This window comes from Bos grunniens, chromosome 27 (assembly GCF_055505025.1).
Source record: "Bos grunniens cultivar Pamir isolate PY7600 chromosome 27, Bosgru_T2T1.0, whole genome shotgun sequence".
Classification (NCBI taxonomy): Eukaryota; Metazoa; Chordata; class Mammalia; order Artiodactyla; family Bovidae; genus Bos; species Bos grunniens.
This window is the reverse complement of record NC_141191.1, coordinates 44,809,453-44,881,541: the sequence shown is the minus strand read 5'-3', so window position 1 is coordinate 44,881,541 and position 72,089 is coordinate 44,809,453. Positions and strand designations below refer to the sequence as shown.

At 41.0% G+C, this 72,089-nt stretch overlaps 1 long non-coding RNA gene across 3 annotated transcripts; it reads right to left on the bottom strand.

Moving 5' to 3' along the window:
• Positions 1–39,801: 39,801 nt before the first annotated feature.
• On the bottom strand, positions 39,802–65,689 carry LOC147343904 (uncharacterized). Of its 3 annotated transcripts, XR_015156035.1 has the most exons (4): positions 64,127–64,336; positions 63,005–63,223; positions 61,759–61,870; positions 60,081–60,392 (listed from the first exon to the last, which is right to left on the bottom strand). It is a non-coding gene; the product is annotated as an uncharacterized LOC147343904 (long non-coding RNA). The 3 variants fall into 3 exon arrangements; XR_015156038.1 differs by lacking the exons at positions 60,081–60,392; positions 61,759–61,870; positions 63,005–63,223; positions 64,127–64,336 and adding exons at positions 39,802–40,130; positions 41,026–41,163; positions 65,155–65,684; XR_015156037.1 differs by lacking the exons at positions 63,005–63,223; positions 64,127–64,336 and adding an exon at positions 65,155–65,689.
• Positions 65,690–72,089: the final 6,400 nt, after the last annotated feature.

The window sequence follows — 72,089 nt, the reverse complement described above, 5'->3', positions numbered from 1 at the left end:
GAGGACGGGGAAGAGCATCATTCACGGGGAGCTATGACCAGAGCCAATCGCTTCTCATCTTTCTCAGTGAAGTTAATTGAATAGAACTCTAAAAAATGACTTCCTCATGGCATTCCTTAATAACTTAATTTCTGCATGCTTAGATGAGGTAAGAATGCCGCGATCGATAGAACGGTGGCTCTGGTTGCGCACTGCATTTTTATGAAGTGTCTGGATCACAGTCCAGAAACAGCGCTTCCCTCTTTCCTTCCTGCTGGCTCATAACTTGGTGAAGGTTCAGAAACACCACAGGCCTGTAGGAAGGACAGGAGACATAGCTGAAAATCTGAGAATCAATGTGCCGACTGAAGGATCAAAGTAGTGCAGGGCGAGGGTCCTGACGGCTCAGACTGAGGACTGGACGCTCGAAAGCAAGAGGGACGTGAAGCACGTAAGTCACGAGGGGCTGATGGGGCTGAGGTCAGGACCAGGCGGCAGGGGGAGGCGCGGGCACGGTGAACTTCAGGCCACGTGCACAGGCGGCCTCATCACTGAAAGGTGACATCCGGCACAGCGGGGTCAAAGGTCAACACACTGCCTCGGGGTCACTGAGCTAGCCTCAACAGAAAGCCATCAGCAAGTGCCAACAAAGGGACCCCAGGCCCCCATAGCCCAGGGCACCAAGTTGGGTAAAGTCTCTCCTACACTTTGATGACAAAAGAAAAAAAAGAGAGGAAACGTTCTTGGAAGACTATGTTTTTCAAAAAAGAAATCGGGTTTACAAATGGAGACTCCTAAACTGAAGAAACAGAGTCTACTCAAAACAAAGTATTTTAAACTGGAAGACACTAATATACCTTTAACGAACAAGCTTAGAATGTATTGTTTTTGCTGTGGTGGCTGATGCTGCTATATTTCCTGCTTATGAGCAGTGATGGGAGTTTCACAAAATATATTAGAAACTAGTTAATGGTGTATAATTATTTTATTAGAGGAAAGGAGAAAGGGAGATTCCTGAGTTACTCTGAATGAATTTCAGATCTACCACAGTTACAGGATTGTCCAGTGTCCTTGGCTCTTGTCTATACAAACAGACTTACCAATAAGTCCCTTGGACTGCAAAGAGATCAAACCAGTCATGTCTAAAGGAAATCAACTCTGAATATTCAGTGAAAGGACTGATGCTGAAACTGAAGCTCCAATACTTTGGCCACCCGAGGCAAAGAGCCAACTCATTGGAAAAGTCCCTGATGCTGGGAAACGCTGAAGGCAGGAGGAGAAGGGGACAGCAGGGGATGAGATGGTTGGAGGGCATCACCAACTCAATGGACATGAGTTTGAGAAAGCTCTGAGAGTTGGTGATGGACAGAGAAGCCTGGCGTGTCACAGTCCATGGGGTCATATAAAGTTGGACACGATTTAGTGACTGAACCACAACAACCAAAACTTCACAGCTCTATTGGTTAATTTTGGGGAGTTCAGGCTCCAATTGAGAGTGAAACCTCTGGGTTTAACTGAACAAAGAAGTGGGGCTGAGTTGAGAAGCAAAACGACAGTCAGATTTGAAGGAGCTAAATAAATCCATTAGATGCCAGTGGGGACAATGATGAGCAGGACAGAGGCAACAGGCCAGTTACTGGCAACACCGCCATCAGCCGTGGGGGTGCCCTGGCACACAGTAGGTACCCATTACATGTGTTTAGAGGAAATGACGGGGCTTCCCAGGTGGCTCAGTGGTAAAGGATCCACCAGCCGATGCAGGAGCCACAGGTCTGATCCCCGGTCTGAGATGATTGCACACACCGCAGGGCAGCTAAACTTGTGGCCACAAGCATTGAGTGGGCGCTCCAGAGCACAGGAGCCACGACTACTGAGCCTGTGTGCCCTGGAGCCCGCTCCACGGCAGGAGGAGCTGCCACAGTGAGAAGCCTGCACACAGCCAGAGGGTATCCCTCACTGGCCGCAACCAGAGACAAGCCCACACAGCAAGAGACCCAGCACGGCCAAAATCAGATGCCCGATTAACTAACTAAACAAGTTTTTAAAATTTTCTTAAAAAATAATAAATGAGTCCTAGGTAGGCAGTCAGAGTGTAGAATCATTACCCAAGTTCTAGAATGTAAACACCTGGGACTTTTATGGATGGCATGTAAGCTCATGGGTAATTTGAGGGGACATGAAACCAGGGGAGTTAATACCCAGGTCAGCCACCCTCACCCACATCCACTTTCCATGGGCCACGTGCTTGCTGAAAATGTGAGGTCCTACTCATGGGGAAATGTAGTCTCCCATCCCCTTGATGTTGTATTTTTCCCAATAAATCTGTGGCTGAATCTGGGCCAGAAATCCAGCACATCTGGTAACCTGTTCTGGTTCCCAATTCTGCATTCCTGGAGCAGTCCCTGGGACACAGAGTCTGCATCTGGCTCTAGCAGTGAAAGCGAAAGTCGCTCAGTCGTGTCCGGCTCTTTGCAACCCCGTGGACTGTCTGTGGAATTCTCCAGGCCAGAATACTGGAGCGGGTGGCCATTCCCTTCTCCAGGGGATCTTCCCAACCCAGGGATTGAACCCAGGCCTCCCACATTGCTGGCAGATTCTTTACCAGCTGAGCCACAACAGAAGCCCAGGAATACTGGAGTGGGTAGCCTATCCCTTCTCCAGGGGATCTTCCCGACCCAGGAATCGAACTGGGGTCTCCTGCACTGCAGGCAGATTCTTTACCAACTGAGCTACCAGGGAATCCCTGGCAGTGAACACTGTGATAAATCCCCACTGAGGAAGCAACAGAATTCCGAAGGTATTTGCATTAGGAACCTCATCGCCTTGAAGAGCATCCTCCTGGTTTCAGCCCTGGCTGCGAGCATGTTTATAATTGGAAGACAGCCAGGGCCATTCCCAGGCTCCAAAACGGTGTAAATCAACAGACAGGAAAGGGAGTCTTTGTATTACTCCTAGGCCAGAAATTAGCTCCTCAGAAGCTTTCTGCAGTAAATGGCCCTAGGAATTGCAGGAAAGAAAGAAAAATGGAAACTGGTGTGAAGGCTATACTCTACCCCACACCCTCATTTTATTCTGATGAACCCACAGAGAAATGAGTTAATTACTCCATGTGGTTATCCTGCTCGAGAGAAAAGCATTTCCTGGTTTACTGGCACAAACTGTAGCCAAGAGCTCAGACAGAGTGGGTGAGATTTGAATTAACATTTTCTCCATTCAAAATCTTATGTGCCAGGCTTTCTGCTACAATGTGTCTGAAAATTCAGGTCCTGCTTGGCATTAGTTATGTATGAAAAGAATTTATGGGCTTTTATTTAAAGTCTTCTTTGCAACGTTTTTTTTTTTCAATTTAGAGTTTGCATTTCGGGAGCCAAAAGGCGTTTACGTTACATGTTGGTAGTGATTCTAGAGAAAGAAAAGCTGGTAATTAAAGGGAATGATTTAGAGTTGGAGATTCTGCAAGGAAGACCGCTCATGATGTCTGAGAACACTGAGGAATGGAGTTCCCCGCCCGGTCTCGTCTTTCAAGTAGAACTGACTTTGTGTTGAGGCAATTAAAGCTTTGCCTTTGATAAGAAGCTAGGAAAAAGGCTGAGACCAGCGATAAGCAGCTGGAGCTACAGGAGTGCCCCAGGACGCTGCTGTCTGCAGAGGGAAGTCAGTGTCAGAAAGAGCCCTTGAAGAGCGTGGCTGGTTCAGAAGGACGCAGATGGGAGTTCAGTGGTCCAGGTCCACTCAGGCTGCAGGCTCCCATCCCTACGATGACATGTCTTCTGCCTCGGTTTCCACACCCACCAAGTGAGGGGATTGAATCCTACAGCCCTGGAAGCCTCATGCTCTGAGTCCATAAACCCTGAGCAGTGAGTATACCACGTTTAATACAGGTGCTTTCCCATCGAGAGACCACAGCACTCTGAGTACCATTAATTAGAGATTTAATTAATAGCACTCATTTTTCCTAGAATGATATTTGGGTAAAAACAAATGCATTGTTGATTTTTCTCTCATCTCAGTTACCCAAAGCTAAGAAATTAAGAGCTGCTAATGCCTCGTCTTCACCATCTGGGTTTTCTGGGACAGTGCCAACTTTATGGATTATATTGAATCACTCACTCCCATCATGATTTGAAATTTCTAGCATTTTGTCATCCAAGCAATATCTCCCCGATTGCCATTTGCTGTCTAATGTGGCACGACATAACTGTCAGAGATGTTTTCAGCTTTTTGCCTTGCAAAATGTGTTCCTGGCACCTGTATCAACGGAGACGTTCCGTCCACAGGGGTGACGGAAATCAAAATCCATGGGGGCAACACATAGTTAATTCCCACAGGAACGTGAAAAATGCAACACGGTGATTATTTCTGCTCAACACTGAATAAAATAGATGTGACCAAACTGCTCCTTTGAACTCTCCAATGTACAGGTCCTAGGAAGTGTAATATTTTGTTTCCAAGCGATTGGATCAATTGTCCCTGCTTGTTTTTTTGTTTGTTTGTTTGTTGTTGTTTTAACTTTATTGGAGTATAGCTGATTTACAGTGTTGTGCTAGCTTCAGGTGTACAGCAAACCGAATCACTTATACACACGCATACACCCACTCTCCCTGCTTGGTTTCCCATTAGGCCTTTATAGAGTAGAGTTCCCTGAGTTATGCAGCACGTTCTCATTAGTCATCTATCTTACACGTGAGTATCAGTAATGTATAGATGTCAATCCCAATCTTTTAATTCATCCTCTTTTCCCTCTTGGTTTCCATACATTTGTTCACAATTTCTTTTGTCTCTACTTCCGTTTTGCAAATAAGATCATATACACTGACAGATGAATGGATAAAGAAGATGTGATACATATATACAATGGAATATCACTCACCCATGAAAAGGGGAAAAGTGGGTCATTTGTAGAGACGTGGATGGACCTAGAAACTGTCATATAGGGTGAAGTAAGTCAGAAAGAGAAAAACTGTCATATGATATATAAATATCATGTATTAACACATACTTATGGTATCTAGAAAAGTGGGACGGATGAACCTATTTATAGGGCAGGGATAGAGATGCAGATATAAGGGATGGACGTGTGGTCGTGCTGAGAGGGGTGGGAAGGGAAGCGTGGGACAAAGAGAGAGAGAGGACTTGACATACGTATGCTGCCATGTATAAAACAGATCGCTAGTGGGAAGCTGCTGTAGAGCTCAGGGCACTCGGCTCAGTGCTGTGTGATGACCTACAGGGATGTGGGTGACAGGGAAGCCCACAAGGGTGGGGTGTATATCTGCATGGGGCTGATTCACTTTGTTGTACAGCAGAAGCTAACACCACATTGCAAAACAATTATACTCCAATTAAAAAAAAAAGTGTTGACACTTCCCATCACTGCCGATTGAGCTACATCCTTATTTGTCTCTGAATTTCTGCTGTGCCCTTTTCCAGATGAAAAGTTAAAATCCCCTTCTTGTGGCCCATTTTTACACAATCTCCCATAACAGAACTGGGTGGTTCCTTAGTCATCCAGAGACATTCATTTTGCCAATCAGTTTTGTTATTTGTATTAGTTTCCGGGAACCACAGTACCAATTTCCACAAACGGGGTGACTTACAACAGGCAAGAGGACAGAAGTCCAGAATCAAGGGACGAGCAGGACCGTGCTCTGAAGACTCCTTTCCTGCTTCTGGGGACTCTGCTGCCCCTTGGCGTGCACCGGGATTGGAGCACCACTCGCATCACTGCTTCCATCTTCCCTCTGGGGCTCTCCCCCGGGTGCTGCTGGTCAAAATACTCCTTACTGGATTTAGGGCCCACGCAGATAACCCAGGATGGTATCCCTAGATATTTAACGTACTTACAGCTGCAATGACCCTTTCTTTTTCCCCCAAATAATATCAATTCACAGGTTCCAGAAAATGGTGGGCAGATCTTTTGAAGGAATACCAATCAACCCACTATACAACTCTCAGGGGGTGAGAGGGTTTCGCAGAGGAACTGGACTTGGTGTGATACACTTTGTCATTGTATGTGCATCCTTCTTCCTCACAGCGCGTGCGACCATGTGCACCACAGAGCCCAGGCTCCTTGGATTCACTGCTCCTTCTTGACCAAAGTATAAGCCATCATGCCAAATACCCTTCTAGCTATTGGTTAGGTTTTGCTGACTTAATGCATGTATTAATATATATGCTTTATATATTAATTATAATCATATACTTTTATATAATATATATTTATAATTAATATATACAATATATAATTATAAGTAATATATAGGAATATTATATATAAAATATATATAAATATATAATATATAGTATATATAATCTATGTATTATATATAATTAATATGCTATATATAATTATAATTATATAGGCATATAATATATCAATATATAATATTTATTTTATCTATTATAATAAATTTATTATAAAATAATATTAAAATATTTAATATGTAATGTTTATAATAAATCTATAATATGTTTATTATAATGTAATATTAATATATAAATATAAATATTCATATATATGTATATACATTTTATATTTATATATAAATATACTATATATAATTATATATATACTAATTATATAGTATATACTAATAATATATAGTATATTTATACACATATTTACATAATATATGTATTAATATATAATTATAATTAACATATAGGTATATTATACATTAATAATATATTAATATATATAATATTTATTTATTATAATACATTTACTATAAGATAATACTAAAATAATACTTAATATGTAACATTTATTTTTGATAATAAATTTATAATATATATAATATTAATATAAAAATATATTTATATATACATATTTAATATTAATATTAATATATAATATTTATGTACATATTTTATAATTAATATATAATTGATATATTATATATAATCACATTTAATATATAGGTATATTATCTATTAATAATATATGAATATATAATATTAATATATAAATTGACATATAATTCATATAATATATGCAATTATAGGTATATTATATATTTTATATATTTATTTATATTATATATAATATGTATTTATTTAATATATATTCATAATAATATATGATATTAATTATAATTAATATATTAATTAATATATGAATAATATTATATAATTGTCTCCCACATTGCAGGCAGATACTTTAACTTCTGAGCCACCAGGGAAACCCCATATAATATATAATATATATAAATTATATACAAATGATGTATATATTATATAATTATATAATATATATAACTACAAATATTATATATAATATACATATATGTATATTATATATAATATATAAATATATGTATTTTTATATGTATTTTTATATAACTACAAATATTATATATAATATACATATATGTATATATTATATATAATATATAAACATATGTATTTTTATAGGTATGTTATATATGGGTATACATAGGTATATTATATGTAATTTAGGTATATATTATATATAGGTATATAATATAACATATATATTATATATAGGTATATATTACATATAATATACCTATAATTATATATGTATATAATATATATATACCTATAATGATATATACTATATATATATAATATAATGTATAATATAGTATACCTATACTAACCCTAATCCTAGCCCTATAACTATATGTAATGTATTATGTATATTATATATAATATCATACATATAATATACCTATAATTATATATGTATATAATACATATATATACCTATAATGATATATTCTATATATATAATATAATATACTAACCCTAATCCTAACCCTATAACTATATATAATGTATTATGTATATTATATATAACATCATATATATTTATATATAATATTTGTAATTATATAATTATATAATCTATATTATTTTTATATACAATATAATATATTGTATATATTGTAATTATAATTAATATATAGGTATATATATGGTAATAACATATTAATACATTATTACCAAACCACACATACTAGATTCTTCAAGTTTGTATTCCAGCTCATCCATGATGCTCTATTATTTGCACAATTTATACATGTTAGAAGCTCAACAGGAAGCAGACACAAGTGATGTTAATTTTCTTTAGGGCTCAAATAATGAGAAGTCATATCTCAAAATACCTTCTGAATTTCTGGCTCCCAATATACAGAACTATGGTAACTGATGTATGAGGGGATAAAATCTGAAGGCATTTTTCTTTAAGCTGGTTACCAGTACCAATTTTGTCTTGTAAGTTTTCAGAAAGTTATTTTTAGATCAGGAGAAGAAAAAATATAGTTCCATATGTAATCTCTGATCTTCTTTAACACAGTCAATGACTCACCTCTCTTCCTGTTTTCCCTGTTGCCTTGAGACAGAGGCTTGTGCTGGAATCAAATGGTGACTGAGGGCCAGCAGCGGGGCCCGTGACACTGAGTGGCACAGCTGAGGGTCAGGGGGGCTTGTAGGTCTGGTATTGTCACCTGTACTGGGATTTTATGACTTGAGTTATGGCTGATTATGACTTAGGATACTCAGAGTCATGGGAAGATAGGGTCACCATGGGGTCACACAGAGTTATGGTTGATTATGACTTAGGATACTCAGAGTCATGGGAAGATAGGGTCACCATGGGGTCACACAGAGTTATGGTTGATTATGACTTAGGATACTCAGAGTCATGGGAAGATAGGGTCATCATGGGGTCACACAAATCTGAATGGGCTCCAGCTGGTACCGCTGGCATACATTTCTAATGCAATGCATTTTAGCAGCAGAATCTTGAATGAATACAAAAGCAATTATACCACTCATCTGGCTTAAACAGGTCTAATCTACTTCCCTGTGTATAATATATCCAGTGGTGTACTGGAGCTGGCTCCTACCAGCTCATAAGTTTCCAAGAAATTTGTGAGCCAGTTAAATAAACTATATTAAAGATCAATTTATATATGCTTGCAATAAATTATATTAAAAACAAAGGTAACTGGCATTTGGGGTTAGTAGATGCAAACTATTACATATAGAATGGATAAATGATAGGATCCTACTGTATACCACAGGATACCATTTGATATCCTGGAATAAGCCACAGTGGAAAAGAATATGAAAAGGAATGTACTTATGTGTATAACTGAGTCACTTTTCTGTACGGCAGAAATTAACACAACCTTGTAAATCAACTATACTTCAATAAAAAAAATAATTTTAAGCCAAAGGTAATAAATCCTTAAAACTGATCATTTCCTGACCATCTTATTACAACTTACTAGTTTATCAGTGTTAAGATATCATCTCTAAAGGCCCAGAGTTTATTTGACCTCACAACTATGACTTCATATCACTTTTCACAGGGAGACAGAAACCAGTTCCCACCAGTGTGCCAAAGGCAGTCTTAGAAATCCATAAATACATGAATCTGCAAGAGATATATAAAATTGATCGGTACTTTTTCCTTTCAAAGTACTGTTGAAGTTTTCCTGTGTTCCTAATTTAGAAGCTTCGGCTTTCTGTTACCATATTTTGGAGAAACAAACGGAGGGTGAGGAAGAGCACAAAGCAGATGAAGGAAGGATGTGGAACAGAAAAGCTTCCTCTGTGGATGACAGTCCACACCCCCTTCCCCAGCCCTTGGGAGAAGCTGCATTCTCACCCTATTTGTGAAGCATGGGCATCGCTTCTCATTTTTCTTTGGTAAGAAAATTAAAACTGTGAAGCTCTATTCCTAACGTATTAGCTTAGCTATTATTTTAAACATGTCAAATACAATCCGTTTCCACCTGAGGGAAATCACTTTACTTCTTTGGAGCAAGCTATGCTGTTCTAAGAGCAATCTATCTATATTAAACCATCCAAGATGGAGTAGCCTACTAACCAGGATCCTCACTGCGTGTGTGCGTGCTCAGCCACATCCAGTTACATGGCAGATAGAAGCGCCGAGGGTCTTTCTCATTATTGCAGTTACACTGTTACCAAGCTAAGCTGAGCAAGATCTTCAGTATCTAGTAGAATGGATGCTATTGGCTGCACATTCCAAACCCTTTACCCAGCTCTTTCTTGCAGATCAAGTCATGCTTATGTTTGGGGTATTCCCTTTCCTCCACCAGGTAATGTGCTTAGAAAAATGACCCAACTTCTACACAGAGGTAAATGTTTTCTATCAGTGTTTTTTATTAAAGTACAGTTGACCTACAATATTATGTTAGGTTCTATTGTACAGGAAAGGAGGAAAGGGATTCAGGTGTGTATGTGTGTATATATATATATATATATATATATATATATATATATATTCTTTTTTATATTCTTTTCCATTATGACTTATTGTAGGATGTTTAATCCAGCTTTCTGTGCTATGCAGGAGGACCTTGTTTTCATCTATTCTGCGTATGAAAGCTTATATCTGCTGACCCTAACCTCCTATTCCAGCCCTCTCCCAAGCCCCTGCCCCTTGGCAACCACCAATCTCTTCTCTAGATCTGTGATCTCAGAGGTAAATCTTAATTCCTCCAACTCTAGCATGGTCATCCTACTCCCCTTGCTAATGACTGGTTAGGGACTGGGTATGTGACTCTCTTATGACCAAAAGAGGTCTGCTGAGGACATCTGGGAGGATTTCCTCGTGGATTAAAGAAACACACCTGGAAAGATGGTCCCTCTACTCCCTAGGCACTCCCGCTTCTTCATGAAGGACTTCACACTCAGCAGCTATCTTGTCACCGTGCGATGAGGTGAGAAGGCTATGCTGATACACTGATCATCTTTGATACTTCATTTTCCAACCCAGGGCTTCTCCTTGTTTGAATAATAAACATCATTATTGCTCATGCCAGTAGCTCTCAATGTACACACCATAAGCCTGAGCTGCACCCGGGAGATTTCTAGAAATCCAGAATTTTAGGCACTTCAGTTGACCCTTGAACATCACATGGGTTAGGAGTGCTGACCCTAGGTAGCCAAATATTCACATATAATTTATAGTCAACCCTCCATATACAAGACTCCTCTGTATCCGAGGGCCCTGAGTCTGCAGACTCCACCAGCTGTGGGTCCTGTGTGGTATTGTTCACTGTTATTCCTGTTTAGTTGCTCAGTTGTGTCTGACTGTTTGCAATCCCATGGACTGTAGCCCATCAGGCTCCTCTGTCCATGGGGTTTTCCAGGCAAGAGTACTGGAATGGGTTGCCATTTCCTCCTCCAGGGGATCTTCCCAACCCAGGGATCAAACCCACATCTCCTTCATTGGCAGGTAGGTTCTTTGCCACTGAGTCGCCTGGGAAGCCCGTATGGTAATGTAGTATTTCCTATTGAAACCAAGGCGTGTATAAGTGGACCCACACAGCTCGAACCTGTGAAGGGCCAACTCTACTGCAGACTCACTGAATTAGAGCCTCTGGGAAGGGACCCGGCAGTCTGTGATTTAACAGCCCTCCAAGTGATCCCGATTCATGCTCAAGTTTGATAACCATGGGTTCAAATAATGTAATAACATCTGGACACAGGGCTTGGAATTTGACTGGCAATTGAGGATTCCTAGACCATTTTCAAATACAGACTTTGTGATATTCTTATCAGGTGACCTAGCGGAAGCCCTCAAATGGAAGCTAATGTTTGGTGACCATGAGCAATCACTTAGCACTTTCTGGGTCAGCTAAGTTTATCATAAAATGGTGATTGGAGCTCACAATCCATGTAGGGAAGCTGTTAGCACTCCATGATGACAGAAACAAACCATGTATTTACCAACCAGCCCACTGGAAGCTTTTATGTTTTCCCTCTTGGCTGCACAATAAAATGTTCTATTCCATCCACTATGATTTTCTAAACAAACAATTATATGGTGAAGGGTGATAATTACTAAAATATTCTTCCCTTTTATTAGGAGAAAGGTAAAGTGAAAGGATGACATGAATTTTCGGTGAAATTTTGAGGCACAGAAGAAAATGTATGAAACTCCCATAATTAAAATGCTAAGCTTAAAAAGATAAGCTCTCGGAGCATAGCATATAAACTGCAGCTTTATACTTGACCACAAGTACTCTATTGAGATAACCTGGAATCCTGTCCCTTTGCTTATAAAGAAGCAAATGTAACACAGACAAACACTACAACTAATAAATCTCATCTGTGCATGATGATCACAATGAATAATAATAATAACACCTTTGGATGCTAGTTAAGCTCATTTCCCATTCTTTGATGATTTTTAATTATATTCAGCTGTAGCATGAATTTATACCCAAACATTTAGTTACACAAAATAGCAAAGATCAAAGTAATCAATAAATGAGGAAGTACATGTGATTCACCAAATTGTGCAGGTTGGTAATTTGAGGTCTACCAGGATGAATGTACCAAAGAGCCTGCAACAGAGCTGTGCTCAACTTCAACAAAACGTGACTTTTGCAGCAGCTACTTCAGAATTGTTCCATTTACAATAATATATGACATGGCTCTCATATAGGCCACATTGCAGCATCTACATTTTCTCCTCCAGACTGTCTTTCCTACTCAGTGTGGTTTCTAAGTTTAGCTGAACACTCCACTCACTTCGACTTGGCCGGGGAAGAAGAGGCAGTCAGTGCCGGGTTTACGAATATTGGCTTCAGAGCTGGTTTGCCTGTGTTTCCTGCCTCACGGGGTAACACGACCTCATATGTAAAGCGCTTGGACATAGCTGGCCCAAGACAAGTGCTCAATTCATATTAACTCTAAACATTCTCCTTCTGAGAGTGTATAGACATTACCAGGAGAGATTTTTCAAACTGCAATATATTCAAAATTAAAACCTGAATTTCACCTTTTTCTCAAGCGCACATGGAACCTTCTCCAGGATAGATTACATCCTGGGCCATAAAGCTAGCCTTGGTAAATTCAAAAAAATAGAAATCATCCCAAGCATTTTTTCTGACCACAATGCAGTAAGATTAGATCTCAATTACAGGAGAAAAACTATTAAAAAATCCAACATATGGAGGCTGAACAACACGCTGCTGAATAACCAACAAATCACAGAAGAAATCAAAAAAGAAATCAAAATTTGCATAGAAACGAATGAAAATGAAAACACAACAACCCAAAACCTGTGGGACACGGTAAAAGCAGTCCTAAGGGGAAAGTTCATAGCAATACAGGCACACCTCAAGAAACAAGAAAAAAGTCAAATAAATAACCTAACTCTACACCTAAAGCAAATAGAAAAGGAAGAAATGAAGAACCCCAGGGTTAGTAGAAGGAAAGAAATCTTAAAAATTAGAGCAGAAATAAATGCAAAAGAAACAAAAGAGACCATAGCAAAAATCAACAAAACCAAAAGCTGGTTCTTTGAAAGGATAAATAAAATTGACAAACCATTAGCCAGACTCATCAAGAAACAAAGGGAGAAAAATCAAATCAACAAAATTAGAAACGAAAATGGAGAGATCACAACAGACAACACAGAAATACAAAGGATCATAAGAGACTACTATCAACAATTATATGCCAATAAAATGGACAACGTGGAAGAAATGGACAAATTCTTAGAAAAGTACAACTTTCCAAAACTCGACCAGGAAGAAATAGAAAATCTTAACAGACCCATCACAAGCAAGGAAATTGAAACTGTAATCAAAAATCTTCCAGCAAACAAAAGCCCCGGTCCAGATGGCTTCACAGCTGAATTCTACCAAAAATTTAGAGAAGAGCTGACACCTATCCTGCTCAAACTCTTCCAAAAAATTGCAGAGGAAGGTAAACTTCCAAACTCATTCTATGAGGCCACCATCACCCTAATACCAAAACCTGACAAAGATCCCACAAAAAAAGAAAACTACAGGCCAATATCACTGATGAACATAGATGCAAAAATCCTTAACAAAACTCTAGCAATCAGAATCCAACAACACATTAAAAAGATCATACACCATGATCAAGTGGGCTTTATCCCAGGGATGCAAGGATTCTTCAATATCCGCAAATCAATCAATGTAATACACCACATTAACAAATTGAAAAATAAAAACCATATGATTATCTCAAGAGATGCAGAGAAAGCCTTTGACAAAATTCAACATCCATTTATGATAAAAACTCTCCAGAAAGCAGGAATAGAAGGAACATACCTCAACATAATAAAAGCTATATATGACAAACCCACAGCAAACATTATCCTCAATGGTGAAAAATTGAAAACATTTCCTCTAAAGTCAGGAACAAGACAAGGGTGCCCACTTTCACCATTACTATTCAACATAGTTTTGGAAGTTTTGGCCACAGCAATCAGAGCAGAAAAAGAAATAAAAGGAATCCAAATTGGAAAAGAAGAAGTAAAACTCTCACTATTTGCAGATGACATGACCCTCTACATAGAAAACCCTAAAGACTCCACCAGAAAATTACTAGAAATAATCAATGACTATAGTAAAGTTGCAGGATATAAAATCAACACACAGAAATCCCTTGCATTCCTATACACTAATAATGAGAAAACAGAGAGAGAAATTAAGGAAACAATTCCATTCACCATTGCAACGGAAAGAATAAAATACTTAGGAATATATCTACCTAAAGAAACTAAAGACCTATATATAGAAAACTATAAAACACTGGTGAAAGAAATCAAAGAGGACACTAATAGATGGAGAAATATACCATGTTCATGGATTGGAAGAATCAATATAATGAAAATGAGTATACTACCCAAAGCAATTTATAGATTCAACGCAATCCCTATCAAGCTACCAACAGTATTCTTCACAGAGCTAGAACAAATAATTTCACAATTTGTATGGAAAAACAAAAAACCTCGAATAGCCAAAGCAATCTTGAGAAAGAAGAATGGAACTGGAGGAATCAACCTACCTGACTTCAGGCTCTACTACAAAGCCACAGTTATCAAGACAGTATGGTACTGGCACAAAGACAGAAATATAGATCAATGGAACAAAATAGAAAGCCCAGAGATAAATCCACGCACATATGGACACCTTATCTTTGACAAAGGAGGCAAGAATATACAATGGATTAAAGACAATCTCTTTAACAAGTGGTGCTGGGAAATCTGGTCAACCACTTGTAAAAGAATGAAACTAGACCACTTTCTAACACCATACACAAAAATAAACTCAAAATGGATTAAAGATCTAAACGTAAGACCAGAAACTATAAAACTCCTAGAGGAGAACATAGGCAAAACACTCTCTGACATACATCACAGCAGGATCCTCTATGACCCACCTCCCAGAATATTGGAAATAAAAGCAAAAAAAAAAACAAATGGGACCTAATTAACCTTAAAAGCTTCTGCACATCAAAGGAAACTATTAGCAAGGTGAAAAGACAGCCTTCAGAATGGGAGAAAATAATTGCAAATGAAGCAACTGACAAACAACTAATCTCAAAAATATACAAGCAACTCCTACAGCTCAACTCCAGAAAAATAAATGACCCAATCAAAAAATGGGCCAAAGAACTAAATAGACATTTCTCCAAAGAAGACATACAGATGGCTAACAAACACATGAAAAGATGCTCAACATCACTCATTATCAGAGAAATGCAAATCAAAACCACTATGAGGTACCATTTCACACCAGTCAGAATGGCTGCGATCCAGAAGTCTACAAATAATAAATGCTGGAGAGGGTGTGGAGAAAAGGGAACCCTCTTACACTGTTGGTGGGAATGCAAACTAGTACAGCCACTATGGAGAACAGTGTGGAGATTCCTTAAAAAACTGGAAATAGAACTGCCTTATGATCCAGCAATCCCACTGCTGGGCATACACACTGAGGAAACCAGAAGGGAAAGAGACACGTGTACCCCAATGTTCATCGCAGCACTGTTTATAATAGCCAGGACATGGAAGCAACCTAGATGTCCATCAGCAGATGAATGGATAAGAAAGCAGTGGTACATATACACAATGGAGTATTACTCAGCCATTAAAAAGAATACATTTGAATCAGTTCTAATGAGGTGGATGAAACTGGAGCCTATTATACAGAGTGAAGTAAGCCAGAAGGAAAAACATAAATACAGTATACTAACGCATATATATGGAATTTAGAAAGATGGTAACAATAACCTGGTGTACGAGATAGCAAAAGAGACACTGATGTATAGAACAGTCTTATGGACTCTGTGGGAGAGGGAGAAGGTGGGAAGATTTGGGAGAGTGACATTGAAACATGTAGAATATCATGTAAGAAATGAGTTGCCAGTCCAGGTTCGATGCACGATACTGGATGCTTGGGGCTGGTGCACTGGGACGACCCAGAATATGGTATGGGGAGGGAGGAGGGAGGAGGGTTCAGGATGGGGAACACATGTATGCCTGTGGCGGATTCATTTTGATATTTGGCAAAACTAATACAATTATGTAAAGTTTAAAAATAAAATAAAATTTAAAAGAAAAAAAAAAAAAGAATTTTGAGAAGTATCTTTGGGACATGGCTTCCCTTTACCCTGCCATCAACACCCCAGCACACACACACACACTCCTCCCCACTTGAAGGCCATTGTTATACGGAGCCTGTTACGGCTCAGAGTGTTTTAAGTCACAGGAAAGAATATGAATTTGGCTTAAACTTTCTTTTTTTCCCCTGACTATGTGGTTTATTTGACAAACAAAAAACTCTACAGTGAATGCACTTTAATTAGAAACAATACCAAATGTTAACAGGTTCCATCCAATTTCTGTCTATTACTTAATTACAGAAAGCTATGAAAATTACTTGCCCTCTCCTGTAATCAGCTTTTTTATCTTAACATGGGGATCATCCCCCATCATCACTGGATTATTGTAAATGCTAAATAAGATAATGTCAATCAAAAGCATTTTGTGAGCTATAAAGAAATGTATATATATAGATATATACACACATGTATATATCTATCAGATCAGATCAGTCGCTCAGTTGTGTTCTACTCTTTGCAACCCCATGAATCGCAGCACGCTAGGCCTCCCTGTCCATCACCAACTCCCGGTACATATATACACACATACATATATATAAATATATGTATGTGTGTATATATATACCACTGGTGGCTCAGTGGTAAAGAATTTGCCTGATGATGCAGAAGATGTAGGTTTGATTCTTGGGGCAGGAAGACCCCCTGGAGATGGAAATGGCAACCTACTCCCGTATTCTTGCCTGGAAAATCCCCTACATTGCAGGCAGAGGCTTTACCATCTGAGCCACCAGGGAAGCCCAGCTATAGTCCATAGGGTCTCAAAAGAGTCGGACACAACTTAGCAACTAAATAACAACAACAAATGTGTGTGTGTGTGTGTGTGTGTGTATCTTGGGGATATGATTTTGCTTATACACCATTTATCCTCAGTACTCAGAAGGGTGTAAAATAGTAGCTTACTGTATGAATGAGTGTTTACTAAACCACAGTCTGGCCTTTGAACTATTCTAGGACCTTTTATTTGTTTTATTTTGTTTAGGTACAGAAGTGCCTTCATAGAATTTTTGTCCTCTGACTTATTCTTTGGAACATACTCCTAAAAGAAGTGTCACCAAGGTAAACGATGTTATCTTTATGACTCTTACCTGATATTGTCAACTTATCATCTAAAACCGTTGGGGACCATTTATAGCAACTCCAGGAATACGTGTTCATGGCTGCTTCTCTTGTCAACAGTGGATGACTTTTATAATTTTGCTAATAAAATAGATGGAGTGACGGTAACCAAGTTTGAGAGAATAATTTCCAAGTAGACTCCTAGGCCATTTGGGATGAATTATTTACCCTTGGAATTGGTCTGGCACATTCAAAATGTACTGGTATTTTGTTGGTAGATTCGATTGCTTTTAGCCATTTAAAACTTGAATTCCTTTTATTGCTAAGAAGCCTAGACATGTATCAAGGGAGTCCACAGATCTACATGGAACACACGGACACTGGATTGTAAAGATATACATTAAATAAACTAAAGTGGGAGCATGAGATGGAAGTACATATTTGCTTCCAAAAGCTGCCATAGGAGTTGCCACGACCAGTGGCTTGCACCAACAGAAATTTATTCTCGCACTACACTGGGTGTCACAAGTGTGAAATCAAGGCACAGCAGAACCCCATTCTCTCTAAAGCCTCTACAGGAGGAAGCTCCCTTAGCTCTCCAGCCTCTGGTGGTGTCAGGAATTCCCCGCCTGTGGCTGCGTTACTCCGAGCCCATCTCCTTCTGCCACAAGCAAGCGGCCCCCTCTGCCGCAACCGCCTGTCTCTCCTCTCCACGTTTCTTTTAGGGGCATGTCATTGGGCAATCCAGGGTGGTCTTATCTCAAGAGTCCTACTTACATTTTCAAAGACCCTTTTCAAATTAAGATCATGTTCACAGGCTCTGAGGATATGGATGTACTCATTGAGGGATACTATTCAACCGACTACAAAGGACATCAATGATCAAGGAGACCAAGAGAGGAATCCCACATGGACACGCACATGAGAACTCAAATCCATGAATGTAAGCAATCATTAATGCCCATTTTTCTCTGTTACAGTAACTAGTGTGGTTTCTGTCTCCACAACTGGTCAGTGACTGAACCAGCAACGAGTAGGTCTTCTTCCCCTCAGCTCTGCTGAGGTGTAAGTTCACACGACGTCATTTGGCAATTGAGGTGAGTGACGAGGCGCTGTGATGCCTGCATCCTCTGTGAAATGCTCACCGCAGGCCAGTCAGCACATCCACACCTCACGCAGCTGTGCTGGTGTGTGTGTGCATGTCTGTGTGTATGTCTGTGTGTGTGTGTGTGTGTGTGTGTGTGTGCATGGATTTGCTACATCTACTTTTAGAAAATTTCAAGTATACATTACAGTACTGTTAACTCTGGTCACCATTAGTTCCCTAGAACTCCTTTGTCTTATCACAGAAAGTTTGTAGCCTTTGACCAACATCTCCCCATTTCCCCAACGTCCCAGCCCCCAACAAGCACCAATCTACCAGTTTCAGTGATTTTTATCTTTTTCAGATTCCACATACAAGTGAAATTGTACAGTACTTGTCTTTCTCTGATTTTTTTCACATAGTGTAATGCTGTTAAGTTTCATTCATGGTGTCACAGGAATTTCCTTTTTGTGGCTGAATAATACTCCATTATGTGTGTACATGTGTGCATATGTGTGTGCGTATATATGCACACACCACACACATATCACACTTTCCTTACCCCCTCATTTGCTGATGGATAATTGAATTGGTTCCATGTCTTGGCTATGTGAACCACACTGCAGTGAACATGGAGAGGCACAGAGTTCCCATCAAGACGACTATTGCATCTCCTTTGAATGCATGCCCAGAAGCGGGATTGCTGGGCCACACGATAGTTCTACTTTTAATTTTCTGAGGAACACAATACTGTTTCCACAGTGGCTACACCAGTTCATATTTCCACCGACTGTACCAGAATTCTTTTTTCACATCCTTGACAACACTGGTTACCTCTTGTCTTTCTGAGAACAGCCATCCTGACAGGTGTGAGGTGATGGCTCATTGTCTACTTGACTGGCACTTTTCTGATGACTAGAGATGCTTAGCACCTTTTCTGTACTCGATGGCCATTTATGTGTTTTGCATCAAAATGTCTATTCAGGTCCTTTGCCAATTTTTAAATCAGATTATTTGTTTTTTTCTGCTGTTGAGTTGCATGAGTTCCTTACATATTTTGGATATTACCCCCTATACCTTGAACCTATTTGTTCAGTAAGCATGAATGGAGGCTTTTTTATATCCGCAACAACACAGTCACTATGCATACAACGAGGAAAATAGTGGCTCATGAATCTGAAGCCTCCTGGAGGCCCGCTGGAGGAGTAGTGAAAGGCGGTGGGCTCTCTTGCACGATGACAACAGTGAGCCGTCCCGTGTACTCTCTCACACACTTCAGTGACATTTCCTCTACTTCAAAATTGCTTCAAAAAACTCTGTTTTCTCAACGTACTGACTAACATACGATGCTGCTGCTGCTGCTGCTAAGTCACTAAGTCATGTCCGACTCTGTGCGACCCCATAGACGGCAGCCCACTAGGCTCCTCTGTCCCTGGGATTCTCCAGGCAAGAACACTGGAGTGGGTTGCCATTTCCTTCTCCAATGCACGAAAGTGAAAAGTGAAAGTGAAGTTGCTCAGTCGTGTCCGACTCTTAGCGACCCCATGGACTGCAGCCCACCAGGCTCCTCCGTCCATGGGATTTTCCAGGCAAGAGTACTGGAGTGGGGTGCCATTGCCTTCTCCAACATACGCTATTAACCACATTTGTACTCTGATCTTTACCTGTGTTTCTTTAGTTGACACTTAAACCCTTTATTTTAACCTGAAGGTTTAATTTGTTAGCTCATTTATCACTTTTTTTTCTTACTAGGTGAAAACCAATTCTACCAAGTGTCCACAGAGACCTCTGGAGGACCGGCTCTGCAAACCTCCAGCTCTACAGTCAGACTCGTCCCAAGATCTCTGAATGGAAGCCACCATCCATCACCGTATGGAAACCGGTGCTTCGGAGAGAAACCTCATCTTCACACTGCTGCCTCCCAGAGGCCACGGACTCCTGCTGGGAGATAAACTAATGTGGTGTCAGTGATCTCAAACCCAAGTTGGGCACATTTCAAAAATTCTCATTTATCAAAGTTAACGTTGGAATGGAGTCACACAGATAATTTGCTTTCACCTACTTAAAGATCAAGAGGATCGCTTTGCTTCATAACAACTAGATTCAAATAAATAAAAGATGTTATTTATGTATTTACTTATTCATTTATTTTATTTTCATTTTGACCATGCCACATGGCATGTGGGATCTTAGTTCCCTGACCATGGATTGAAACTGGCTACAGATTGTGAAACACGCAGTCTTCTGTGTGTGGACGTCCAGGGATTCCCAAGGATATCTTCTAGTTAAGCAAACAGTGAAAACAAGAGAAGAAGCTGTGCTTCCAGAACAGCAGAACAAGAGTCTCAGCGAAAACTCTCCCCAGTAAAACAGAAATTTAACTGAGGCAGAAAGAGTTGTTTTAATCCTTTCAAGTCTATAGAAAGTGTCCTGTGAGAATACATCAAGTAGAGAAACATTCATTCGTGAAAATCTACTAAATCTTGGTAAGAATAAGAAGTCTCTGACTCATTCTCTCACCTACCCTCCTTGCCCAGCTCTGTGAACAAGCCTGTCCGCCAGACAATTTACTCCAGGTCGAAACAGCCAAAGCCAAGTCACCAAGCAGACAAACAAGCAAATAAAACAATAGTTCCTTGGGGTGGGGGTTGGGGGGAATCAGTATCCAGAGCTGCGACAGGGTAGTATCTAAAATGTTCAGTTTTCAACCAAAAATTATGAGACATGAAGAAAGAAAAAGGGAAACTGTGACCCATCCACAGGCAGAAAAAATCAACAAGATCTGCCTCTGAGGAGGCCCAGAGGGTGAACTGGGTGGACAGAGAAACTTCAGAGCTGCTACTATTAAGAGAATGATGCGAAGACAAGGAAATGAAATTGTGCTTACAGAAATAAGGGTATGGTGACAATGTCTCTGTAAATAGAGATCAATAAAAAGGTAAAATATATATATATATATTAAAAAGAACCAGATAGTAAAATGCAAACCCAAGATTAACAATTCACTGGAGGGGCTCAGCAGTAAATATAAGCTGGCAGAAGAATCAGCAAACTTGAAGACAGGTCAATAGAAAGAATGTGATCTGAATAACAGAGGAAAAAGTTGGAAGAAAAATCAAATCTCGAAGATGTACACACAGGATTACACACATCATACACACAAATCAACACACAAGGAATGGGAGAAGAGAAAGAAGCAAAAGGAAAAATATTCCAAGAGGTAATCAATTCAGTTCAGTCGCTCAGTCGTGTCCGACTCTTTGCGACCCCATGGACTGCAGCATGCCAGGCCTCCCTGTCCAACGACTCCCAGAGTCCACCCAAACCCATGTCCATTGAGTCAGTGATGCCATCCAACCATCTCATCCTCTATCATCCCCTTCTCCTCCTGCCCTCACTCTTTCCCAGCATCAGGGTCTTTTCAAATGAGTCACCTCTTCACATCAGGTGGCCAAAGTATTGGAGTTTCAGCTTCAGCATCAGTCCTTCCAATGAATATTCAGGACTGATCTCCTTTAGGATGGACTGGTTGGATCTCCTTGCTGTCCAAGGGACTCTCAAGAGTCTTCTCCAACACCACAGTTCAAAAGCATCAATTCTTTGGCCTTCAGCTTTTTTATAGTCCAACTCTCACATCCATACATGACTACTGGAAAATCCATAGCTTTGACTAGATGGACCTTTGTTGGCAAAGTAATGTCTCTGCTTTTTAATATGCTGTCTAGGTTGGTCATGGAATTTCTTCCAAGGAGCAAGTGTCTTTTAATTTCATGGCTGCCGTCACCATCTGCTGTGATTTTGGAGCCCCCAAAAGAAAGTCTCTCACTGTTTCCATTGTTTTCCCACCTATTTGCCATGGCGTGATGGAACCAGATGCTATGATCTTCGTTTTTTAAATGCTGAGGTTTAAGCCAACTTTTTCACTCTCCTCTTTCACTTTCATCAAGAGGTTCTTTAGTTCTTCTTCACTTTCTGCCATAAGGGTGGTGTCATCTGCATATCTGAGGTTATTGATATTTCTCCCAGCAATCTTGATTCCAGCTTGTGCTTCATCTGGCCTAGCATTTCGCATGATGTACGCTGCATATAAGTTAAACAAGCAGGGTAACAATATACAATCTTGACGACTCCTTTCCCAATTTGGAACCAGTCTGTTGTTCTGTGTCTGGTTCTAATTGTTGCTTCTTGACTTGCATAACAGATTTCTCAGGAGGCAGGTGAGGTGGTCCGGTATTCCCATGTATTTAAGAATTTTCCACAGTTTGTTGTGATCCATACAGTCAAAGCATAGTCAATAAAGGAGAAGTAGCTGTTTTTCTGGAATTCTCTTGCTCTTTTCTATGATAAGGTAATAGCTAGAATCTATATTTACTGCATCACCATGCATACGTGATAAGTCACTCCAGTCATATCCCACTCTTTGTGCCCCCATGCACTGTGGACCGCCAGGCTCCTCTGTCCACGGAATTCTCCAGGCAAGAACACTGGAGTGGGCCACCATGCCCTGCTCCAGGGGATCTTCCCTGCCCAGTCAGTGGGTCCTGCTTCTACCCTGGCCCCGGGACCTGCTCCAGTAACCCCAGTCCTGACCTCGTTCATCGGTCCTGCCAGACCAGACTGCTAGCTTTCTGCCCACAGACAGTCACGGCCTATCTGCCCTGTGTCTTTGAATTCCCAGTCACAGACTCTCTTCCTGAGCCCATATTGACCTGGCCACCTGCAAACCTCAGTTTCCCCTTCAACCTACATTTCCCAGCCTATCACAATCAACCTCTCTCTCCTCAGTGGTACCAGGTACCACCCTGAATCCCAGCCTTGGTCAGAGCCAGGGAGAGAGTTCAGATGCTTACAAGCTAAGCCTGTATTATCTCTAATTTATAGGAAAAAAAAAACCTGAAAGGCAGGCATCTTCTGCCCATTCTGGAGATGATAATACTGAAGTTTAGAGAGGTGAACCTCTTGCCAGTAAACAGTAGAGCACGGACATGATCTGCACTCCCCGCTGTATGACCACCCCCAGATTCTGTGCTCAGCTCTGTTCTTCCTGCTACACTTACGGGCTATAGAGTCTAATAGTTTTCTTGCTACCATAACAAATTATCCACAAACTTATTGGCTTAACACAGCAGAGATTGATCGTCTTACTGCTCTGTAGCTCAGAACTCCGCTGCAGGTCATGCTGGGTTATCTCAAGGTTCTGACTGGCTGCATTCCTTCCAGAGGCTTAGAGGAGACTCTTGCCTTCTCGGCTGCTGGGCCTGCACTGCCTTGCCAACTCCTTTCACGTTCACGGCTAGCTGAGCCTTCCTACCGCAGCATCCCTCTGAGGCTGGCTTGTCCTTGGCCTGGTTCTTCCACTTTGCAAGACCCAGTTGCGGGACTTCCCTGGTGGCCCAGTGGTTAGGAAACCACCTTCCAACGCAGGGCACATGGGTTTGATCCCCAGCTGGGGAATTAAGATCCCACATGCCACGGGACAACAAAGCCCTCACCCCCCAACTAGAGAGCCTGCGGACCTCAGCTAAAGGTCCCGTGTCATGCAGCTAAGATCCTGCATGCCCCATGCCTTAAAGCAAGAGAGAAGGCAGATTCAATCTGATTACAGGGCATTTCATGGGTTCATCTATTTGTCTGAATATATTCTGGGAGTTCAGGCTTACAAGGAATCCAAGTTTTGTCCATCAGAATGCTCATGGGCCATATTAGGTAAGTATTTTTGTTCTTATTGCAAGTGACACAAATGGGCTTGCCAGTGTGTTTTGTTGTTCTTCTGTGGCCAAGCAAACGGAAAATTTACTAAGACAACGCAATAGCTATGAAGCAGGATTGGAAATAGAGTAAAAATAAGCTGAGAAGGAATGATCAGAGGATCTTGTTCAGACACTTTCTTTGGAAAAAGATTTCAAAACATCAGGGTTAAAAAAGTACTTGTAATACCTAAGCAATATCCACATACAGTGTTTAATTTTCTTTAAGATTGTTTGTTTCCCTCTTGGTTAAAATAAAATCAACAACAGATAAAAAGAAATTGGGAAATTGCTCATGGAACTATGCAAAATTCAATGACCTAAAGATATTATATATAAGGCACAGATTAAGATTGTAATTTCAAGATAACATAAGAAAGTAAAATACTGCAGAAAAGAGAGAGTGTTGACACCACCATGGACTGTAGCCCACCAGGCTCCTCTGTCCATGTGATTTCCCAGACAAGAATTGTACAGTGAGGTGCCATTCCCTTTTTCAGGGGATGTTCCTGACCCAGGAACTAAACCCACATCTCCTGCATTGCGGGTAGACTCTTTACTCACTGAGGCATCAAGGAAACCCATCTAATGTAGATAAAATAGATAATTAATAAGGATTTACTTATAGGATAAGGAACTCTACTCAATATTCTGTAATGATCTATATGGGAAAAGACTCTAAAAAAGAGTGGATATGTGTATATGTATAACTGATTCACTTTGCCGTATGCAAGAAACTAACACAACTTTGTAAGCCAACTATACTCCAATAAAAATTAAAAACAAAATTACAGGCATATCATAGCTAAGAAACAGAGTGGAAGCAGTACTGAGGACCTGAGAGTCCCCAGTTAAGCCCTGGTGCCTCAGCTGCACTTCCCACTCTCAGATCTTCCTTCCATCTCTGTGGAAAAGGGATGAGGCCCATCTCCTCTAACTCCTCAAACAGAGCATGGGGGTTGGAGGATCCTTAGAGTGGGAGATCTGACATAGTGTAAGAAATATTCTTTGGCTCTCTCACGCCAATGAAAATTTAAAATAATATAAAATTAAATAACCGAGGACAGGAGAATAGCCAAGTTGACACATCAAGAGACCATCACAGGGACTTCCCCGGTGGTCCAGTGGTTAAGACCTCACCTTCCAACGCAGGCGGTGCAAGTGTGATCCCTGGGTGGGGAAAGAAGATCCCACGTGCCTCCTGGCCAAAAATCAAAACATAAAACAGAAGCAATGTTGTAACAAGTTCAATAAAAACTTTTAAAGTGGTCTACATCAGAAACTCTTTAAAAAAGACCATCACAGAAGGGAGGTAACAGAACAGGGCACCTCAGTTTACACACTTTCCAACTACTACTCACAAAGTGGGACAGAGAATTTGCCAAAAGACAATGATGGGCTCATCCTGGAAAAGTCCGTGGATTCTGAGCAGCCGAGAACAAACCCCCACTACAGAGGCTGGAGAAGGAAAGGGCAACCCACTCCAGTACTCTTACTCGGAAAATCCCATGGACGGAGGAGCCTGGTGGACAACAGTCCACGGGGTCACAAAGAGTTGGACACGACTGAGCGACTTCACTTTCACAGAGGGTGGAGAGGACTGCCCAGGAGAAGCAGACAGCTCACAGTGACAAGGGCTCTTTACCAGCAGGATCTTGCCATCACATCTCCCTTGTCAGTGTCCATCCAAGGAGCTATATATCTATGAGACACCATAGTCTTACTTATCATCTTAATTCCTTAATGCAGAGTAAGGCATTTCAGGATTATCAAGTACAGGGTGAGTTTAGGTGTAGGAATTATTTTAAAGGCACAGATGCCTATTGTTTGGTCATTAAGTCGTGTCTGACTCTTTGCAACCCCATGGACTGTAGCCTGCCAGGCTCCCCTGTCCCTGGGATTCTCCAGGCAAGAGTACTGGAGTGGGTTACCATTTCCTTCTCCAATGCATGAAAGTGAAAAGGGAAAGTGAAGTCGCTCAGTCGTGTCTGATTCTTAGCGACCCCATGGACTGTAGCCTATCAGGCTCCTCCATCCATGGGATTTTCCAGGCAAGAGTACTGGAGTGGGGTACCATTGCCTTCTCCAACAGATGTCTGTGGAAATCCTCAAATTATAACATATTAGAAGTTACTGTTTTAGCCTCTGTTCAGATCTTACTTTAGGTTAGAAAATCACTGAAGTGTATCAAACTTTCTATTAACAACATGCCCGTAGGGACTGCACCATCCTCAGTGAGAACTAGCCATGTTATCAGCACAGAGCACGTACGAGACGGAGACGTGATAAAGCTGAAGTCAAAACTTCAAGAGGTTATGTCTGCCAAAGAATAAACCCAGTTGATGTCTCAATTCCTCAGGACTGCTGAAAACGCAGAGGATGAAGTCGAGCTGGAGCCTCACCTTTGACTGTTCCATCACCTGAACTGTTCATTTTTTCCCTCTCCTACCATTCGTTTTGCAAGTTTGGATAAACTCTCCCTTTCGTGGTTGCCTGTCATCTCTCCCACTTTCATTCCCTCTATAAACACCATTTCTGCTGCATCTTCAAAAGCTTATCTCCTCTCCACAGCTGTCTGTTCAAAGTTGAGAGCCTGACACTGATTTAAGCAGCTTGAATTGCTCTGAAATAAATTCCTCAGGGCAGAGACCAATTCCTTATGCATTGTCAATAGCTAAATATGGTGTTGGTGTTGCATAAACACAGTATGAATATAAATAACAGAAAGTTCAAAAAAAGGGTAATAATTTCTGTATGTTAGACAATTAAAATCTGGAGCTTTGGAATGAACTCTGAGTGCTCCTAAAAAATTATAAGAAGATGATGCTCTGTTCTACTGGATGGGAGATAGAGCTTTACAAATGGAAAAACTGAAGATCCATTCAGCAAGGTCCAGGGAACTGGCTCTTTATTCCACCGTGCCTGGCTCTCCATGGTGGAGAATGCCAGCTGTTCACAGTTATTCCTTTCCCCTATGCCTTCCTGTGGGGAGAAGAGAATTCCCAGTGCTTCTGACTTTGGGCTTACTTACCCCTGTGGTTTGACTTGGCCAGTGAATGTGAGCGGGCAGCGTGTGGACAGATGTCTCAGAGGTGCTCGCACGCTTTGCTTTAGCCTCTATAGTTCCTGAGTTTCACCAGAAGTTCAGAATTCTATCATGATTCCAGAATGAGGAGACAGGTGGGACAAACTTCAGTTCAGTTCAGTCGCTCAGTCATGTCTGACTCTTTGTGACCCCATGAATCCCAGCACGCCAGGCCTCACTGTCCATCACCAACTCTCGGAGTTCACCCAAACTCACGTCCATCGAGTCGGTGATGCCATCCAGCCATCTCATCCTCTGTCGTCCCCTTCTCCTCCTGCCCCCAGTCCCTCCCAGCATCAGAGTCTTTTCCAATGAGTCAACTCTTCCCATGAGGTGGCCAAAGTACTGGAGTTTCAGCTTTAGCATCATTCCTTCCAAAGAAATCCCAGGGCTGATCTCCTTCACAATGGACTGGTTGGATCTCCTTGCAGTCCAAGGGACTCTCAAGAGTCTTCTCCAACACCACAGTTCAAAAGCATCAATTCTTCAGGACATACTTGGACCCACCCAAATCCTGAATCCTAATCCAGCTGACTGCAAATGATCTCAGCTAAGCCCAGCAGAGCACAGCTGATTTACAGACAGGAGAGGAGGGAATAAACGTTTATTATTATAAGCCTCTGAGGTAAAGGGGTGGCTTTTAACATAGCCTAGTGGGAGCAATGACCAAGAAATATGTTCTTCAATCTGCAATTAGAAGTGAAACATTAGGAAATATTGACTCTAGAAAGGAGTCTGCTCTTAGTCATACTCTCCTCTGATCTCTCTAGCCAATCTCTATCCCAGGACGCATTTTCAGAAAATTTCAAGTCACTCCATGAGATGACTCTGTAGTATTTTTTTAAGCATTTTTTTGCAATAACACACCTTGGACACATGCCTGACTAATGAGTAACCATTAGTTGGCACACAGATACAGAAGAATACTTCTGGAAGAAATGCTGTTCTTCGTTGCCACGGCTTGTCTTGAAGACGGGCCCCAAAGAGTCATGCCTGCCAGTATTCATGCAGTCATACGGTCCTTCCCCACCATGAACATGAGCTAGTCCTGTGAAACCGAAAGAATGCAGCGTGTGCGACACGTGGCAACTTCTGAAACAACGCGAGAAGATTTGTAGCTCTTCTTTGGATTCTTAGAACACTTACTCTAGAGCCCTGGGTACTAAAGCAGTCAGATGCTCCAGCTAGAGAGATGATCCGGGAAAGACCTGGAGAGACCAAGCTGAGACCAGGGCCCCTGCTATGCCTCCCAAGCTGCAGACCAGTAAGACCACAAGCAAGTGAAGCCTTCTCAGACTCTCCAAGATCATCCCAGCGACCCGCTGCAAGTGACCGGATGACACCAGCTGACGCCACACCCAGCCAAGCCCTGCTCAACCCTTGACTTATAGACTGTGAGCGTAATAACGTCACTTTGTTTTAAACCAGAAGGTCTGTGGTTATACATCAACTGGTACCCAAAGCATTCATTTACACAGTTTACCAAAGAGGCATAATAACCCATTATAACAATCATTAACATTTGTAACTGAGCAGGATCCTATGGGGGCTTTCCCAGGACAGACCCCCTGTGCCCCATGCCCTCCCTGTGCCTCTTGTCTGTAAAAAAAATCTTTAGCCTCCCAGATGCTCCCTGAGCAAATTTAATCAGAGAAGTGAGAAAATACAGAAAGGAAGGAAAAAAAAACAAGCAATAAAAATCAGTAATAGTTGAGTCACTAAAGAAGGTGGAGGACCTTTAGGTCCTCTTCAAGGGCTTTAGATAATATTCTGAGCCATGTCCTTCGAGCAGTTTTGCAGATACTGACACCCCCACAGGGTGGGAGAAGTTCATTGTGTGCTGCTCACCAGCACACAGACCCCAGACCAGTTGAAACCAGGAGGTTGATGATGTTGACTCCTGATTACCTCACCACCAACCAATCAGAAGAATGTCCGCGAGCTGATCACACACTCCATACCCTCTCCTGCTCACCATGCCTTTAAAAACCTTTCCCTGAACGCCACCGGGGAGTACAGGTCTTTCAAGCACTAGCTGCCTGGACTGCTCGCTTGGCTCTTGCACTTTCCTTCACCACAACGCGGTGTCCGTAGGTTGGCTTCACTGCCGAGGGATCCCAGGTGTCCATAGGTTGGCTTCACTGCGTTTGGGCGAGGAACCCAGGTGTGGCTCAGCCAACACACTTACTAAATGTTGTTGTACGGTGCTGTGTACCATGAGTCAGTATTTAATTTCTTCCTCACGTTAATATAAGTACCAATCAAATATGTAACATAAGTATTTCCATTTGATAAGTGAGAAAGTTCAGACACAGTGATATTAATTAAATTGCTCAAAGGCAAATGGGTAGTAAAGTAGTGGAAACAAGGTCTGACGAGGAAGTATCACAAGTCCTGATCCCTAACTAAACTAATTAAACATTCAGGAAAGCTGCAGAGCTGTGGTTTCCTAGGCAATGTATTTTTCACTCAGCCAGTTCACAGCCAGGAGGCAGCCCGTTTACACACATTGTGATGAAGTTTACAGTGTTGGCATTGTGCATAAAAAAGCAGGGTATTAAATCACACCTATTAAAGGAAAGGCTGAAGATCTGGCTCCCTAAGCCTTTGAGGTGTTGGAAGGGCACAAGGCCAGAAGAGTTTACAGGAAATAAAACTCTATTGATAGCTGGCCGAAAAACATTGGTATTCACAACAAAGACAACTGCTGCCTGCCAATTCAAGAAAGAAACTGTGGAGTTAAGAAGCTTCATGAAGCAGAGTACTTCCACTCTCTGGGTGGGCTTGTCATGAGGGCCGGATTTAGCTAGTGTAAAATTTGATTATGTGACTGACTGACTTTGTTTTCACACTAGAGTGTTGCCTCAAGTATAATTATCTGTGGCCAGTAAGTAGGCAAAATGTTTCCACTTGTTTATTGCATCAGTGTGGATCTAAGAAGAAAATGGGGAATCTAAAAAAAGACGCTTACTCCTTGGAAGAAAAGTTATGACCAACCTAGACAGCATATTCAAAAGCAGAGACATTACTTTGCCAACAAAGGTTCATCTAGTCAAGGCTATGGTTTTTCCAGTGGTCATGTATGGATGTGAGAGTTGGACTGTGAAGAAGGCTGAGCACGGAAGAATTGATGCTTTTGAACTGTGGTGTTGGAGAAGACTCTTGAGAGTCCCTTGGACTGCAAGGAGATCCAACCAGTCCATTCTGAAGGAGATCAGCCCTGGGATTTCTTTGGAAGGAATGATGCTAAAGAAGAAACTTCAGTACTTTGGCCACCTTACATGGAGAGTTGACTCATTGGAAAAGACCCTGATGCTGGGAGGGATTGGGGGCAGCAGGAGAAGGGGAGGACAGAGGCATAGAGACATAGAGGCAAAACTTCTAAATCAAATAAGTGACTGTGTGGTTAGTCGCTCAGTCATGTCCAGCTCTTTGCGACCCCATGGACTGTAGCCCTTCAGGCTCCTCTGCCCATGGGAGGTCCCAGGCAAGAACACTGGAGTGGGCTGCCATTCCCTCCTCCCGGGGATCTTCCAGACCCAGGGGTCAGACCTGCGTCTCTTGGATTGCAGGCAGATTCTTTTACCATTGAGCCAAGGGGCAAGTCAAAATCAGTACATGAAGTCAAAATCAGTAGCATGATATAAGTTTTCTTCTTTAGATTGTAGTTTCTTTATAAGTTTTCACCATGACTATGATACTATCTCCATGAATAAAATGGGGCAATTTCTATCTTTTACTAAATAATATTTGTTAAATAAATTTTTATATATTTTTTGAATAATCTATTTTTAAAGATTAGACACAATTTATTTTTGAAATACATCAAGACTAGTGCCTTCCTCAAAGCTAAACTTAGCCCCTTCCACCACCTTCAATCAACTGTTCAGTTGTCTTCCTGTAGTCAGCTCTTAAAATTCTTTCTATTGGATGATTGTTCCTTTCCACTCTGTATTTTCACAATTTTGTCTTCTCATCTTTTTTATAGGCTTCTAAGTGGTTTAACTGGTTTAGCTAGCAAAGTAATGCTCAAAATTCTCCAAGTCAGGCTTCAACAGTATGTGAACCATGAACTTCCAGATGTTCGAGCTGGATTTAGAAAAGGCAGAGCAACCAGAGACAAAATTACCAGCATCCGTTGGATCATTGAAAAAGCAAGAGAGTTCCAGAAAAACATCTACTACTGCTTTATTAACTTCACCAAAGCCTTTGATTGTGTGGATCACAACAAACTGTGGAAAATTCTTAAAAAGATGGGAATACCAGACTACCTGACCTGCCTCCTAAGAAACCTGTATGCAGGTCAAGAAGCAAAAGTTAGAACTGGACATGGAACAACAGACTGATTCCAAATCAGGAAAGGAATATGTCAAGGCTGTATATCATCATCCTGCTTATTTAACTTATATTCAGAGTACATCATGAGAAATGCTGGGCTGGAAGAAGCACAAGCTGGAATCAAGATTGCCGGGAGACATATCAATAACCTCAGATATGCAGATGACACCACACTTACATCAGAAAGCAAAGAAGAACTAAAGAGACTCTTGATAAAAGTAAAAGAGGAGAGTGAAAATTTGGCTTAAAGCTCAACATTCAGAAAACTAAAATCATGGTATCTGGTCCCATCACTTCACGGCAAATAGATGGGGAAACAATGGAAACAGTGAGAGACTTTATTTTTTTGGCTCCAAAATCACTGCAGATGGTGATTGCAGCCATGAAATTAAAAGACGCTTGCTCCTTGGAAGAAAAGTTATGACCAACCTAGACAACATATTAAAAAGCAGAGACATTACTTTGCCAGCAAAGGTCTGTCTAGTCAAAGCTATGGTTTTTCCAGTGGTCATGTATGGATGTGAGAGCTGGACTGTAAAGAAAGCCAATGCTTTTGAACTGTGGTGCTGGAGAAGATTCTTGAGGGTCCCTTGGACTGAAAGGAGATCCAACCAGTCCATCCTAAAGGAAATCAGTCCTGAATATTCATTGGAAGGACTGATGCTGAAGCTGAAACTCCAATACTTTAGCTACCTGATGCGAAGAACTGACTCCTTGGAAAAGACCCTGAGCTGGGAAAGATTGAAGGCGGGAGGAGAAGGGGACAACAGAGGATGAGATGGTTGGATGGCATCACTGACTTGATGGACATGAGTTTGAGCAAGCTCCAGGAGCTGGTGATGGACAGGGAGGCCCGGCGCACTGCAGTCCATGGGGTCGCACAGAGTTGGACACGACTGAGCAACTGAACTGAACTGAATCGTTTTTCTTCATGACTTAGTACTTTTAATATGGAGCTCGTATTTTTTTAAGTCTTCATTGAATTTGTTACAACATTGCTTCTGTTTTATGTTTTGATCAGGAGACATGCAGGCTCTTAGCTGCCCCAGGAGGGATCAAACCCATATCCCCTGCATTGGAAGGTAAAGTCTTAACCACTAGACCACCAGGGAAGTCCTGACTTAGTGCTTTTAACTTTAAATTCTACATGGATGTTCCTTTTGCCTCTTGTTTCTTTGCATTTTCTTTATACAACTCTTTAAAATCATTTTAACAGTTCTTCTTGCAAATGGCAGTTAATTATATTTTTATGTCAGTTGACACTTTTAATCTGAGAATGCAGTTTTCATATTTAATAAAATCATTGACATAATTTTATTCCTCTTTCTTTATTTTCAACATCCATTTTACTTTTCTCTTATTTTTCTAGTTTGATGATTATGACTGCTTGCTATTTTCCTATACTCATTTGGAAATGATACTAATAGATTTCTCCCCAGTTCTTTAATGATTATCTTCTCTTTTTGAAACCTATTTCTCTACAATTATTTGAAGCAAAAATAAAAACCATTTACACCAACAAAATGTGCTGTTCTATAATTTTCCACTCCTCCGTAAGATTACATACAGACGTTTCTTTCTTTGACCCTCCCATCAACATTGAAGAATTTGAATGATTTTACTTTTCCCCTCCCCTCAAGTCCTTGGACTTACTCAGAATTTAGCAATTTTAGTTCTAAACTATTAGTTGAATTTCCAATACATTGTGTCTCTTCTCTCCATCATATTAATCATATTTGGCGTTTATATCACACATAAATTATATTTATCATCTCAGTCTCTCATTATCCATCTGTATCTAAGTAAACACACAAATAAGCACTGACTCATTCTCAGATGCGTTGTGCACAGTCTCCACTTCATGTTGCATTTCCCTGGCTTGATTACTCATCTCTCCTTCACTTGTTCAGTTAGAATCTCTTCTAGACCATTGTGTTTTCCTCAGAGATATATTATCTGAATTACTACAAAGTCTTAATTGAATTGCTTAGCATGCCAAGTGAATTACAGTTTTTTGTAAGAGACTCTCAGGTTAAACTCCTGAAATCTGTTATCTCTAGGAATTATAACACTGTTCCTAGATTTCACTATAAGGATTGGAAATGCAAGCATAACAGCATGAATCTTTCCCTTTATGTGTAACCTGATCTCACAGGAAGGTTCTCAGAATTTCCAGGTGTGCTCCTGAAGCTGTCTTTTCTCATCTCATCCATACTTCCTGGACCTAAACATGCTCTTTCATCCTGTGACTCAGCTTTTCAGATACATTTTCTTAAGTTTTATGTGCATCTAGATGTTCAGCGTCTATCTTTCATGTCTCTTATCTTTTTATCATAATTTCTCTCTTTGTGTTTTTGCTCTCTGTTTTAAGAATTTTTTCCCATTGATTCCCTGGATTCAGTCTCTACTCTGACCATCCTCTCCTTCAATTAAACCAAAGACTTTTGCACTAAAATTGTTTTTAGCTCCAGGAAATTTTCTCTTCTCAAGTGTAATTACTGGGGTTTCTGAAGCCTGGTGAGCAGTGGGAAGTTAAGTGCTCTGTACTCCGTAAGTCTCTGAAGGCATCACAGGGAATTCCTTACTGGATCCCTGGTCTGCTTTCCCTCTCTCAGCCTACGGGCGTGGAGGGCTCCATCCATCCAGTCAATTCTTGGCCTCCTGAGCACCAGGAGCCCAGCCCCACATATGGAGATGGTGACCTTCTGTTAGGGGCCCACAAAGAGGTGAGGTCATGGTTTTCTCAAGACTTGATATTTCTGAGTCTCATTGCAGTTCCCTCTGGTACTGGTCTTTAAGATCTCATCCACAAATGAAGGCAGGAAGCTTTGCCTCACCATAACTCCTGCAGAACCAAAGCCTCACTTCCAACCAACTTCCTTCCAATTCTAGCAGTCATTTGGCTCCTGTGGGGAAGACTGGAAACAGGACTAAAAGAAAACAAGCTGTTATCTTCCCAGAATATTCCTTTTCCTTACATTTTAAAATATTTTCCCCATGTTTTCTTTTGTTTGATCTTTACAACACACTATGAGATAGAAGTTCAAACCCTGACATATAGGCTCACGGCTATTTCCACTTAAAAAAAAACTGTAGTAAACAGAGAGAAAAACTCAGATTGGTCCTGCTTAGGTGTGCATGGTTACATTCCAACATAAACATATTCAAGTTCCAAGGCCTGCAACCAGCCATTATACTCTTGCATATTTTGAGAATGCAGGCTTAACAGGGAGAAAAAGCTGAGGTGTGGATAGGTGCACAATGGAACAGCTCACAACGTCTGAGGCTGCGGTTCAGTTCCATTAAGGGATGCTCTCCTGGCAGGACTGTATGGACGCATGGTCCCAGGTAACTCTCTTTTGCACCTCACCTCTGTCACAGCTCGCAGTAGAGATACAGGCACGTGGGCTGCTCTCTGGGTTAGATGGGAGTCAAGACAGATGCTGATATTGAACTGTAGGAGCTGTTTGTATATTTTGGAGATAAATCCCTTGTCAGTTGCATCATTTGCAAACATTTTCTCCCATTCTGTAGGCTTTTTGTTGTGTTTGTGGTTTCCTTAGCTGGGCAAAAACTTTTAAGTCTAATTAGGTCCCACTTGTTTAGTTGTTTTTTTTTTTTTTTTTTTTAATAATTTCCATTACTCTAGTAGGTGGACCCAAAAAGACACTGCTGAAAATTATGTCAGAGAATGTTCAGCCTATGTTTTCCTCTAGGATCTTTATACTATCTTGTCTTACATATAGGTCTTTAATCCCTTTGAGTTTATTTTTGCTTGTATGGTGTCAGGGAATGTTCTAGAATTTTTCATTCTTTTACATGTACCTGTTCAGTTTCCCAGCACCACTCACTGAAGAGACCTTTTCCACATTGTGTATTCTTGTCTGCTTTGTTGTAGATTAATTGACCATAGGCGCATGGGTTTATTTCTTGGCTTTCTATCCTGCTTCACTGATATATATTTCTGTTTTTCTTCCAGTACCATACTATTTTGATTACTGCAGCTAAACTGGTACAGCCAGTATGGACAATAATACGGAGGTTCCTTAAAAAACTAAAAACATAGCTACCACAGGATCTGGCGATCCCATTCCCAGGCACATATCCAGAGAAAACTATAATTCAAAAGGATGTTTGCACCCCAATGTTCATTGCAACACTATTTACAATAGCCAAATATGGAAGCAACCTAAGTGTCCATCTACAGATGAATGGATAAATACGTGGTACATGTACGCAATGGAATATCACTCGGTCATTAAAAACAATGAAATCATGTCACTTGCAGCAACATGGATGGACCTGGAGACTGTCGTGCTAAGTAAAGTCAATCAGACAGAGAATGACAGACCACATGACATCACTAGTATGCGGAGTCTAAAAAATGATGCAAATTAGGAAACAGAAATAGACTCACAGAATTAGAAAGCAAACTTATGGGATGAGCTGGGGATTTGGGATTAGCAGGTGCACACTGGTATTAATACATGTACAACAGACAAACAAGAACCTCCTGTGTAGCGGGGATTTGGGATTAGCAGGTGCACACTGGTATTAATACATGTACAACAGACAAACAAGAACCTCCTGTGTAGCACAGGGAACTCTACTCAGTATTTGTAATAACTTATATCCATATATTGTGTATAGAGAATACACAGATATAAAACTGAATGACTTTACTGTACCCCTGACACCAGCACAGCATTGTAAATCAGCTCTACTTGAATTAAGAAAACAGTGCTGATAAAAAGCTCTTTCTTTCCTCTTGATGTGCATCCTTTTTCAAACTCCAAACAGAATCTACAAGCCTTCAATCAATACAATGTACAAAAGAACATGTGTTGATTTTCTATCCATTTATTTTTCAGTTAGGGTCTACATGTTAAAATTCAAACACGATGGTGACTGGATACTCTCCACTTAAAAACAATTAAGAGAAACTGTTTCTTCTGACACAATAGCCCTTAGCTGTTTTGTTGTCCATGCTCCCGTGTTTGAACAAGTAAGGGAAGTATACTGGACGTGCCTTTATGTTTGAGATATACCTCTCACCGGTGACTTGAGTGGTGTAATGACTCTTAGTGAGCTTGCAAGCTTCTTTTACCCTCCTCTTTTCCTTAGTTCCTGCTCAGAGTTATCACCTTGGACAATTGATGTTGAACACACAGCATTATAACGTGGATGCTCATGACAGCTTAAAAGGAAATGCCTCTTAGCAATTTGTATTCTAAAATATCTTCCCTTTGTTCTCATGGGAAACCTCCTTAAACAGTTTCTGGGTCTGCAGAGTCTTACAGAAAACCCAACATCATTCAAGTTTACGGACAGAGTAGGCCAGGCTGCTGCGTTCACTAACGAGCACACTCCAAATATTTTTTTCACTTTCTGGCTGCACCCCACAGCATGTGGGGTCTTCGTGTCCCCACCAGGGACCCAACCTGCACGCCCTGCAGTGGAAGTGCCAAGGCGTAACCACTGAACCTCCAGGAAAATCCCTAACCATGTTTATAACCTACTGTCTCATCAGAAATCCAAACTTAAGCACCCCCTGCAGTGGAAGTGCAGAGGCTTAACCACTGAACCTCCAGGAAAGTCCCTAACCATGTTTATAACCTACTGTCTCATCAGAAATCCAAACTTAAGATAAACCGCAACCCCAGATAATCTTACAACAAGCCCAGGATGCAAAAACATTCACTCTTTCTTTGAGGAATTTCATTCTACGACTTTCTTATGCTTCTATTTCTTAAGTGGTGGATACTGTCACAGACTTGGACTCAAGGAGATCCAAATCCTCCCTTTCTATTGAACTTCTCTAAATAGTAGTTTTCAGTAATAATGTCTCCCCCATGGGTGACCAGGCATGCAAAGAGCTCAGCACAGAGTCTGACATATGGTAGGTGTCCAATAAATGGTGGATTGATGGAGTTAGAAGGCTCTGATCCCAGATTCTCGCTGGGATAAAGCATGTATATATCTTCATAGAAAGGGAGGGAGGGAGAAACTTACTAAATATAAGGTTGCCATTTCAAAAAAACGTATAGTTTGATAGTGCTGCAGGTTTTCCCAGCATTCTTTGCATCTCTGCTTTGGGTAACTTCAATAGGCTCAAGAGTCAAAGTAAACCCCTTTGGGATATATACAAAATATTTTGTCTATTTCATGTAGAATTTGAGTTGGTTTATAAATATGTGGCTTAGTGCTGTCAAGATATGTCTTGTTTCTGGGTCAATCATGACACAAGCTATTCCTTCCTGAGCTGGTTCGTCCTGATGTTACAATCTACGTCTTACAACCCCAAAACTTACAGGCTCTCTTTTATATCCAACAAGTTCCTTTAGAGGCCACAAAGCAATGGAAAAAGCTAGTGATGGCAGCAAGCGTTCTTCTAGCACTTGAGTTTTTAATGTATCATGACTTTGGGACCTGGCACATAGAACTCATCCAGGAACAATTGAATGAACTCATGGATGTGTGAATTTGTGTTTGGATGGCCTAAAAGTGTTTGAAATCATAGGAGGCAGCAAAGCTCTCTCCCAGAGCCGCTTTCACAGTGAGCACATTCTCCTGGATCACTCTGAATTTTTTTCCGTCTTAAGGATCCACCTGATCTTAACCTTCAGTTGAAACAAACTCAATTATAGGATACCATATACCCCAAACACCACAGGAACGACTAGTCCAGGGAAAAGAAGTATAAGCACTGATAATGAGAGGTGTAATGCTACGAATACTAGTCGTACCACTACTATTCCCATCACTGCTGCTGCTGCTGCTGCTACTGTTACTACTACGACTACTCTTCTCGTACTTCTAACACAATGTGGAGCTAAAACTCACCGCATACTTCATGTCTGGTGGTTACTTTCCTTGCTACTTTACTTAGGAAAACACTTTTATTTCATGCTTTCTTGGGTTGGGTAGGTAGAAGTGCAGAGAGAATCATTTGAGGCTTGCCCAAAGTACTCAGCTAGCGAGTATGGAATTTGAGGCTAAATCAGCCTGACGATGGGGTCCACCCTCTTCTTTGTTGTCCTGTGATCTTGCAGTCAGCACAACTTATCAATCCATAGCTTCTTCATGCTCTGACAGCCTTCACCGGAAATAAGCAATATGACTGGTACTGTTAGGAAGAGCTAACTTGAGTTCCTCTTCTGTGTCTGCTGGTAATCATCTAGCTCCAGGCCAAAACCCCACTTCTGAGCCTGGATATCTCCAGGGTAAGGCAGTTGGATGATCCCCAAAACTCCGCCTTTAACACTGGCATCAAGGGGCAAGGCGTAAACCTGTGCTGATCAATCATGATATTAAAGTCCAATTTTGACCATATATAAGAAGAAATAATATGAAAATGTATTTCACGAGTAAACAGCTTTCTTTCTCAGGAAATGGGAACCCTATGTGTGATGGGCTGTACATGTACAAGGTTTTAACTCCTTGATGTGCTTTAATGATGAGCCACAAAGCTGGAATCCCCAAGTGAAGAATAAAACACTCATGGTGGAAGCTCAGCGTGTTTTTTTACACTCTTAAAGTCAGATCCCACTATGTCATCTTAACGGGACACGCTGTTTTCAAATAGGGAACTGAGACCGAAAGGATTTCCAGGCAGGATTACCGAAAGCTCTCAGTGAGAGGCCGAAAATCAGAACCAGATAAACTTGAATAATACTTAAAAAATCTCTAGAGGCTACACTTCTTCTCTGAAAAGAATGACAATGCTCCATGATTGCTTTTTCATTAAGAACAAACCAAAACATTTAAAGAGGAGGTGGAAAGAAGGGAGCGAGAAGAGAAGGGGGAGAGAGTGTTGGTGGAGGAAACAGGAGGAGGAAGAGGGGAGGAGGAAGCCCCTCTGACCACAATACAGGACTCACCATCACAGCCACCCCTCTAGTCTGTGTGAAGGTCATGCAGATTAGTCCTAAATCTGAGAAAAATTGATGCTCAACTTCTCCCACCCCCACTCTGCCCCACTTCTTACAAATGTCAAAGTATCAATGGAGAGAGCCACACTATTCAACACTTAGAGGACAGGAAGAGAAAGAATATTAAAATCCATGTGCATACATAGACATTTAATGCATATTAACGACAAGGAAAGATTTCTAGAACTATGTCCCAAGCTGTCATCACTACAAAGCTATCCTTCATCCTTGCAGTCATGGGAAAAGGCAGAGACTGCCAAACCTCCCCACTTCAGGCCTTTTCTCCAGATGTCAGCTCAGTAACCTAGAGCTGCCCAATAATGTAAATTAAGACATGAGTCAGAAGCGCCCACACAAATGTGAAATATTTGCTTTTGAGACGTCTCTTTCCATTTCAAGAAAAGAATGCCAAAGTCCTTTCTCTGTGTTGTCTCATTGCTCCAATAAGACAAGGGAAGAATCCCCTGTGGGGGAAAAAGGAAAAGAAAAAAAAAAGTTACAGTGTCATTATTCATTTAGGAATAAGAACATTCATTTTCTTTTATGGGACTGATGCCAGCGGGGGTTAGCGCAGAATGGGTAAGAAATAAGTTCTGAGGGCAAGAGGCAGAAAGCACGACAAAAGCTCAGTCTGGAACCTTAAATACTTAAAGTTATATGATTGAAATGCTACAAGATGTTTTCAGTCCTAAAGATGTGTCTTCAGGAAGCAGGTGTATCCAACCCTCAGTCGGGTCAGTTCAGTTCAGTCGCTCAGTCCTTTTGACTCTTTGTGACCCCATGGACTGCAGCATGCCAGGCTTCCCTGTCCATCACCAACTCCCAGAGCTTACTCAGACTCACGTACATCGAGTCAGTGATGCCATCCGACCATCTCAACCTCTGTCGTCCCCTTCTGCCCTCAGTCTTTTTCAGCATCAGGGTCTTTTCCAATGAGTTAGTTCTTCGCATCAGGTGGCCAAAGTATTGGAGTTTCAGCTTCAGCATCAGTCCTTCGAATGAATATTCAGGACTGATCTCCTTTAGGATGGACTGGTTGGATCTCCTTGCAGTCCAAGGGACTCTCAAGAGTCTTCTCCAACACCACAGTTCAAAAGCATAAATTCTTTGGTGCTCAGCTTTCTTTATAGTCCAACTCTCACATCCATACATGACCACTGGAAAAACCATAGCCTTGACTAGATGAACCTTTGTTGTATCTAAGCCTACTGATCTGTTTTCCTTCCCCTGATAAATCATTTTTATCTGACTAACTTGACTAATCACATTCACATTTTTACCCATTGAGTAAATATGAGTTGGGAATCCACAACACTGAGCAAAAGCAAAGAAAGATTTTCTCCTGGAGAACTCACCTACCTGGAGGGACAGGACGCCGCAAACCACGTGTAAGAACAGCAGCAGCCAACGTGCAGTGAGCACTCGTGTCAGCCAAGCACGTCCGATGGTCTCTGTTTTCAACATGAGGAAACTGGGACCAGGATAAAGTTCTGCAGTCTGTGAAAAAGTGTGAAAGTGTGGTCGCTCATTTATGTCCAACTCTTTGTGACCCCGTGGACTGTATCCCACCAGGCTACTATGTCCATGGAATTCTCCAGCAAGAATACTGTAGTGGGTTGTCATTCCCTTCTCCAGGGGGATCTTCCTGACCCAGGGGTTGAACCCAAGTCTCCTGCATTGCAGGCAGATTCTTTACCATCTGAGCCACTTAGGGAACTTAGGGAAGCCCCCTAAGTTTGCACACTTATCTAAAAATTGGCATAGAAACCTTAACCTTTAACCCTCACTTTTAAAAATTTATTTTTAATTGGACTATAGTTATTTTACAATATTGAGATAGTTTCTGCTGTTCAACAAAGTGAATCAGCTATAAACATACATATATACCCTCCCACTTGAGGCTCCTCCCCACTCCCCATTCCACTCCTCCAGGTTATCACAGAGCTCCTCTAGCACTGAGCTGGGCTCTTGGTGCTACAGCAGCTTCCCACTAGCTGTCTATTTACACATGGTCGTATAGATACATCAATGCTCTTCTCTAAATTCGTCCCACCCTCTCCTTCTCCCACTGTGTCCACAAATCCAGTCTCTACGTGAGAAGGGACATCTCTATTTCTGCCCTGCAAAGAGGTTCATCAGTAGCATTTTTCCAGATTCCACATCTATGCGTTAATACACAGCATTTATTTTTCTCTTTCTGACGTACTTCACTCTGTATGACAGACTCCAGGTGAATCCACAACACTACAAATGACCCAGTTTTGTTCCATTTTTATGGCTGAATAATTTGTATTATCAGAGAACAATCAAGCATTATGTGAGCATAGGTAAAACAGAAATTTGCAGCTGGCAGGTTCAGAAGAGATTACAAGGAAGAAGCAGCACTTAGGTATGGTTTGATTCTTTGAAGAATGGGTCCCATGTTGATCATTTCAGAGGAAGCAATTACATTTGCCTGATTCTGTTAAGAATACAGTAGTCTGCTGGTACAGGAATTCCTCTTATTATTCCCAGGGTGTGTATAAGAGCCATCTATACATTATAGTACTCCTGTCTGGAAAATCCCATGGATGGAGGAGCCTGGTGGGCTGCAGTCCCTGGGGTCGCTAAGAGTCGGACACGACTGAGCGACTTCCCTTTCACTTTTCACTTTCATGCATTGGAGAAGAAAATGGCAACCCACTCCAGTGTTCTTGCCTGGAGAATCCCAGGGACAGGGGAGCCTGGTACGCTGCCGTCTATGGGGTCGCACAGAGTCGGACACGACTGAAGCGACTTAGCAGCAGCAGCATACATTATAGACTCATTCAGAAATGAGGGGCTTATGGCTTTCACCCTCTCCCCTCCTCTGCCAACATCTCTGAGTGGCAAATCAAATCATACTGAGTCACTGTTTCTAGTAGAGCTTCCACAGGTGCTGGGCCTGAGAAGAGGGGGCACCTTGCAATCTGGGCAATATGGGTAACTGACCAGGACAGAGATCTGAGTTGGGTAGTGGAGACCATGGCTGGGGGACAGGCAAAAGGTAGTGACATGAAATCTCTTCAGTTCAGTTCAGTTCAGTTGCTCAGTCGTGTCCAACTCTTTGTGATCCCATGAATCGCAGCACACCAGGCCTCCCTGTCCATCACCAACTCCCGGAGTTCACTCAGACTCACGTCCATTGAGTCAGTGATGCCATCCAGCCATCTCATCCTCTGTCATCCCCTTCTCCTCCTGCCCCCAATCCCTCCCAGCATCAGAGTCTTTTCCAATGAGTCGACGCTTCGCATGAGGTGGCCAAAGGACTGGAGTTTCAGCTTCAGCATCATTCCCTGATGCTGAAATCCCAGGGCTGATCTCCTTCAGAATGGACTGGTTGGATCTCCTTGCATCCAAGGGACTCTCAAGAGTCTTCTCCAACACCACAGTTCAAAAGCATCAATTCTTCAGCGCTCAGCCTTCTTCACAGTCCAACTCTCACATCCATACATGACCACAGGAAAAACCATAGCCTTGACTAGACAGACCTTTGTTGGCAAAGTAATGTCTCTGCTTTTCAATATGCTATCTAGGTTGGTCATAACTTTCCTTCCAAGGAGTAAGCGTCTTTTAATTTCATGGCTGCAGTCACCATTTGCAGTGATTTTGGAGCCCAAAAAAAGAAAGTCTGACACTGTTTCCCCATCTATTTCCCATGAAGTGATGGGACCGGATGCCATGATCTTCGTTTTCTGAATGTTGAACTTTTTCACTCTCCACTTTCACTTTCATCAAGAGGCTTTTTTAGTTCCTCTTCACTTTCTGCCGTAAGGGTGGTGTCATCTGCATATCTGAGGTTATTGATATTTCTCCCAGCAATCTTGATTCCAGCTTGTGTTTCTTCCAGCCCAGAGTTTCTCATGATGTACTCTGCATGTAAGTTAAATAAGCAGGGTGACAGTGTACAGCCGTGACGTCCTCCTTTTCCTGTTTGGCTGCCCATATTCTCATATATGATTAAGATCTACTTCTGGAATGTGTTTCATGTTCCATGCATCTACCTTCCATTCCTGTCTCAACATCATAGCAACGTGGCTTTATTATATGATTTAATATCTTGGAAGGCAGCAGGGTCAAGTGTATATATAGCATGCTTCTCCAAGCCTCCACCTCCCCCCAGCACATATGGTTTTCCTCTCAACATGTGAACTAATGCAGATTCTAAAATGATAGGTAACTTCCCCAGGCTGACCCAGACAGCAGGGAGATTTGAAACAGGATGGCTCTAATATGAGCCTAAAGCTGGGGCCTCCCCCAAGTCCTACAACAAGCAGGGGACAACACAGGCACACGCTGGCAGTTGGCAAGAGTGTGTCTGTCTTCCTTGATGAATAGTTTGGTAGAACTCTTTTATCAAAAATACCCTACCCATCTCCAGCTTCATATGAAACTTAAGGGCATTCAAAGACAGAGCAGGCAATGATGAACAAGAGGAGACAGAGAGGGAAGCAGCTGGTGGGAGAAATGCTTGACAGTGAATACCGAGGGCTTATCGAAGAAAACTGGTGCAGATAAACCTATTTGCAAAGAGAAAGAAAGACATAGAGAATAAATGTATAGATACCAAGGGGAACTGAGATGAAGTGGAGATTGAGGCTGACAACACATACTGGTGTGCATAAAAGAGATAACCAGTAAGAACCTACAGTAGAGCAGAGGGAACTCTATGCTCAGTGGTGACCTAAATGGGGAGGAAATCCAAAAGAGAGGGGGAACATGTGTAACTGACGCACTTTGCTGTTGGTAGCTTACAGCGAACGATGTCTGATTCTTGACCTCTGAAGAAGATTTAGCTGCAGGACCAGGGACGAGGCTTGATCACTCAGAGTTTTTGTGTGGCAGAACTTTTATTACAGTGAAAAAGGAGAGAGAAACCTTCTGACATACACATCAGAATGGGTCCCTCTCCAGTCTTCTCAAGGCCTTATTTGCTTTTACCAGACCCACTCCCACAGCATGCATCTTAAATGAAGAAGATTAGAACTAACAATAGAAAGGTCTTACCAGGCCCACTCCTTGACTTCCCATTCCAGGATGTCTGGCTCTAGGTGAGTGATCACACGAACCTGGTTATTGGGGTCATGAAGATCTTTTTTGTACAGTTCTTCTGTGTATTCTTGCCATCTCTTTTTAATATCTTCTGCTTCTGAAAGGCCCATACCATTTCTGTCCTTTATTGTGCCCATCTTTGCATGAATTGTTCCCTTGGTATCTCTAGTTTTCTAGAAGAGATTTCTAGTCTTTCCCATTCTATTGTTTTCCTATATTTCTTTGCATTGATCACTAAGAAGGCCTTCTTATCTCTCCTTGGTACTCTTTGGAACTCTGCTTTCAAATGGATGTTTCTTTCCTTTTCTCCTTTGCCTTTCCCTTCTCTTCTTTTCTCAGCTATGTGTAAGGCCTCCTCAGATAGCCATTTTGCCTTTTTGCATTTCTTTTTCTTGGGGATGGTCTTGATCCCTGCCTCCTGTACAATGTCATGAACTCCATCCATAGCTCTTCAGGCACTCTATGTCTGTCAGATCTAATCCCTTGAATCTATTTGTCACTTCCACTGTATAATTGTAAGGGATTTCATTTAGGTCATACCTGAATGGTCTAGCGATTTTCCCCACTTTCTTTAAGTCTGAATTTGGCAATAGAGTTCATGATCTGAGCTACAGTCAGCTCCCAGTCTTGTTTTTCCTGACTGCATAGAGCTTCTCCATCTTTGGCTGCAAAGAACATAATAAATCTTATTTCTGTATTGACCATCATCCTGGAAAGTGAATTTCTGTATTGAGCCAGACATCCTGGAATGCAAAGTCAAGTGGGCCTTAGGAAGCATCACTATGAACAAAGCTAGTGGAGGTGATGGAATTCCAGTTGAGCTATTTCAAATCCTAAAAAATGATGCTGTTACTCATTATGCCAGTAATATGGAAAACTCAGCAGTGCCCAGAGGACTGGAAAAGGAGTTTTCCTTTCAATCCCAAAGAAAGGCAATGCCAAAGAATGCTCAAACTACCGCACAATTGCACTCATCTCACACGCTAACAAAGTAATGCTCAAAATTCTCCAAGCCAGGCTTCAACAGTACATGAACCATGAACTTGCAGATGTTCAAGCTGGTTTTAGGAAAGGCAGAGGAACCAGAGATCAAATTGCCAACATCCACTGGATCATTGAAAAAGCAAGAGAATTCCAGAAAAACATTTCTTTCTGCTTTATTGACTATGCCAAAGCCTTGACTGTGTGGATCACAACAAACTGTGGAAAATTCATCAAGAGATGGCAATACCAGACCACCTGACCTGCCTCCTGAGAAATCTGTATGCAGGTCAAGAAGCAACAGTTAGAACTGGACATGGAACAACAGTCTGGTTCCAAATTGGGAAAAGAGTATGTCAAGGCTGTATATTGTCTCCCTCCTTACTTAACTTATATGCAGAGTACATCATGAGAAACGCTGGGCTGGATGAAGCACAAGCTGGAATCAAGATTGCCGGGAGAAATATCAGTAGCCTCAGATATGCAGATGACACCACCTTTATGGCAGAAAGTGAAGAGGAACTAAAGAGCCTCTTGATGAAAGTGAAAGAGTATAAATGTTGCACAACTGAACTGAACCCACTGACTAGGCCCACTCCCACAACATACATCTTACGATAACAAGGTTAGTCAGAAGGTTCTTGTTAAAAAGGAAAAACATGTCCTCAAGCAAGATACATTGCTGTTCAGTTCAGTTCAGTTGCTCAGTCCTGTCTGACTCTTTGCAAGCCCATGGACTGCAGCATGCCAGGCCTTCCTGTCCATCACCAACTCCCAGAGCTTACTCAAACTCATGTCCTTTGAGTTGGTGATGCCATCCAACCATCTTATCCTCTGTCATCCCCTTCTCCTCCTGCCCTCAATCTTTCCCAACATCAGAGTCTTTTCCAATAAGTCAGTTCTTCATATCAGGTGGCCAAAGTATTGGAGCCTCAAATTCAGCATCAGTCCTTCCAAGGAATATTAAGGACTGATTTCCTTCAGGATGGACTGGTTCGATCTTCTTACAGCCCAAGGGACTCTTAAGAATCTTTTCCAACACCACAGGTCAAAAGCATCAGTACTTCAGCACTCAGCTTTCTTTATAGTCCAACTCTCACATCCATACATGACTACTGGAAAAACTACAGCTTTGACTAGACGGACCTTTGCTGGCAAAGTAATGTCTCTGCTTTTTAATAAGCTGTCTGGGTTGGTCATAACTTGTCTTCCAAGGAGCAAGCGTCTTAGAATTTCATGGCTGCAGTCACCATCTGCTGTGATTGTGGAGCCCAAAAATAAAGTCTGTCACTGTTTACATTGTTTCCCATCTCTTTGCCAAGAAGTGATCGGCCTGGATGCCATGATCTTAGTTTTCTCCATGTTGAGTTTTAAGCCAACATTTACACTCTCCTCTTTCACTTTCATCAAAAGGCTCTGTAGTTCTTCTTAGCTTTCTGCCATAAAGTGGTGTCATCTGCATGTCTGAAGTTAATGATGTTTCTCCCAGCAATCTCGATTCCAGCTTGTGCTGACGTTATTGTTATATAATCATTAGTACACAGCTTAAGGAAAAACATACCCTTGAGCAACATGAGTTGCTTTGTTGTGTAATTATTAGCTCTGAGGTTAAAGAAAGTTAGTCTTAAACAGAGTTTAAGAAAAAACATCTTCTGTGACTAAGACAAAGCAATGTAGAAAAAAAGTTTGTCCCTTTCTCCTCCTCAAGGGCCCTGAATCCCTTCCTCCTCCTCCTCCCAGACTCCTTGTCAACCTAAGAATTAACTCTCTCACCATCAGAAGAATCTAGCACAACAGTGTAAAGGAACTATACACTATACAGTGTAAAGGTTTTTTTAAAAAGAAAACCTCATTCCCTTCTGGACTTTGTCCTTTAAGGACTCCCATCAGGAAAGCACTGAGGGCAATGGAATAAGCAGCTAATTCTGGGAGTGAGATCTTAGATCTTCGTGGAAGATCAGGAGAAGGGAAATTACTAAGAAAGGAGGAAAATGCTCGCAGTCATGGGAGGAGAAAAAGCTTCCATTCTGGGAGACACCAGCAATCCAAGGATGTAAATACTGTCACACGTTCATTTTACTGTTGGGGAAACTGAGGTACAGAAAAGTGAAATACTTGCTGAAGCTCTTGAAGCCAAAGAGTGTCATCTGACCTGGAACTTGGACTCATGCAGACTGGCTCTTGCCTAAGATGCTCTAAAATCAGTCACTTGGTGACCATTCTGACCTTTTGATTCTTGTACCTAATTCTAATTGTTGATTGTTGTGAAGGAAATTGTGGGAAAGTGAGAAGAGGAATAGGAGGAAAGAATCTCTAAATAAACTTTTTTCCTGTTTAAAAAAATTATTTATTAGCAGCAAAAAAATACACAATTTATAGAAAAGAAAAAAAAATCAAAGTCACCATTCTAGATAATCACTATTAACATTTTGTCATGAAATAGTTCTGGTTTTTCCCTGTATATCTGCAAACAAATGTGAGTTTCAGAGAGTTGGAATCTTATTGCTTTGGTCCATTTTATAACACATTATCGACATTTACCCCATCGTTGAATATTCTTTTAAACATTATTTTCAGTGGTGACATAGCTTCAATTCATAATAATATGCCATAATTTATTCTAACTTTAAAATATAGACACAATCTAAATATTTATTTTTTGCAATTATAAATACCATCACCATATGTGGGTTGACCCCATGTCTGCTTCTTCCTTCAAAATATGTTTCCAGGAATGAAATTCCAGGGTGAAAGGATATATAGATATATATATACTTTTACAGCATTTTATAAATGCTCTAATAAATTGCCCTCCAGAAAGACTGCAGCAATTTGGAAGAAAGATAATTATTTTCTCCTGCTGCAAGCTTCTTTAGATGGGGTCATATCCCCTCTCAGAGACATCCAAGGACAGTCCGCCCAGGAAGAGCCCTTCCACATCACTCTTTCCCACAACTCCTCTCACGAATGAATCGCATTAACCACTGTTAAATGGTAGCAAACGGCAAACAAAGGACGAGAACAAAGCGGGAGAGGATTGTAAGGCTTGGTTCTGCACGTTTAGGGCTTAAGGTCAAAAAGGCGTCAACTGGCTCTGATTAGCCACCTCCACTGCACACAAAGGCTCACATTCATTGATATGGGGCTCTCATTCACACTCATTAACATGGGGTTTTCAACTCAAATTTATAGGGGACCCGGGCAGGGAAAGCAGACCAGCAGTGCTGACCAGGAGTAAGAAAAAAGCCAACCCAGGGAACTCTGTGCCCTTAAACCTCCTGAAGAGTGTTCCTGCTTGGCAACAGCTGATGAACCATATGAGAACATGACTCCATGGCTACAGTTCTCTAATTCTTATTTTTTCCATTTAAAAAAAATTGGACTTGCCACATTTCTGGTGTACAGAAAAGTGATTCAGTTATGTGTGCATCCTGTTTCAGATTCTTTTCCATTATAGGCTATTACAAGATACTGAATATGGTTCACTGTGTTATGCAGGAGGCCCTTGTTGTTTCTCTATTTTATATATAGTAGTTTGTTATCAGTTAATCCCAAACTCCCAATTTATCCCTCTCTTCCCCTTTGCTAACCATAAGTTCCTTCTCTACGTCTGTGTCTATTTGTTTTAAGAATAAGTTCATTTGTATCATTTTTCTAGATTCCACATACAAGTGACATCATATGATATCTTTGACTTACTTCACTTAGTATGATCATCTCTAGTTGCAACCATGTCATGGCAAGTGGCATTATTTCACTCTTTTTTACGGCTTTGTAGTTTTCCACTGTATGTATGCACCACATCCTCTTTATCCATTTACTTGTCGATGGATACTTATGCTGCTTCTATGTCTTGGCTATTGTAAATAGTGCTGCTTTGAACATTGGGGTACATCTCTCTTTTCAAATTAGAGTTTTCATCTTTTCCAGATATATGCCCAGGAGTCAATTTTCCTGGGATTTGTGTATGTGTGTGTATAAACTTCCGATTTTAAAACACTGAAAACCGATTCCGTTTTTAAAAAATACTGCACTAGATGGAGAATATATTGCTTCTAATTTAATATTTTAGGATTCATCCCATTTTACTACACTCCATTCTGTTCCAGAATTTTCAACATAGCCAAAGTCGTAGCCAGAGAAGGGCAGCTTCTGTAACCAGCAGTCTGTCAAGGGAGAAAGGGGTTGATTATTAAGATGAAATGGCCTATAAGGAAGGTGGCAGACTAATCTGAGTGAGAAGAGAAACTGAGCAAAAAGAACTCCATTATCCCCTATGGGTTTATGAATGACTGCCACTTTGAACCTATCTAGTTATAGCTGAAACTTCCCAGGAAGAAAACCCGTATTATCTATGACATGCTGTCGCTGGCTTATCTGTGATAGTCATTGGAACAACCTCACCATGATCTATTTTAATATATCTCTTGACCTATTTTTATATTCTTGCACTGGAAAGTTGAAGTCTAACTTACAGTGCCTGGGGATGTTATTTTCCAATAAAACACATTTTTACAAGTAGCTTTCTATCCCAGTTTCCTTTTTATGGGACAGTTTCCATTATACAGAGGAGCTCACTGATCTTCAGAAACTTGAGAGATGGAAAAAGACTTCAATGCACTGTAGCCCAGAGGCGAGCCTAAGTCCTGTCAGCTTGGAAATCGCCCATGCTCACGGGCGCGCATGGTTCTGCACTGTAGCCCAGAGGCGAGCCTAACTCCTGTCAGCTTGGAAATCGCCCATGCTCACGGGCGCGCATGGTTCCTGATCTTAATTTTTTTCCCTTTTGTGGAAATAGTATTATGTTGGTTATAAAGACAAATAACACTGAACAAATCTACTCACATTTGCACTCAGGGAAAACTGAGCACATTGACTTCAATTCTTTGCCACAGGAATTCTTTCCTTAGCATCCACCCAAGTTATTATTCACTCCACTTGCGTCTCCACTACACAAATACTTTTCAGATAATTGAGTTGTCCCATTTACAGAAAAGGTAGGGTAGCAGGCTTTTCATGGTCCCAATTACTACTTCATCTTACTCCCATTTATCTAGGCTTGCCTAAAAGCCTCAGAGTAGCCCCGACTGAGGAAGGGAGTACAACTGATCTAATGAAACACAAAATTGGCTGATCAAAATGAAAAGTTACTGAATTCAAATTCTCTGGTACTATTTCTTTTACACAAAATGATTTGACTTGTTGAAAAAGCTAGGGTTTATACATTTTTTTCTTCTTTTATAGTAAAAATAAAATAAAACAAATGCAGAATAATCCAACCCGTGCTTGAGGTTTTAACCTAACTCTCTTTTGCAGAAACTCAAAATGGTTTCTATAGCCTGTTGCAGGCCAGTTCAAGGTCAGGAAATGATGGAAGGGAGGACGGAATTCTCCAGCAAAGCCCCAGCACAAACACAGGAATCATCAGCGTCATCACGAAATTGCAAAACAGCCAGTTGGCCCCCAAATTATTTTCCAAAGTGAAGGGAACATTTTAAAAAGGTTTTACCCATTTTAGAGAGCAGTAAAACACCTAATGACTAAACCATAAACAGTCTCCACTGTTCCCATAAGAGGCAGGAGCAGCATGGAACTGTTGCGTGGTTTTCTGTCTCCTCTTCCACTAACAGTAAGACCAAAAAAAAAAAAGAAAACTATCAACAACGAAATAGGCAACTGTCAGAGGCGAGTAAACCTGGTTACCTATTTTTAGATAACAGTTCATACCAACCAAGCGGTCCTCAGCCCACTGAAACGTGCCAGGGCCCTCAGAATAGGAAGCTCCTGTGCAGGTGTGCCGCACTCTCAGACCCCATTTGGGAAGGAGTCATCTCGTTGCCTTCCACCTGCCTCTTCAGACTTCCTCCGTGACCCCACACTCGTTTCATCCGAGATCTTTATCACCACCATGGTGTCCCGAGCCACCATCATCTCTTGCCTGAGCTGGTACACTATTCTCCTGAGTTCCCTGCATGACTTTGATTGTTTGTCTCAGGAATTTCCCCCTTATCACCAATCTCGGTCATGGTTCACCCCACCTGAAGGCTGTTCAGAAAGAAACCAGAAAGATCATGCAGCGTGACACAGACCATGTAAAAGTGCATAGCCCGGCAGCGGGTACTGCATTTACATGATATACAAAACCATTCCCAGAACATCCTCCTCACCCCAAAAGGAAGCTCTGCACCCATTAGCAGCCACCCACACTCCTCCCGTCCCCAGCCCCTGACAACCACTTATCTGCCTTCTGTCTCTATGGATTACCTACCCTGGCTTTTTCATATAAATGGAATCACAGAATAGTTTCTACTTGGGGGTCTGGTTTTTTTTTTTTTTTTTTTTTTCACTTAGCATGTGTTCAAGAGTCATCCATGTTACAGCATGTACCAGAAGTTCATTCCTTCATATGGCTGTAGAGTATTCCCATATATGCATACAATATATTTAGTTTATCCATTTTACAGTTGATGGACATTAGGGTTGTTTTCACCCTTGACAATTATGACTGGTTCTGCCACTAACTTTTGTGCAAAAGTTTTTGTCTGAATTCCTGTTTTCAGTTCTTTGGGATACATACACAGTAGTCAAGTCGCTGGGCCATATGGTTTAACTGGATGAAGACTCACCTAATTCGCTTACAGAGCAGCTGCATCATTTTACATATCCACCAACAACCTGCAAGGGTGCCAGCTTCTCCACACCCTTACTAACACATGTCTTGTTGTTCGTTTTTTAATTATAGACAAAAAGACGCTTTTATAGCCATTGTTGTTCAGTCGCTCAGTCATGTCTGACTCTTTGCAACCACGTGGACTGCAGCACGCCAGGCCTCCCTGTCCATTACCAACTCCCAGAGTTTACTCAAACTCATGTCCATTGAGTCGGTGTTGCCATCCAGCCATCTCATCCTCTATCGTCACCTTCTCCTCCTGCCCCCAATCCCTCCCAGCATCAGTGTCTTTTCAAATGAGTCAGTTCTTCGCATCAGGGGACCAAAGTATTAGAGCTTCAAATTCAGCACCAGTCCTTCCAGTGAATATTCAGGACTGAATTCCTTTAGGATTGACTGGTTGGATCTCCTTGTTGTCCAAGGGACTCTCAAGAGTCTTCTCCAACACCACAGTTCAAAAGCATCAATTCTTCCACACTCAGCTTTCTTTATGGTCCAACTCTCACATCCATACATGACTACTGGAAAAAACATAGCTTTGACTAGATGGACCTTTGTTGGCAAAGTAATGTCTCTGCTTAATATGCTGTCTAGGTTGGTCGTAGCTTTTCTTCCAAGGAACAAGGGTCTTTTGATTTCATGGCTGCAATCACCATCTGCAGTGATTTTGGAGCCCAGAACAATAAAGTCAGCCACTGTTTCCACTGTTCCCCCATCTATTTTCCATGAAGTGATGGCACAAGATGCCATGATCTTAGTTTTCTGAATGTTGAGTTTTAAGCCAACGTTTTCACTCTCCTCTTTCACTTTCATCAAGAGACTCTTTAGTTCTTCTTCACTTTCTGCCATAAGGTTGGAGTCATCTGCATATCTGAGGTTATTGATATTTCTTCCAGCAATCTTGATTCCAGCTTGTGCTTCACCCAGCCCAGCATTTCACGTGATGTACTCTGCATATAAGTTAAATAAGCAGGGTGACAATATACAGCCTTAATATACTCCCTTTCCAATTTGGAACCAGTCTGTTGTTCCATGTCCAGTTCTAACTGTTGCTTCTTGACCTGCATGCAGTTTCTCAGGAGGCAGGTCTCACCTATCCTACTTACGTGGTCTAAGATATTTGACCTAGATATTGAGACTTCTATTTCTTCTCATGTAAAACAAAGCCAAACATCCTGCAAGTCATATTTCAACAAAGCTGAGAATAAAATGAGCTCTGAGGTCTTTACAAGTTAGGTAATTATTCAGATCATAATAATTGCAATTAACAAAACGACTTACTGTTTTTAGTAAATTACTTCCTTGCTCAGTCAGTTTATTTGTTTTTTGAAAGCAGTATTCTCAAAGATTACACCTTTCAAAGAAACACTGTGTTATTGTGTAGAAAATCCAAGATCAGAATTTTAGCTTACTAAACTATACTTTTCTTAGATTGAAATTGCATGTATTTAAATGACAACACGGTAAAAAAAAAATCCATCTGCAATGCACCAGCCTCAGGAGACATGAGCTTGATACCTGGGTGGGGAGATCCCCTCGAGGATGGCATGGCAACCCACTCCAGTATTCTTGCCTGGAGACTCCCACAGGCAGAGGAGCCTGGCAGGCTACAGTTCACAGGGTTACAGAGTCAGACATGACTGGAGCATCTTAGCATGCATGCAAATGATCGATTCAGTCCCTCAGTGGCTTTCTTCAGTATTAAATACATAACAATATAAGCTTTTGTGAAAACAGTGCATAGACTCTTTATAATAATGCAGCTCCAGAATTCTCAAAATTGAGCAATTGTATGATGTATCACTATTATTGAGAAAACATTTTTGGAAAGAACACAAAATATTTTCATATTAAATAACACATTAATTTTAAATATGGGAAAAATTAGTGCAACTTAGAGTCAAGGAAATGCATTAATGAAAAGCATCATTTGGAGACTAGCAAGGCCGTGTTCTTTATTCCAGTGTAAGCCTTAATGAGCACAGGCAGGAGGCTGAACAAATCATGTCCCATGAGTGTGCACTCACAGGAGCTGCTCTCCAGTCTCTTTAATCCTACTGACGGAGTGGTTCACCCCTGCTTATTTCTAGAGAGGATAAAAGCCTAGGCCATTTTAAGTCCCAAGCATTCTCTCAATTCTATAGCTAAAATAGTCCAGCCACATCTCATTCTCTAGACCTGCAGGCTGCCGTGTCTCCCTGAGCTAGCCCTGATCAGAGGCTGATTTTCTGCATAAATACTTCTCATCACTATTCCACAAGGGTCAGAGTAGCAAGAAACAAGAGAGAAATAGGAGCGTTCTTATGCAACCAGCTGTATTTTAAGCTGGCTTTGCATTCTGAGCCTGGCAGGTGCTTAAAGTTAATTTCTTGGCGCCTTGAGTTACATTGTGTCCTCTTCAGAGATGTCACAACTGGGAACATTCTGCCATTCTTTCCCAGGACCCAAGAAATCAATCTCCCCACTGTCTCCTCTTAGCCCAGTGATTTCTAGCCATTTACCACACACAGTCCCTCTTCGGGGAGCCCATAGAACTTAGAAGAGACTTTTTGGCTCAGTATCAACTGACTCTTGGCTGGCTCTCCCACATGGCCATCCTCTGATCCACAAGTAACACTCATTCACCCTTTGTCCAGAAAAACCCTGGGAGCACAGACCAATCCAAACCCAGTCACAGCAACTCTGCTGGCAAAGTAACGGATGGTCAGATGCCAGTCCTCTGTGCCTTTCCACAGGACACCCATCCCAAAACAGCCACGGTGCTGCCAGAGCTCAAGACCTCTCCCCAGGCAGGCTTCCACCCCCTGGCCAAGGTCACGGGCGAGAATCACTGTACACCTTCCACCAAAGGAATCCTTCTCACCAAGTTATGAAAGACTTTCAACAACCTAATTCTTGCACCACTCTTTTTTGGATAAAATTATCTTAGAGCTATGAAACCCCTTCTTAACTTTTTTTCTTTGACCACTTGCATCCTTTTATTGAAATATAGTTGATTTACACTACTGTGTTCGTTTTAGGCATACAGCATGGTGATCTGGTGGCTCAGATGGTAAAGAGTCCGTCTGCAATGCAGACTTTGATCCTTGGATTGGGAAGAGCCTCTGCAGAAGAGAATGAGAACCCACTCCAGCATTCTTGCCTGGAGAATCCCAAGGACAGAGGAGCCTGGCGGGCTACAGTCCATTGGGTCACAAAGAGTGTCGGACACAACGGGGAGACTAACACACACATGATGATTCAGTTATATATATATATATATATGTTCCAGATTCTCTTCTTTTACAGGTTATTACAACATATTGAGTAGACTTCACAGTCTGACTATACAGTAGGGCTTTGCATGCCTGATTAACCATTTTTAACTATTGTATATATGATAGTGTCTATCTGTTAATCCCAAACTCCTAATTTATCCCTGCCCGCCACCTTTCCCTTTGGTATCAAGTTTGTTTTATATGTTTGTGAGTCTGTTTTTTTGTGAATAAGTTCATTTGTATCTGTTTTTTAGAATCCACATATAAGTGATATCACATGATATTTATCTTTCTCTGTCTGGCTTACTTCACTTAGTATGATAATGCATGCACTATAAAAATTTACATCTTGATTTTGTAATTCAGATCAGAAATTCATCACTGATATAAATTGATCACTGAATCAAATTCATCACTTTGATTCCTCAGCTGAAGCTTATATAGTTTCAGAAATACAAACATAAAATTATGTATTACCCTAACGTCAATCTGAAATGCTTCACTGGGACAATTTTTGTTTTCTTGTACTATTTGTTAATATGCAAAGGAAACTTACTGCTTCCTTGACATTCTGCTGCCAGAGAAAAAATTCCTTGAAGAAAGAAAGGAGATACACACAGCTTATAAATCAATAAAACTTATGATTTTGATATAATAAAAGAGTTTGGGAAATTGTCCAGGGTCAGAGCTCTGAGATATGCTTACACAGAACATTGCACCTTTGATTCAAGTTTTTTTTAAGCCAAACCCAAGTTTGGATGGAAGTTTCCTCCTTTTATGTACTGAGGGTGTATATGGGGGAAAAAATTCTGTCTTCTGATAGATAAACTCTACTTCGTTTTATAAAAAGGCATTTAATCACAACATTGTAAAGCAATTTCCCTCCAATTAAAAAATAAATTTAAAAAAGGCATTTAGCAGAGTCAATAACAAATGTTTTAGGCAAGTGTAGAACAACCGATCACTAAAACATCTATGCACATTTGCTATGAGAATTGAACTGATGATCATGAGAAGAACAAATACAGGCGTAACAGCAAGATTTGCCACAGTGTTTGACCCATACAATACAATAGTTGTAAGAACAAGTGACTGTAGGCAGCTGATATGGAAATTTATATAGTTTTAGAACTACCAAGCTGGGCTAGATCACAGTGTACTGACCAAAAAAAAAGCCTAATTTACTTAAAATTGATCAAAGATTCTTTTCTTGTGTGTGTCATGCTATGTCTTGTATACATCATACCATCGGAACCCAACAAAAATGCCCTGAGTAGCAACTGAAGAATAATTCAGACTGACGGAGTAACCACCATCTCAAATGTTATCACGTGCTGTGCTGAAGGGAAAGAGCTCTGGAGGGTCTCACATCAGTAATTGCATCCTCCACCCAGAAGAAATACATCTCCTCTCATGACTTACCATCCAGAGAAAATGACATGGTGCCATCAGCCACCAGGAGGCCTGGAAATGCATGTCTACTGTGAGCTTCAAAGTCAGGGAGCCCAAAGGATTCACTAAGAACACTGAGGAAGACCACTGTTTTGTATCAATAAGTAAGCTCTACCCACATGGCAAGCAGGAGGGCCTCTGGCTGTTCATGGTTCCTCACGCTCCTGCTCAGTCACCTCGTCGTGTCTGACTCTGTGAGACCATATGGACTGTAGCCCACCAGGCTCCTCTGTCCATGGGATTCTCTAGGCAGGAGTACTGGAGTGGGTAGCCATGCCCTCCTCCAGGGGATCTTCCTGACCCAGGGATCTAACCCAGGTCTCCTGCATTGCAGGCAGATTCTTTACTGCTGAGCCGCCAGGGAAGCCCCTATCCATGGTTATGTCCTACCAATTTAGCAATAGTATCAGAAAAAGACAATATTTCCTGGTATGTCTGCCCCAAAGAGGTCTTATATAAGACTATACATCTTCAATTCAGTTCAGTTCAGTTGGTCAGTTGTGTCCGACTCTTTGCAACCCCATGGACTGCAGTATGCCAGGCCTCCCTGTCCATCACCAACTCCCAGAGTTTACTCAAACTCATGTCCTTTGAGTAGGTGATGCCATCCAACCATCTCATCCTCTGTCGTCCCCTTCTCCTCCTGCTTTCAATCTTTCCCAACATCAGAGTCTTTTCCAATGAGTTCGTTCCTCGAATCAGGTAGCCAAAGTATTGGAGTTTCAGCTTCAGCATCAGTCCTTCCAATGAATATTCAGGACTGATTTACTTAAGGATGGACTGGTTGGATCTCCTTGCTGTCCAAGGGACTCTCAAGAGTCTTCTCCAACACCACAGTTCAAAAGCATCAATTCTTCAGCACTCAGCTTTCTTTATAGTCCAACTCTCACATCCATACATGACTTCTAGAAAAAGCATAGCTTTGACCAGACAGACCTTTGTTGGTAAAATAATGTCTCTGCTTTTTAATATGCTATCTAGGTTGGTCATGACTTTTCTTCCAAGGAGCAAGCGTCTTTTAATCTCATGTCTGCAGTCACCACCTGCAGTGATTTTGGAGCCCCCAAAACTAAAGTCTCTCACTGTTTTTCCACTGTTTCCCCATCTACTTCCCATGAAGTGATGGGACCAGATGCCGTGATCTTAGTTTTATGAATGTTGAGTTTTAAGCCAACTTTTTCACTCCCCTCTTTCACTTTCATCAAGAGGTTCTTTAGTTCTTTTTCACTTTCTGCCATAAGTGTGGTATCATCTGCATATCTGAGGTTATTGATATTTCTCCTGGCAATCCTGATTCCAGCTTGTGCTTCATCCAGCCCAGCGTTTCTCATGATGTACTCTGCAGATAAGTTAAATAAGCAGGGTGACAATAGACAGCCTTGATGTACTCCTTTCCCAATTTGGAACCAGTCTGTTGTTCCATGTCCAGTTCTAACTGCTGCTTCTTGACCTGCACACAGACTTCTCGGGGCAGGTCAGGTGGTCACTGAGGAAGCTTTCTCGTCTCTCCTCGCTATTCTCTGGAACTCTACATTCACATGGGTCTGTCTCTCCTTATGCGTCTTATGTAAGACTATACAAAGCTTCTGTCAAGAGGCTATCCCATTCACACTATGGAAATAGTACGGCGGTTCCTTAAAAAACGAAAAATAGAGCTACCGAATGACTGTGCAATTCTACTCTTGGGCATATATCTGGAGAAAAACATTATCCAAAAGAATGCATGCACCCAAGTGTTCATTGCAGCACTGTTTACAAAAGCCAAGTCATGGAAGCCACCTAAATGTCCATCAACAGAGAAATGGATAAAGACGAAGTGCTACATGTATACAAGGGAATATTACTCAGTATTAAAAAGAATGAAATAATGTCATCTGGAGCAACATCAATGGACCTAGAGATTGTTGTACAGAGTGAAGTAAGTCAGACAGAGAGGGAGAAATATCACATGACATCCCTTATATCTGGGCTTCCCCGATGGCTCAGCAGTAAAGAATCTACCTGCAATACAAGAAACACAGGAGTTGTGGGTTCAACCCCTGAGTAGGGAAGACCTCCTGGAGTAAGAAATAGCAACCTTCTGCAGTATTCTTGCCTGGGAAATCCCAGGACAGAGGAAACCGATGGGCTACAGTCCCCAGAGTGGCAGCACACTGGTCACGACAGAGCCTGCACTCATCACACGAGGAGCCCAGAATGCAATGGTACAGATGAGCTCATCTACAAAACGGAGACAGACTCACAGACTTAGAGAAAGTTTGTAGCTGTCAGGGAGGGCCTGGGTGGGAGGGGAGATTGGGGGAGAACGGATACATGTATATGTATCGCTGAGTCCCTTTGCTGTGTAGCTAAAACTATCACACCATGGCTAATCATCTACACTCTGACAAAAAAAATAAAGCTTTTTTTGTTTTTTTAAGTCTAACCAGCAGATGAATGGATAATAAAACTGTGGTACATATACACAATGGAGTATTACTCAGCCATTAAAAAGAATACATTTGAATCAGTTCTAATGAGGTGGATGAAACTGGAGCCTATTATACAGAGTGGAGTAAGCCAGAAAGAAAAACACCAATACAGTATACTAACGCATATATATGGAATTTAGAAAGATGGTAACAATAACCCTGTACACGAGACAGCAAAAGAGACACTGATGTATAGAACAGTCTATTGGACTCTGTGGTAGAGGGAGAGGGTGGGAAGATTTGGGAGAATAGCATTCAAACATGTATAATATTATATATGAAACGAGTTGCCAGTCCAGGTTCGATGCACGATACTGGATGCTTGGGGCTGGTGCCCTGGGACAACCCAGAGGGATGGTATGGGGAGGGAGGAGGGAGGACGGTTCAGGATGGGGAACATGTGTATACCTGTGGTGGATTCATGTTGATATATGGCAAAACCAATACAATATTGTAAAGTTAAAAAATAAAAAAATTTTAAAAAAAGAGTCTAACCCCTCCAGACACACCTCAGGCACATGGGCATCCTGTTCTAGGGTGTTTCGTCAATCACATGGCTCATCCCCCATCACAAAGGGGAGCTCAAGACCCAGGCTGGCCAACTGGAGCTGCCCACTATAGACCCTAGGGATTCAGCCTGCGATGGTGACAGGAACCAAGTGAAGAGAGTCAGAAGCCTTTCATACAACCTTCCCGCCACCACCAAGCAAGCCCTGCTGCTTCTCTCTTATCTATAAGATGATGTAATTCTTGAAATGATGGCACTGCTCTTTGACTCATGGAAATCCTGTCTGAACATGACACCAAACACGCTGAATGTGAATTCTGCAAAATAAAAAATGCATTTTTTTTTTGTATTTTGAAAATGTTTAATTGAATGAAATGTCAAAAAACATGAAAGTTAAGGGCATTAACTACATTCTCCTGAAACTTCCCATAAAGGCTCGATTCCTGATGAAGTCCTTCAACACATAATCATGGAGATTTTACTTGACTACCTCCAGCCACAGAGAACACATATAAGATAGACAATTTTACTTTCAGAAATTAAATTTTTCCTGAAGTTTGTCTCCTTCAAGCTTTCATACTATATCTATCTTATCTTCTGAAGTCACACAAATTAATCTTTTGCACTGCTGCTCTTCAAATATGTGAAGAAATTGATTATGTTCTAATTTCCACTTCCTTCAAAATTTCTTCACGTAAAGTGGAGAAAGAAATGTAATCTTGATGACATTGATTAAGCCATTATATCTAATACATCTAAAATAAGATCTGTCCTTGGTCTTTTCATTTAAGTGATTCATTTACATTTCTCCTGCTTTTACCTTAAGAACCAAAACAGAAGCCTCCCATTACTGTTCACTGAAGAAATATTTCTTTGATCTATATAAGTTCAGATATAAATGAACTTCTCAGAAACAATTTGATCATCCCTATGCCTGGTGTGCTGCGATTCATGGGGTCGCAAAGAGTCGGACACGACTGAGCGACTGATCTGATCTGCTCTGATGGAGTTGTTGACTTTTAAAAGAATATTAAATATTTTCAGTTATTAGGAATGGATATTTTTGGTCACTTTTTCTCAATTATCTCTGATAACAGAACCCTTACCAATGGCAGTAACAACTTTGCCTTTTTCAGAAATTCCAGTTCTTGTATAACCTAAGCCTATAAATTACAAAATATTTTCTTCTTTAGAAAGATAAATTCAAATAGGACATACTGTATTCCCCTAGAAACTTCACCTTTAGAAAGGAGCCATGTCGTACACAACATCCCAAACAGTTCACAATACTGCCATCTAACTTTTTTGAGACCTGAATTAATGAGGAAATCTTTTTTTTTTTTAACATACTTGATTTATGCTCGAGAACACCAATAAGTTCTAGTTTATCAGAACCAGTCATAATATGCAATTAACATTATAAATGTGAGATCAAATGAGGTTTCCAGGGACAGTGTAATTTTTTAGTCCCTTTCAATGTCGGATACAGTAATTAATATTAATATTAGCACCAAAGATCTACTGATTATTTATAAATAATTGGTATTGGTTGACTGTTAACCACTTATTTCCGTGCCTTTAACTAGAATCTCAAATTTCTTCTCTATTATAGATTGCAGATCATGTTATTGCTAATCACAGTTCTCAGCATGTTTCAGGATGTGCACTCTGTAATCAGAGTACCTGAGTATAAATCCAGGATCCATTCTCACTCGTTACACACCCTGCTGCGCCGGTATACTGTTCTGGGACTCTGTCTTCTCTTCTATAAAACGGAACTGACCGCAGCCTCCTCCTAGGTGGTGGCGGCACACAAAGGAATGCACAAAACGTTGAGAACAATCTGGTGTGACTTACTGTGGGTCTCATTACGATGATACATTCAGAAAGTCCTCATCGTACCCGTGCCTGGTTTCCGAATTACCCACCAAAATGACTTCCACCAAAGTGTTAAAATTTCCCTGGAAAAACTACAACTAAAATCATGGGAGTCATGACTTAGAGATCATCAGAGATTTTAAGAAGTTGTAGATTGTAAAGGGTACAATTAAAAAATGTCACCAGATATGAAGTCAACCTTAGTGAGTTCATCGGCTCCTTAAACATACTAACCACCCTCTTTCTGTTTATCCCTTCCCACTTCCCATCTAACCCTCTCCATCTCCCTCCATAGAGTCCAGAGTTTTATGAATCATAATGCATCTGCAGTAAACGAGGAAGCCCTTGGGAGGCTACACATATTTCTTCCTTAATTAAATTAACTAACTTCTGGCTGGGTGGACTGGGGGTCTGTTGCTGCATGCAGGTTTCTCCACTTGCAGCAAGCAGGGGCTACTCCTGGCAGGGGCTTCTCTTGTCGTACAAGAGATGGCACAGCACACGTTGTGCAGCGCAAGCTCAGCAGCCGTGGCGCACCCGCTTAGGTGCCCTGTGGCAGATGGAATCTTCCTGGACCAGGGACTGAACCCATGTCCCCTGCACTGGCACGTGGATTCTTAACCACAGGCCAGTCGGGAAAGTCCCGTATTTCTTTTTATAGAGCCAGTATTGACTTTATTATAATGTTACTTGCATATACAGAAAAATGTTAGTAGAAACTATAATATTTATAACTATTGATTTCATTCAACAACAAGACAAAATTTAAACTCAAAAAGTTACTAAACCAATAAAAATGTAACTAAATAGCAACAGTAATTTAACATAAATGATGTTGTTTCGCTGAAGCCAATCCAGAAGTCACAGCCTAAAGTTGCTATTAACTGCTATGGTAGAGACAAAATTTTGAGTTCTATTACTTTCTGCTTTGCTGCATTTTCATTTCATCAGCTCGCTTTTCTTTTAACTTTTTATTTTATATTGGCGTATAGCTGATTAACAATGTTGCAATAGTTTCAGATGGACAGCAAAGGGACTCAGCCATACATACACAGGTATCCATTCTTCCCCAAACTCTCCTCCCATTCAGGCTGCCACATAATGCTGTCAGCTCTCTTCTCTCATGGAAGACCTGGGAAATCCTTATTGAAATAATCTTCAGGGAAGGCATCTGACCTTCGCTTGGTTTTCGTTCAGTTTGCTTTTTACTTGTTAGAACCTGATAGCTGATACAGTGCTGCTCAATGCCAAACAGCCAACACGCCAGGCACTGAAATATCTAAGCAATATCCTATTGTAAGAGACGCTCTCCGATGCGAGAAAGAAAACCTTATGTTTCACTATATAATAACCGAAATAAAAATGGTAATATTTCTGCAGGGAACTGTGAAAATATGTTACACAAATTCCCAGACCCCACTGGGAGAAGTAGGTCACTTTAAAGTAGGGAGACAAAGGTGTCCCAGTTTGCCGAGGTCTCTCCCAGTTTTTATAAATAACTTTGGAGGATTCCACAGACGAGCATCAGCTCCTCCGGTCACTTTTTGACTAGGACACCCTGCCCCTGATTTGCTTCTGTCCTCGACTCTTGGATCTCCAGTTTCCTCTCCCAGCACTTCCTGGGGAGTGCAAACGATAAACAACCTGCCTGCGATGCAGGAAACCTGAGTTTGATCCGTGGGTCAGGAAGATCCGCTGGAGAAGGGAATGGCAACCCGCTCCAGTGAGCTGGCCTGGAGAATCCCACAGACAGGGGAGCCTGGTGGGCTACAGTCCATGGGGTCGCACAGAGTCGGACGTGACTGGACAGTTAACTACACTTTCTCTCCCAGTCTTAGCACTGAAAGTCCCACATCCTGGGAACTTCCAGGGCAAATCAAGAGGGCCAGGCGCCCTCCTTTGGAGCATGGAGCACTTGATGCGTTAAAGGAAGCCTGTGTTTGCTCCAAGTAGGAGACAGGTGGGAATAAAGTGTGCCTGGATGTTACAGCAGCCTCCTTCTTACTCAGCGCCTGCTTTTCATAACAATCTAGTTAACCCCAGAGCTCTCTACCCCTGTCCTGGAAGCAAGAACTCAGCCCTCCCCTGGCAAGGAAACAGAGCTTATAAATAACTTCACAGTGTTCCACAGACGGGCCTCAGCTCCCCGGCCACTTTTGAGCAGGTCACCTACCACCTGGTTCATTTCTATCCGCGCCTCTGGGGTCTCCAGGTTTCTTCACTTTAGCCTGAGTCTTGCACTCGGGGGAGGGAGGTTTTCTTGCACCTCAACTCAGTGGGGCTTGTTTTCAGGCTCCAGACAGCCCCCCACAAATAAACAACAGATCAATATATTTTATGAATATAGATTCAAAAATCAGCAAGTCAAACCTTGTAAATCAAACCTAGAAACATTTCAAAATGATTATTATAAGCCATGACCAAGAGTGATTTGTCCCCAGGATGCAAAATTGGTTCAATATCCAAAAATCAACTGATGTAATACACCATATTAATAGAAAATTCTAGAGAATCTGCTAAAAGTGTTTTTTTAATTCTATGTAAAATAATTAACTCAGAATAAAAGAGTTCAGTGAGTTTAAAGGATATAAAATCAACACATTAAATCTCTTGTCTTTTTTATACAACAGCAATTAGCAAATTGAAATCGAGATTAAGAAAACAATTATTTAGTATCAAAAACAACTAAATACATTTAATAAAATAAATGTAAAATTTTTACTCTGAAAACAAAAAACTTTTGAAAGAAATTAGAGAAGACCCAAACAAATGGGGAGACATCAGTGTTAAGTCATTAATAGTTAAGTCATTATTGCCATTAAGATGGCAATATATCCCAAAATTGTCTACAGAGAAAATAGCACTTTACTTGAAAAGTAACAATTCAAATGACTGATGATAGGTTAAAAAAAAAAAGAAACAAACAAACAAAACAGAAATAGAAACCAGGACAGAAATGGAGGACACTGCCTTGCTTTTGTACGGCTGCTATAACAACCACAAACTTAGCAGCTTTAAAGAACAGAAAGACTAAGTAATTTAAACCATTTTCTTATTTTATAGTTCTGTAGTTGAAAGTCTCACACGGGTCCTACTGGGCTAAAATTAAAGTGCTGCTTTACAGGGCTGCATTCCTTCCTGGACCGCTAGTTTAGAGTCTGCTTCCTGGTCTTCTCCAGCTTTCAGAGGCTGTTCACATACCTTGTCTCGTGGCCCCTTTCCTCTGTTTCCAAAGCCTTGCTGCTTTCCTCTGGCCATTTACCCACAGCTAGACTACAACTGGGAGAAGGCAATGGCACCCCACTCCAGTACTCTTGCCTGGAAAATCCCATGGATGGAGGAGCCTGGTGGGCTGCAGTCCATGGGGTCGCAAAGAGTCGGACAGGACTGAGCGACTACACTTTCACTTTTCACTTTCATGCGTTGGAGAAGGAAATGGCAACCCACTCCAGTGTTCTTGCCTGGAGAATCCCAGGGACGGGGGAGCCTGGTGGGCTGCCGTCTATGGGGTCGCACAGAGTCGGACACGACTGAAGCGACTTAGCAGCAGCAGCAGCAGCAGCAGCAGCAGCAGCAGCAGCAGCAGCAGCAGCAGCAGCAGCAGCAGCAGACTACAACTGAAAAAAAAAATCCTCTGCTTTTAAGAACACATGATTAAATTGAGTGCACCTGGATAATCCAGGCTTCCCTGTCCACCTCAAGGTCCTTAATTACAATTAAGTTGCCAAGTTGTATATAATGGAACCTATTCTCAGGTTCTAGGCATTAGAATGCAGACAACTTTGGAAGGAAAATCAAAATAGAGCTGGCGTTGCTAATACAGTCCTCCAAAGCGGAGGCAGGAGGCCACTGAGGAAGGCTGACTTCCGCATGTTTCACACGGATGGAATCTGCCTCCTTACTGTCCTAACAAAGGCATCCAGAAGATCTCCAGAAGCTCATACTTATCAGACCCTCACCATCAAATAACTTGTGATTCCTTAAGGACAATTATTTCCTGCCTTGCGTCAGAGTCAGTCACAATTCCTGTTGGGCAACTTGAACCACCTTGTGATTTTTTTTTCTCTTTATGAGACCCTGGTTCTTTCTCTCCTCTACAACATTGTTTTACCTGAATCTGTGTCTCCCAAAGAGCTGTTCTTAAGATTCCAGACACAGCTGTTTGTTCTTTGCAGCCTTGATACTGAGTATTGTCTGACATATCTTGAGGGGCTGTTCTTCTGCCTACCACAACAGTGGAATACCGGTTTTAAAGTTCTGAGAAAAAAGAACTGTCAATCCATTCCATAATTCTACAACCAGCAAAAAAAAATCTCTAGGAGTAAGGTAAAAAAGAAAAACTGTATAGACTGGAAAGAAAGATATAAAATTCTCTCTATTTACAGATAGTACACTCAAGTACAGAAAAAATCCCATGAAAGCTACAAAAAAGATCTTTTAAGTTTTCAGAAGATAAAAGATTGATATAGAGAAGAGAGAAAGAAATTGAAGTTGCTCAGTCATGTCTGACTCTCTGCGACCCCATGGACTGTAGCCCACCAGGCTTCTCCATCCATGGAATTTTCCAGACAAGAATACTGGAGTGGATGGCCATTTCCTTCTCCAAGGGATCCTCCAGACCCAGGGATCGAACCCAGGTCTTCTGCATTGCAGGCAGACGCTTTACTGTCTGAGCCACCAGGGAAGCCCAATATAGATATGATACCGGGAAACCAATCACACATCCATGTATTATCAGTGAATAATCTGAAATTGAAAAAAGTTTAAAGCATAACTTATTACAGGTACAAAAAATGGGATTCACATTGCAAGGTTAACAAAATGCATGCCATTTGTGTGCTGAAAATTATAAAACCCTGATGAAAGAAATATAAAACCTAAATTAAGTAGGAAATATCCCATATGCATACATTGGAAGGCTCAAGATCAACTATTTCCAAATTGATCTACAGATGTAATAATATCCTAATCAAAATACCAGAAGGATTTTTATAGATATTGACTAACTGATTCTACAATAAATAGAGAAGCCAAGACAATTTTGAAAATGAAGAAAAATGTTAGAAAATGTAACACTTCTTTATATCAGTGCTTACTATAAGCTACACAGCTCAAACTGTAGCTGGCAAGACACATAAGCAAATGGAACAGATTACAGAATCCAGAAATAAACCCATGAAAATAGTCAATTAATTTTTATCAGAGGTGGATAGCCAATTCAGCAAAGAAAAAACAGTCTTTCAACAAACACTGCTGAAAAAACTGGGTATCTATATGTCTCATACCTAACAAAATAAACTCAAAATGAATCCCGGATCTAAATACAAAACATAAAACTATAAAAATTTAGCAAAAAGAGAAAAATCTTTCTGACTTTGGGTTAAGAGAATGTTCTTACATATAGCAGTGAAAACACAATCCACAAAAGAAAAATAATCAATGAGACGTCCTCCAAATTAAAAATTTTTCATCTATGAGAGATATGGTTAAAAAAAAGAAAAGCTACAAGCAGGAAGAAAATTGCTGCAAATCTGAAAAAAGACTCATATGCAGAATATATTTTAAAATTCTCAAAACTTAATTAGAAATCGTATAAAGAGGGCAAAACAGTTAACACAACTTCACCAGGCAAGATATACAGATGGAAAATAAACACATGAAAAGATGCTCAACACAGTTACTCAAGAGATCAATTTCCCCTGCCAATTCAATGATACTATTCTCTACATGTTGGTTCAGTGGCAGAAAAAGCCTCCTATGTACAGAGGGACAGTTCTAGCTTTCAATCATGGGAACTATAACTACACTCAGTTCAGTTCAGTCACTCAGTCGTGTCCAACTCTTTGTGATCCCATGGACTGCAGCATGTCAGGATTCCGTGTCCATCACCAAATCCCGGAGTTTACTCAAACTCATGTCCATCACATCGGTGATGCCATCCAACCATCTCATCCTCTGCCGTCCCCTTCTCCTCTCACCTTCAATCTTTCCCAGCATCAGGGTCTTTTCCAATGAGTCAGTTCTTTGCATCAGGTGGCCAAAGTATTGGAGTTTCAGCTTCAGCATCAGTCCTTCCAATGAATATTCAGGACTGATTTCCTTTAGGATGGACTGGTTGGATCTCCTTGAAGTCCAAGGGACTCTCAAGAGTCTTCTCCAACATCACAGTTCAGAAGCATCAATTCTTCTGTGCTCAGCTTTCTTTATAGTCCAACTCTCACATCCATACATGACTACTGGGAAAACCATAGCTTTGACTAGACAGACCTTTGTCGGTAAAGTAATGTCTCTGCTTTTAAATATGCTGTCTAGGTTGGTCATAGCTTTTCTTCCAAGGAGCAAGCATCTTTTAATTTCATGGCTGCAATCACCATCTGCAATGATTTTGGAGTCCAAAAAAATAAAATCAGCCACTGTTTCCATTGTTTCCCCATTTATTTGCTATAAAGTGATGGGACCGGATGCCATGATCTTAGATTTCTGAAAGTTGAGCTTTAAGCCAACTTTTTCACACTCCTCTTTCACCTTCTTCAAGAAGCTCTTTAGTTCTTCACTTTCTTCCATATGGGTGGGTGTCATTTGCATATCTGAGGTTATTGGTATTTCTCCCAGCAATATTGTTTCCAGCTTGTGCTTCATCCAGCCCAGCATTTTGCATGATGTGCTCTGCACCTAAGTTAAATAAGCAGGGTGACAATATACAGCCTTGATGTATTCCTTTCCCGATTTGGAACCAGTCTGTTGTTCCATGTCCAGTTCTAACTGTTGCTTCTTTACCTGCATACAGATTTCTCAGGAGGCAGGTCAGATGGTCTGGTATTTCCATCTATCGAAGAATTTTCCACAATTTGTTGTGGTCCACACAGTCAAAGGCTAGTAACACTCCTCCCTTCAGCAGTAGGACTTCCAGACTCACTGGGATCAAGAGCCCAGCAAGGAGCAAACAGAAGCACTTCCCAGTGGGTATTAGGTCTAATAACGAAAGTTCCTGCTGCCACCCCCACACCCTGGCTCCTGACCCGTGCATCCTGACGACAGGGTAGAGAGCGTGCCAGATGTGCCTTATGTGCATGTGTACAGGGGTGTGTGTGTGTGTGTGTGTGTGTGTGTGTGTGTGTTCCAATTTTCTCTCTTCTTATTTAGTTTAAGTGAAGAATTTCGATAAAAGGATCTAATAAGAACTTTAATAACTTGCTGTATTTTCTGATGTGTGTGTGATGAAGGACCCAGGCTCATCAAGCCTGTTTAAGATGAAAGGATTCTCTTCAAGATTTTTAAGGCTGTAATTAGCTCGCAAATTTTTATGTCCAAAACACTGCACAACCAACAATGGGTTTTATAAAATCTATTATATTTGATTTGCATTTCTCTGATAATGAGTGATGTTGAGCATCTTTTCATGTGTTTGTTAGCCATCTGTATGTCTTCTTTGGAGAAATGTCTATTTAGTTCTTTGGCCCATTTTTTGATTGGGTCATTTATTTTTCTGGAATTGAGCTGTAGGAGTTGCTTGTATATTTTTGAGATCAGTTGTTTGTCAGTTGCTTCATTTGCTATTATTTTCTCCCATTCTGAAGGCTGTCTTTTCACCTTGCTAATAGTTTCCTTTGATGTGCAGAAGCTTTTAAGGTTAATTAGGTCCCATTTGTTTATTTTTGCTTTTATTTCCAATATTCTGGGAGGTGGGTCATAGAGGATCCTGCTGTGATGTATGTCAAAGAGTGTTTTGCCTATGTTCTCCTCTAGGAGTTTTATAGTTTCTGGTCTTACGTTGAGATCTTTAATCCATTTTGAGTTTATTTTTGTGTATCAAAACCACTATGAGGTACCATTTCACACCAGTCAGAATGGCTGCGATCCAAAAGTCTACAAATAATAAATGCTGGAGAGGGTGTGGAGAAAAGGGAACCCTCTTACACTGTTGGTGGGAATGCAAACTAGTACAGCCACTATGGAGAACAGTGTGGAGATTCCTTTAAAAACTGGAAATAGAACTGCCTTATGATCCAGCAATCCCACTGCTAGGCATACACACTGAGGAAACCAGAAGGGAAAGAGACACGTGTACCCCAATGTTCATCGCAGCACTGTTTATAATAGCCAGGACATGGAAGCAACCTAGATGTCCATCAGCAGATGAATGGATAAGAAAGCAGTGGTACATATACACAATGGAGTATTACTCAGCCATTAAAAAGAATACATTTGAATCAGTTCTAATGAGGTGGATGAAACTGGAGCCTATTATACAGAGTGAAGTAAGCCAGAAGGAAAAACACCAATACAGTATACTAACGCATATATTTGGAATTTAGAAAGATGGTAACAATAACCCTGTATACGAGACAGCAAAAGAGACACTGATGTATAGAACAGTCTTATAGACTCTGTGGGAGAGAGAGAGGGCGGGATGATTTGGGAGAATGGCATTGAAACATGTAAAATATCATGCATGAAACGAGATGCCAGTCCAGGTTCGATGCACGATACTGGACGCTTGGGGCTAGTGCACTGGGACGACCCAGAGGGATGGTATGGGGAGGGAGGAGGGAGGAGGGTTCAGGATGGGGAACACATGTATACCTGTGGTGGATTCATTTTGATATTTGGCAAAACTAATACAATTATGTAAAGTTTAAAAATTAAATAAAATTTAAAAAAAATAAAAAAATAAAAGCACACACACAAAAATAAAGAAAACAAAAAAATAAATAAAATCTATTATAGAAGGAAAGAAAAAATAAGTAAATTGAGCAAGGAAATTGATAATACAACAGAGAATGTACAGATTCCATTAAACAATTACAAGTTTGCTAGAATTTTAAGCAGAGGGTATTTATCAAGTCACTAAGGTTAATAAGACTGCCCAAAATATCAACTTTTGACGTGTGTATCTACATAAGCTCACACCATTTCAGTATTAAATATGTTGTTACTTACAATAGTTAACAATGATTACAATGTACTGAAGCCTCTCTTCTCTCCTTTCTTACTAAATTTTGCTAAAATTGCTTCCTATGGCCTGTAGCCTGTATCTTACTTTGCCTATTGGTCTGGTTTCAGTACATTTTAATAAAAATATCTGGTTTAAAAAGGAGCACAAAGAAATCTGTTAAATGTTATGTTCCAAAAATAGTATCTCTTATGGCAGGCAAATGAACAAAAATATGTTGAGTTTTATGTTGTACTTTCATTTCTGTTTGACCAATGCAAAGCTAGAAAAGAGGAGGCGAGGAGCCAAGACGCAGGAATTCCCTGGTTGTCCAGTGGTTAGGACTCGGCACTTTCACTGCTGGAGGCCCAGGGTCAATCCCTGGTTGAGGAGCTAAGACCCCACAAGCTACGTGGCATTCCGTCCCCCCCCCCAAAAAGAATCCATTTTCTCCTTCATATATTCATTTATCCAACATTTTGGAACATCTGTATGTACCGTCCACTGCATGCACTGCAGGGAGCCATATGATGACCAGGGTTGACAAATAACCAAAACACAAATGAAGAATAGTCTTAGCACTCAGGGTGCATGGAAATCCAGTATGAAGAATTCAATACATACATCATGTGCTAATTATAAGGATTATAATTAAATAATTATAAGGATATAGACGTGATAATGCCAGAGGAACAGTGTGCATGAGTTCAAAATAGAAGGTTAATTTTATTTCTGGGTTTAAGGAAACCCACCTTTGGGGAGAAGGTCTTCTCTGAGAAGAAAGAGCCACTTGCAGATGAAAAATGGCCTATGGGTTAAGACATCCATGGGGCAGAAATATTGATTGAAAAGCCATTTGCTTTGAATTACTACTTAAAGCTAGAAATATATAAAATCAGCCATGGAAAGAATATGAAGACAAAAGATGCTTATGCTTGACCTTGGGATACACGAGAATTTATTGGCTGGGGGCTCAGGATTAGATGACTAAGTAAAGGGCTCTAAGAAAGAAAGTCTCAGAGATAATTAAAGAAATGTCTTATTACGAAAGTGAAAGTTTTAGAGAGAATTTCAGCTGATTAGCCCAACTTAGTGCCCTTATCAGAAAGCAGTGTTCTCAGCACGCAGTAGGAGCTAGTCCTAACAATACAGACCACTCACGAGAGATGTCCTGGATCCTCAAACCTCTTTCCGAATTGCTGGA